The 72,089-nt window shown below is 42.6% G+C and overlaps 1 protein-coding gene across 1 annotated transcript; it reads right to left on the bottom strand.

Annotated features, from left to right (window-relative positions):
• Positions 1-40,640: 40,640 nt before the first annotated feature.
• Positions 40,641-62,693, bottom strand: LOC140458256 (synaptophysin-like protein 1). Its single transcript, XM_072552629.1, has 5 exons — positions 62,433-62,693; positions 53,018-53,139; positions 52,214-52,409; positions 46,171-46,359; positions 40,641-42,294 (listed from the first exon to the last, which is right to left on the bottom strand). Exons 1-5 carry the CDS (start codon positions 62,499-62,501, stop codon positions 42,163-42,165), a joined length of 708 nt encoding a protein of 235 aa, XP_072408730.1. The 5' UTR covers positions 62,502-62,693; the 3' UTR covers positions 40,641-42,162.
• Positions 62,694-72,089: the final 9,396 nt, after the last annotated feature.

Here is a 72,089-nt window from a genome sequence, read left to right as displayed (position 1 = left end):
ACATTGTTATCAATCCATGGACGGTGGTGAAGTTAGATATCATGCTGGCACAGACGAATTCACAGCTATGGAGAGACTCAAATTAATGGAAGTTGTGCAAAACAAATCGAATTTATACACTTTTTAAAAATATATACAATGTTGTGTAACCCATGCCCCAAAATACCCTAAAGAAAAGTACCTTTCACACCCACTGCATCTCAGTGTTCTGCCAGGCTCCATAGACACGGAGAAAGTGAGGACTGCAGATGCTGGAGATCAGAGCTGAAAATGTGTTGCTGGAAAAGCGCAGCAGGTCAGGCAGCATCCAAGGAGCAGGAGAATCGACGTTTCGGGCATGAGCCCTTCTTCTTTTTCCAGCAACACATTTTCAGCTCCATAGACACGGAGCCCTGCTCACTAGTTGAGCCTCTTGCCCCTGGGTGTGTGTCTGGATGGGTCCAACAGGCTGACACAGTCCTTTTGTCAAAGGCAAGTGGACCCTCCTCAGCTGCAACTTCCAAGGTTCAGAGATTGTGGGGAAGGTGGGGGGTCATTAAGGGTTGAGGTGGAACTGGAGTGGAGTGGTCCAACAGGAATTGTGTGCAGTTCTTCCTCTGGCTGGGTGCCTCTTGGCACCTCCCTGTGAGGAATGGGGTACCCGCTGTGCTCGCCATCCACCTACCTGCCCCCAACCCCGTCACCATGGTTTTGGTCCTGAGGACGAATGGCTGGAGTGTGGGTGTGAGTGCATCTCCAGCAGACCCTAAGGGAACTGAGACCTGGCTGGTGTGGCACTGCCAACCTGTCCATGGAGACAGCCAGACGGTCACCAGCTTGGGGCAGACGGGTGTCCAAGGCACAGCTGCACTCCTGCAGCGTCTGGGTAATGAGGGCCATTGCCTCCCACATTGCTGTTTGCCACTCCTGTTCCTCCTGGTGCGTGTGGATGGAGTCCCCAATTGCTGACCCCACAGGGCCCTCTCCTGCCTGGGGCTGAGCAGGTACCTGGTCTCCGGGAGCCCTCTGAGTGCCAGCGGCATGGGGCATCCTTGTCAATGCTTCCTCTGCGGCCTCAAATGATGAGGTGGTGGCTTTTAGCAGAGAAACAGGTTTCTCAACAGGGGCCCATGGCCATCCCGCTGGTACCTTCAAGGGACAGAGGGTGAGGCTGCCAATGATTAGAAGCTAATTGCATGCAACAAATGACACAGGGAGATTAACGTGAGAGCTGCAGTACCATGAGTTGTTGGTGAGACATGGAAGTCCCAGCGTTCTCACAGCTGTGGTCTTGGTCTTTTCCTGTAAGGGTCAGAATTTGCTCCTCTTAGACCACGTGGGGCCTGAAGTCAGGTGTCCCTACACCTCAACGGGTCCTTTATGTACTACTGTGAGCCATTCCTCCTGAAATGAGGGATTGAGGGAGATTGAAGTGGGTGGGGAAAAATAGGCGGTGTCCTGGTGTGAGTGAGTAGGCCTTGCAGAGCTAACAAGTGAGGGAATGGCAGAGCATGAGCTTTGGTGGGACGTGGCAGGGGTGGGGAGGTTTCAGTAGCAGAGATGGAGTGAGTGTGAAACAACGGAGAGAAGGGAGAGAGTGTGGCACTACCCTGAAGTGAGGTGGAGAAGGTCACTAACCACCTTGCAGCGCTGCTGGTCATTCCTCTGGAGAGTGGAAGATTGCATTGACGTGGATGGTGACCTCAGGCCAGGCTCTGGGCGGCCTAGTCTCTTTTGCACCGGCCCATGCATCAGGATCTCCAGGTTCCAGCTGGAAAATCGCAATGCCATCTTCCCCTTTCTGAGTGAACATCCATCTCCGAACAGGGCAGCTCCAGGTGCACAATGGTGTTTCAGGGCACGGGCACCAGAGATCAGACGTTTAGTGGATATCCAGCGAGTGGCGGATGGTGTGTGTTGGGGGGGCTACAATCGAGTCAGAGCAGCGCCATTGGTCTGGGGTCAGTAGTAAATGAAGTGAGGTTGCTCAGATATGACGCAAGACACCTTGCAATAAACTTATAGAAACTTAGCTAAAAAAGTACAATTCAGCCTTTTTGCGAAAGATTATCCACTTCCACATGAAATAAGGAGACTGGCCTTTTAAAAAAACATATAAAAGCAAACTTACGGCTAATGTTTAAACGGGGCCTTCAGCATATGGGAGTGGATACTGAAAAGCCACAAGCTCAGCAGATTTCTGTGTTTTGTTGATTTAAAAACCAAAAGCCTGTACTTGTAAAATATATTATACAAATAGAAACATGGTTTTCCTTTTAAGCAGCTGCTGCTGCTTTCCCTAAATGAAAACAAAAGGATATGACAGACGCCTGAATAACTAATACAGCCCCAACAGAGGCCAGTGTGAAATGTACCCTTTCCTGTAAAAAAAACGTCCAAGTATATATTTAAAAGAAAGGTTGGAACTCTTGGACATAATTATCAGTCTATGTTGAGTGCAGAATTTTTTTTGTGAAGCACCATCCAATCAAGACAAGTCTACATCCAAGGCTGAATTACCAGCCAAGGACATTAGCAAATACAAACATACACAGTCTTACTGACGTGGCAGAGTGTCAACTCCTGATACTGAAACTAATGAGCTGCTACAAACATGCAATATGTTGCATGGTAAAAGGGAAAGAAATAATGTCGAACATTTTACTGCCACTCCCACATCCTTGAACACTTGTACGCCTAACGACGCTGATAGCAAAAGTAAAACATTCAGGGCAGTTAAATTCCAGAAGGAATCGCTTCATGATTAGGATGTAAATATTTTCATCTTGCGACTCATATTGAGAAAGTGGATGCCAGGATTTCTTTTTAAGTGAGTTAATGTGCTTTTTCAATATCAATACCATGTTGTTAAAGTTGGAAACTGGACACTGTTTTGTTAGAAGATTTGAAAGTATGAAAATGTAATAGTGTATGTTTGGAGGAGGGGGATATGGGAATATGTGAAAGCTGTCATAGTGGGGTTACCAATGACTGACAGCTTGGGGTATAATGCTACCATCAACCCTTCTTTCGACTACCTTAACCAATAATCAATTGACCAAGTTCAAATTGGCAGCTCCTGAAATCACTAACAAAAATCCCAATTCACAAAATGGAACAAAAAGTGAAGTTGAAATGTAAACATGCCACGGTGGGTGGTGCAGTGGAGTTGTTATTCTCCCTCAGGACACCATATGCCCCCTTTCCAAGGACACCCCAGCACAGATGTAACCAAACAGAGGCAGGCAGTCAGCTAAAATGACCTCCTCCACAACCCTACAAACTTCTTGGAAGACACAAAATAACACATGGCCTACAATGTCATGAACCCACTTAAATTGTATTGACTGTTGCATGCAACACTGTCTACCACAAGACTCTGATGGTAACAGGGCAGGGAGGACACCAACCCCCTCCTCCCTGAAGAGAGCACCCTGCTGGGGACTGACACTGCAAGGACAAACACTAGGTGCTCCAAGGTAAGGAAGTGAATGGTGTACAGCAACAGATGATACAAGAACCCGTCTGTGCTGACTGGGGGACTAGCCTGGGAATATTCTTGAGCTCGCACAAAGGTGACATGGCAAACAGAGGTAGAGACAAAACTGTCCCATTGCATAGATTTCCCCTTAACTCAGTTGTATAATTTTCCCCGAGTCAGGAGCTTATGTGCTCAAATTCATAAAATTGAGGTTGGAAATGCCTCCAAAAGAGCTGTTCAGCTTGGTGCCAATTGAGCGCGAAGGCTCTGTAGGTTACAGCACATCTGCAGCATTTGCGCAAATACATGGGAACTATGAACAGCAAGTTCTACTCCAAGTCATCCTGACTTGACACTATGCCACTGTGATACAGCACAGAAAAGTGGCAGTGGGGATCCATTTGACCAATCTTGTCCAAAGACATCCAGATGTCCTTTCTAAGCCCATCTTCCTGCTCACGGCCTGTAGCCCTGCATCTCATGGCAATTAAGGTGCAGATCCAGGTACCTTTAGAAAGAGTTTAGGCTCTCTCTTCCTCCACCACCAACTCAGGCAATGAATTCCAGACATCCAACACTTTCTGCGTAATAATTTAAAAATTATTTCCTTACATCTCCTCTAATCATTCTGTCAATTAGCTTGGATCTATGACTCCTGGTTTTTGAACTCTCTGCCAAGGGAAACTGGCTCCTGCTGTCTACTCTATCTCAACCCCTCACTATTTTGTACACCTCAGTCATGTCAATCCTCAGCCTTCTCTGTTCCAAGGAAAAGAACCCCAACACTCCAGGCTCTTCTCGTAGCTACAATTGTCCAACCCTGGCAACGTTTCAGTCAGTTAGTCAATCATTTCTGCAATTATGTCCTTCCTGTAATGTGGTAACCAGAACTGCATACAATATTCTAGTTGAGGCCTCAACATTGTCTTGTACAGATGCATCATTATATCCCTATTTTTATATTCTATACCTCTGCCAATGAAGGACAGCATTTCATATGTCTTTGCAACCTGTACTGGGGACTTCAGAGACTTGTGTCATTGCATGACAAGATCTCACTTCATCTATCCTTCTGAGCGTATTCCTGTTTATTGTGTATTACCTTTTACTGTTTGAGCTTCCTAAAAGCATTACTTCACACTTATCAGAGATGAATTCCCATTTGCCACTTGCCTGCCCACTCCATCATCATTTTGGTGCTTACAGCTAACCTCTACACCAGCCATTCTCAACGGGGGCAACAATCTTCAATGGAGTTAATAGCTTCCCTCCTACTTATAACATCTTTCCAATGCACCGTTCAAATTCGGCGCACCTGGTAAATTAATTACTTAAGCTCCTCCCATACAGCCTCACTTCAGAGCCAGTCACGAATCAGACTGCACTGGGTTAACCTATTGAATCAAGGGTTCTCGCATTTATTATCGCCATTCTTCATTATCCGAAGATCAGCCTGTCTATCTGTGCGTGTTGTATCCCTGTTTGAAAGAGGGGCCCTGGAACCTGAGAAGAGCTCGCAGAGAGGCCGTGGCCAAAAAACGATTGTGAATCACTGCTCTACACTATGCACTATATGGCCAACTTTTATGTTTTCGAATTACCCAATAGTGCCCCCCGATACATCCAAGTCCAAATCGCTAATTTATGAAACAAACAGCAGGTGTCCCATCACTGAGCCCTGTGAAACACCACTTGAAACAGCTTTTTATTCAAAAGGGTAGCCATTGATCATTACCTTTTGGATATAATTTGACATTTTACCCTGTATCGTGTGGGCTTTTACTTTTTTCATTAGTCTACCATGTGGGACCATGTCACATGCCATACTAAAATCCATGGAGACAGCATCCACCACACTACCCTCAATCCTCCTTGCCACTTCCTCAAAGAAGTCAATCAAATTTGTAAGGCATGACCTTCCCTGAACAAAGGCATGCTGCTTATCCCTGATTAATCCACATCTTTCTAAGAGACAATTCATCTGATTCCTCAGGATTAATTCGAACAACTTGGCCAGCACTGAAGCAAGACTAACTGGCTTACAATTGTTTGGCATTTCCTTTGCACCCTTTGAAAACTGGACCACATTTACAGTCCTTCAGTCCCCTGGCACATCACCTGTAGCTGGTGAAGATCGGAAAATAATCCTCAGAGCATCTACTATTTCCTCCCTGACCTCCTTCACCATCCTTGGGAATAATCCACTTGGTCTTTGCAATTATCTCACTTAAGGATTCCAACACCTCGCATACTTCCTCTCTTGTTTTGGTGTTTTGTTCAATATTGCACACTGTTCCTCTTGGATTACTATAACCTTTCCTTGGTGAATATGGAGCCATGGGTTTGTTGGGCAATGGTAGCGCATCTGACTCCAGAGCAGAAGGTTGCAAATTCAAATCACATCAGGCTCATTGCAGCTCAGTTTCAATAGGTGGCATGGTGGTTCAGTGGTTAGCACTGCTGCCTCATAGTACTAGGGGTCACAGGTTCAATTCCAGCCTTGGGTGACTGTCTGTGTGGAGTTTGCACATTTTCCCCATGTCTGTGTGGGTTGCCTCTGGGTATTCTGGTTTCCTCCCACATTCCAAAGATGTGCAGGTTATGTTATGGTTGCTAGGTGCATTAGTCAGGGGGATGTGGATTACTCTCAGAATCTACTACATTGTTGCAGTTTCACTTCTTGTCTGATTAACTCCTGTACAGCACCATGGGATGCATTCCTGCATTAAAAGTGCTACTTAAATGAAAGTTGTTGGACTAAGTGTCCAACAGTACAAAATTGGGCAGGTCTTGCTAAATGCATTTAATGCTTTACACTTGCGTTGAGGAGTGGGGAAATTAGTAAGTAAGTTAATGATTGAACAGCAGGTTCAATTCCAGCCTTGGGCAACTGTCTGTGTGGAGTTTACACATTCTCCCTGTGTCTGCATGAGTTTCCTCTGAGTACTCCGGTTTCCTCCCACAGTCCAAAGATGTGCAGGTTAGGTGAATTGGTCATGCTAAATCGCCCATAGAGTTAGGTGCGTCATTCAGGGGGAGTGGGTCTGGGTGAGTTACTCTTCAGAGGGTCGGTGTGGACTTGTTGGGCCGAAGGGCTGTTTCCACACTGTAGGAAATCTAATCAAACATTCATTTAAAAGTCTCCTGCAACTTCCCTTCATCCCACCTTTTTCCTTAACTGTCCCTTGGCTCTTTATAGTCTGGAAATTAATTCAAGTTTCATTACCTGTTACAGTCAAATTCGAACACCATCCTGAGAACATTAAATCAGGGGTTCTGAATTACTTGTCCAGTGGGTTTAACCATGAGTACCTGTTCCCTCGCTATTGTCAGGTCAAAATGCTGGATCTCCTTTCCCAACAGCATGATGGGTGTATGATTTGGTATATTTGTGTCAAAACAAAAACTCGGTTTTAAAGCCAGGACATTCTGGAATATGTAAAGTGCAAGCATACAAGTTGCCAGTTGAAGCTGTACTTTAGAACACTGAGTAAGGCATGTTCGTTGACGTCTCCCTTTGCAAATACATCAGATTCTAAGTAGTAAGTAATTTTTAAAACATGAATAGGTACAAGGTCACTCAAGTCAGATGAAGGAAACTTCAACACTGTGACTATATTATGTCAAATGATCTATTAATCTAATTCAGGCGCCATGATTCAGTGAGCAAAACAGTCAAAACAAATACTTGTAAAACATTCCTGAAACACACCAATAGTCTGTGTGGATATTCTACTGCCATGGTGTGATCTGATCTTGGGTGCTAACTTGGTTAATGTCAAAATTGTTATTTGATATTGTTACACAATACTTAACTACATGTACAAGTCTGTAGTTGGGTCACTTACTTCACCTATTCACCTATTTCGCTGCAGCAGTAAACCCTCAAGTTTAAATGCACTGCTGCATTTAAAGAGCCATGAATTAATTACTCCACTTTTGTAATTTAATTGTTCATCACCTCTGGGGCATTGCCAGGAGATTCAGATCCTGGCAAAGGTTGTTTCCCTTACAATATAAACTACATTCACTATAGGGAAAGATTGAAACTAAAGTTGATATATAGGCCAACAAGTAATTGTGATACAGCTTGTTTTTGAATGTGAGACCGATAACTCAGTCAGCAATATACTCATGTTGGTGACATCTATTTTATATCTTGGTAAAATGATCTTGCATGATGATTTGCCCTTGGGAAGAATATTCTGGGGAAATGCAAAGGTGAATGAGATTGAAGAATAAATTGAGATGTTTTGAAGTATTGGCAAAAGCTTTTTAAAGCAACAGTGTAAATATCTGAGACATTATTTACATTGCAACCAGAAGGTTAGCTGAACCACTTTCTTGAGAATGTGTTGTTTTTTGACTTTTTATTGCTGTTATATTTAAAGTAAAAAAAATCACACAGGTTTATTTGGAAGTACAAGCTTTCGGAGCGCTGCTCCTTCATCAGGTGGGGCAGGATCATAGAACATATAATTTACAGTAAAAGAAGGATCCTGCCCCACTAGCTACCTGACAAAGGAGCAGCGCTCTGAAAGCTTGTACTTCCAAATAAACCTGTTGGACTATAACCTAGTATTGTGTGATGTTTAACTTTGTCCACTCCAGTGCAACACTGGCACCTCCACATCACATTTAAAGTCCACAGTCCATTGTCCAATACATATGCCATCGTTGAGGCCAGATACCAACTCTCTGACATCCCCACCTCTCATCACCAAACCATCATCTCCCAGATCATCAACAACCTCATCACCTCAGGAGATCTCCCATCCATGGTCTCCATCCTGATAGTTGCCCCACACCCTCCCATTTCCATCTCCGACCCTAAAACCACAAACCAGACTGCACCAGTCGACCAATTGTCTCTGTCTGCTCCTGCCCCACTGAACTCATCTCCTCTTATCTCAAATCCATCCTCTCCCCTTTGGTCCGGGACCTCCCCATCTATGTTGGGCACACAACTCATACTCTTCACCTTCTCCAAGACTTTCAGTTCCTTTGCCCCCAATAGCTCATCTTCACCATAAACATTTAGTCTCTCTACATCTGTATCCCTCTTGAGAGCTTAAAGCCCTCCGTTTCTTCCTCTTCCCTAGACCCAACCAGCGCCCCTTCCCCAATACACTCACTCGCTTGGTGGAAATCGTCCTCAGCCTCAACAATTTCTCTTTTGACTCCTCCCATTTCCTACAAACCAAAGGGGTGGCTATGGGCACCTGCATGGGCCCCAGCTATGTCTGCCTCTTTGTAAGATACGGGAAACAGTCCCTCTTCAACAGTTACACTGGCACCATGCTCCACCTCTTCCTCCGCTGTGTTGATGACTGTATCCCATGAGGAGCTCAAACAGTTCATCAGCTTCACCCACACCTTCCACCCTGACCTCAAAATCACCTGGGCCATCTCTGACACCTCCCTCCCCTTCCTGGACCTTTCCTCCTCCATCTCCGCCAAACGACTTAGTAGTGACATCCATTTCAAACCCACTGACACCTCCAGATACCTCGACAACACTTCCTTTCACCCACTCTCCTGCAAATCTGCTCCCAAGATGTGGAAATCAACTCCAGGACATCATGGCTGTTCTCCTACTTCAAAGACTGTAATTTTCCCCTCTTCCATGATTAATACTGCCGTCAGCCGTATCTCCTACGTTCCCACACCTCTGTCCTCAAACGCCCTCCCCCCAACCACAATAAATATATCGCCCTCCCCTCCTCCCCAGGTCCTCACATACCACCCCACCAGCCTCCCAATCCAAAGTATCATCCTCAGCCACTTTTGCCACATGCAGTCAGATCCCACCACCAAAATGATATTCCCTTCCCCACCCCTATCTGCGTTCCGTAGACTCTGTTCACTCTGTGACTCCCTCATCAGTCCCACACTCCCCACCAACTCCTCCTCCAGCTGGGGGAAGTGCAACATCTGTCCCAATGCCTCCCCTCTCACCTCCACCCAAGGCCCCAAACAATTTTTCCAAATCCAGCAGAGATTTACCTGTACTTCATCCAATCTGATTTATTGCATCCTTTGATCCCGATGTGGTCTCCTCTACGTTGGAGAGACCAAATGCTGATGCAGGGACTGGTTTGGGGAGCATCTGCGCTCTGTGTGCTCCAATCAACACCACCTTCCAGTTCCCAGCCACTTCAACTTCCTTCTCCCACTCCCCTGGCGACATATCCATCCTTGGCCTCCTCCACTGTCGAAATGAGGTCACACACAAACTGGAGGAACAACACCTCATCTTCCACCTCAGGAGCTTACAGCCCAATGGCCTCAACAAAAAGTTCACCAGCTTCAAAATCTCCCCACCCCTAACCTTGTCACCTGCCCAGCCCTCCCTCTCCCCACCGCCTCCTTGACCAGACGTAAACTGTCTATCTTCCTTCCTATCTGTCTGCTCCACTCTTCCCAATGACCAATCACAATAACCATCTACCTGCGTCCACCTGTTACCATCCCCCCAGCCCCACATCCCCCCCCCCCCCCCCGCTATTTATTTCTGAGCTCCCTTCCCCCTCCCCGGTCCTGATGGAGGGTGCTGACCTGAAATGTCTACTTGCCTGCTCCTCCAATGCTGCCTGACCCACTCTGCTCTTCCAGCTCCACATTTTATCGACTCTGACGTCCAGCACCTCACTATCTCCATTTCCCACACCACTGATAAATCTGCGACACAATTTATGCTATGCTTAAAACATGAACTCAATATTGTGGGATCATGTTCAAATAACGACCAAAATCAGTGTGTGGCGAAAATAGCCTCCTTTATGCAGGAACTGCAGTAGCACAAGTTTGAGGCAACAATAGAATCTGAAATACAGTTCTTACATGAGCCACTTTAAACACAATATATTAAAATTCAATTACGATGGTGTTGCATTGTTTAATTTATAGTACACAAAGATTTGAGGGACTTCTGTCCTGGGAGACAGGAGATGGTTAAAACATGCGCTGCTACTCCTGATAGGATTAAAAGAGTCTGTCTGGTTTTCTTGCATAATTAAAAGATGTTAACTCTTTAAGTTAGTAAATGTTTATAAAAAATACAAGGGCTATATGCTCAAAATAAGTTAAAAATTGTGACTACTTAATAAAGAATATTAAACTGATTAATGCAGCTGGGTTGTGAGATTTGTTTACTATTTGCCAGTGTGAATTTCATTCAATCATGCAGTTTCACATAAGCGATGTTTTGACAGTTAGTTTCTTAAAGGGATAACAGCCCAGTTAAAAAGTATTTGTCAAGTACATGCTAATTGGGGAAAGTGTTTGGAGTTCTGCAATCTATTCAGGTCCGAGAGACAGTTGATTAATATTATCATCTTTCCATAGTTTTAAGCAGGTCATGGAGACATGATGGTGGGGGTGGTATTGATCTGACTAGGTCAGTAGTATATTTTACTCTTTCAATAGTAAAATACGCTACAGAACCACAGGTTTATGAATGAATGAATGAAAGTGCGTTGTAGTAAATAATGGGTTAGTAAAGAGTTATGAATGAACATAGCGAGCTGTGAGTTGGGCAAGATAACCTATAACACAATATCTCACAATATCAAACCCCGAATTAAAAGGAATTCCACAGCAAGTTACTGGTCACTATGTGATGGCTCAACCACTAATTCAATTGTTGTTTTGTTCACTGGTTTCAGCCTTACCTGAACAACTTGGTGTCTCTGTCAACACTCATTAAAAGTGCATTGTTCAATAATTCTGAATATAAATTCCCGATATACATTCTGACCAAAAAAAAGATCAGTGGATGCTAGATAAACTCAGCAGCTCTGGCTGCACCTGTGAAGAGGAAGCAGAGCCAATATTTCAGGCAGCTAAAAAAAGGTTAGTATATATGCTGAAGATTGTGTGGGAGGAGGGGGAGTGAGTAAACAATAGATGGAGCGAGACCAAGAAACAGTTGGGCAGACAACAGAATGGGTATAAAGGTCAACCTCAGGGAGTAGCTGCCAATGGGGACCATTGGTGACTGACAATGGGTTGTTAGTGTTAGCAGCCCATGTGATGACGTGGCCTGATCTGTGGGGATTGGGGTAAGGATATGGGAGAGGACGCTCAAGCCCTAAAATTATTGAACTCTATTTGATCTCCACAGGCTGCAGGGTCCCCAAGCAGAAAATGAGGTGCCTTTCTTCCAGTCTGCACTAAGCTTCACTTCAACACACTACCATGTTACCTTTTTTAGATTACATTACGGTGTGGAAACAGGCCCTTCGGCCCAACAAGTCCACACCCACCCGCCGAAGCGCAACCCACCCATACCCCTACATTTACCCCTTACCTAACACTACAGGCAATTTAGCATGGCCAATTCACCTAACCTGCACATCTTTGGACTGTGGGAGGAAACCGGAGCACCCGGAGGAAACCCACGCAAACACGGGTAGAACATGCAAACCCCACACAGTCGCCTGAGGCGGGAATTGAACCCAGGTCTCTGGCGCTGTGAGGCAGCAGTGCTAACCACTGTGCCACCGTGCTGCCCATCGTGCCGCCCAATACCTGGTCAATATCGGTCTGTAGTGCTCTAGCAAAGCTCAGCACAAGTGGAAGAACAGCACCTCAGTTTCCACTTGGGAACCGAATGTACGAGTTCGATGATTTTAGGGCCTGAGCACCTTCTGCCACGTCATTCCCCAAATCCCCACACACCTTGTCATGAAATGGGGATGCTAGCACAAGCAACTCATTGGTTCCACTCAAGGTCTCCATCAGCAGCTATTGACTGTCCCAAGCTGCCCTTTACCCATTCTTTTGTCTGCCTGGCTGTTTTTCTCTCTCTCTCTCTCTCTCTCTCTCTCTGGGCTCCATCTCCATCAATCATTTACTCTTCCCTCACCCCATCTTCAGCAGTTATGCTAACCAGATCCCTACAGAAAAATGTTATTCTGATTTTCAATCACCCCAGATTCCTGGTTCTGGAACTGGACTTACGTAGGGAATGTGAAAACGAAGAGGCAGTAGACTGGTGTTTTGGGCAAAAGAATCTCTGCGTTTGTTTAAAATACAAAAAGCTAACTACAGTACAAGCAAATGAGGCATTGCAATAAACAAAGAAATTGACAGTTAATTTACAGAGAGCAGCAGTCCTATTAAATACACTATTTGGTTGATTAACACGATTAGAACCTCATCTTACTGACACTCAGAAAACACCAGTTTTAAGCAGAGTCTTTAGTCAGAATTCCTACCCTGGGCTCCTAATGCACTGTCACCATCCATGTTCCCCTCCCTGTTAGCTAGGCTGGTACTTGGGGTCTCTGGGGTTTACGCTCACCACTCAAAATGTGGTTTTGAAGCACGCTCATTGCTGAGGTTCTTACCATCGGTTCTCTTAGTTCAAAACAGGCTTGTGTCTGCAAGCTCTTGATCAGGTTGCACCATTGGCTTCCCCCTCTCAGATTTCTTTTGGTCCGATAAGGCCCTTGGCTTGGCTTCCCTGTTCTCGGCCCCGTGTTTCCTGGTTCCCAAGCTGCTAGCTGCAGGGGTGGAAGCTGCTTCTGCTGAAAAGGCCCCTCCCTCAGGCGAGATCGGGGCTGGTAGTTATATTGACTGCATGGCCCATTATCTCCTCTCAAATCTGTAGTTGTCATGGAGCTCTGGTGCTCTTCTCTGAAGTTCATTGGCTTTCTGATGATTAGAGTATGTGTGAATGGATTTTAATTGAGATTGAATGTCCAAGCTCCATACTGTCCGCGAGTTGAAAACTGTGGTGCTGGAAAAGCACAGGGGGGTCAGGCAGCATCGAGGAGCAGGAGAATCAACATTTAGGGCATAAGCCCTTCATCAGGAGGGTGGTGGGAGGGGGATGTTGGGGAGGGAGAAGGAGACTGAGAGATAAATAAAAGTTGAGGGTGGGGCTGGGGGAAAGGTAGCTGGAAAAGCGATAAGTCGATGCAGATGGAGGGTGATGGTGGTAGGTTGGAGGGGAGGGTGGAGCGGATAGGTGGGAAGGAAGATGGACAGGTAGGACAGATCAAGAGGGCAGTGCTGAGTTGGAGGGTTGGACCTGGGATGAGGTGGGAGTTGGGGAGATGAGGAAACTGGTGAAATTGACGTTGATGTCATGTGGTTGGAGAGTCCCAAGGCAGAAAATGAGGCATTTTCCTTCACGCATCGGGTGGCTTGGATTTGGCAATGGAGGAGGACCAGGACTTGCATGTCCTTGGCGGAGTGGGAGGGGGAGTTGAAGTGGCCGGCCACAGGGCAGTGAAGTTGTTTGGTGCGTATGTCCAAGAGATGTTCCCTGTAACTTTCCATGAGTTGGCGCCCTGTTTCCCCAATGTAGAGGAGACCACATCGAGAGCAACTGGATAGATTCTGTTAGTTTCAGTTGATTGTCCTCTTAGAGAGAAGATGTAACTCAGAATTTCAGGCTGACCGATGGTTCCATTCAGCCATCTCCATTCTGTGAGTTCTGTTTGCGTATTCTCCACAGAACTCAGACTAGCTGTGGCTTTACCTTGTTAAAGTTTTGCAAAGCCCTCAGTTTTGTCCAGTATTTTAGAGATTGGAAAAGTCTAGGATTTTGTCCAGAGTTTTAAATATTGCTTGATCCTACATTTCCTAGCTACAGTCAGTTCTGAAGGAGATACACTGAACCTGAATCTTTAACTCTGTTTTGTCTCCACAGATGATGCCAGACCTGCTGACGTTTTGACCACAAGGCTAGAGGGAACATTTGACAACAACATTCAGCACAGGTTTCCTCACTCAACATTGGATCATTTTCAAACTACATCCAACCAAGTGGATGAATTGTGCAGCAAACATTGTCTGCTCCCAAAATATTGACTTCTCCACCTCCTGATACTGCCTGGCTGGCTGTGTTCTTCCAGCCTCCTGCTCGTCCACCTCCGATTACGGAAGCACATCTTACCTTTCTGTCAATTACTCTACGTGGTCCCGCAATGTCTCCAATGCAAAATCTTACCTATATTCTGTGGACAAATGGTTAAAAATACTGAGCATCACAAATTTGAAATAATCATTTTTCATTGTTGTACACCAGTGAATACAAGAGTCACTAGGCAAAAGTTAAATGTGTTTAACTAGAACAAAGCAAAATGTTTAATCAGTTTCTTCTAGTGAACTTAAGAGGAACACAAATTTTATCTCAGGAAAATGAGAAACTCAGAAGGTGCTGAGAAGAGAACTATTGCATTCAGGAGAGTATACAATTTAACCCCATTTTAAAAAGGCAGACTTCTCGTATACAGAGAATATTATACGTGCTATGGACGAGATTAAACCCCAATCCCTCTCCAAAATATTATAACAGGAAAACCTAGACTCTAACATTTTCTTATTTTGAAAAGGCAAGTGCCAGGCATTGCATTCCAGATGTAATTCGATTGGTCAATCTATTAGCCTTCAAGCAAAACACAATATATTCTTGCATTCTTGTTAAAAAACAACAAAAGAAGAAGTTGGAATAACAGGGAGCCATGTATTTAACACTGTTTTATCCCAACAGATGCTGCCAGATCTGTTGACGTTTTGACCACAAGGCTAGAGGGAGCATTTGACAGCAACCCTGCTTCAAGATCCCAGCAACTGCTACTAAAAAACAGGAATTAAAAATCCTGGCTCTGAGGAAGCTTGACCCCAACCATTCCTGGTGCTTCTATTGTTTCAGCGTTAAACAAAACCCAAGGTCTTACAAGCTGTTTATTGTATTGGATTCAAACAGACAGCTCGTCTCCTCTGTCCTAAAACCTCTCCTCAAAGAAAAACAAACCAGGACAAAGCACACCTCTCAAAGCCATATTATCGTCACATACCCTCTCAACTGAACAGGTGATAAATTCACATGAATGTAACCAGTCATAGATTCCCATGTTGTTAATATCATAATGGAAATAGTTGACCAGATCAATGGGTTGTAGCTATTTTAAATCAGCACAATTTGCAGGATTGAGTCACCATTAATCGTTGTTAAGCCCTGCTTAAACAAGCTGTGACAAGTCTTAAATTAATTCCTTTCGTGTTCCAAAATAAATTTCAACTTGAAAACACATTTTCACTTCTCCTAGGAAAGTTAGCTTTGACCCTGTGCTGATATGTAACTCTGTTTCCTTTAAACTGCATTGACACTACAGTTAGTATCAAGGGCAAATGGTTATGCTTCACACCCAACTCTAACAGTTCCAGTTTAAATCTGGTGTCAGTAGAGACATCAGGCAAGGCTTGGGAGCAAGGAGTCCTTGTGAACTTTGGGAGTGAAGCAGGGCTTTAACTCCGCCCAGATTTCCATCATAACCTTAGGTCAGCACCAAGTATGAACATTCTGTGCCAAGGCTTGTTGTATGAGCAGGACCCAAGATTTTGGCTGAACAGCAGATAAAAGATGTCCTCACTTGAACACAACATTGCAATTTCTTTTCGCAAAGAGTTCAGAACTTTGTGTTTTCAATCACCTTCTGCTGTAAGCTAGCGACAGAGTTAGATCTGTTGTGTTTTTGTTTAAAAGAGGCATAACCCCATCTGATAGCTATTGACGGTTTTGATTCTGAGCTCATTCCTTAAAAAACAAGCCTTTCAGAGGTATTTTCTAATCAACCTGCTCTGACTGGTGTCATACACTTCCACTGTATGTGAGACCTGAACCCAGACCTCCTGTCTCATAGGAAGAAACACGGGAAGAGCCCTAAGCTAAGAATTATAGGTCCTTCCCAACTCTAATCTGTTGAGAGATATTATTACGCACCTTTGGAGTAGATGGGAAATGAACCTTGGTCTTCTTGCTCAGAGATAGGGGCATTACCACAAGAATCCTCCAAGCCTTTTACAAACGTACAATTTGTGAGGAGTAGGCCATTCAGCTCTTTGAGCCTGCTCTGCCATTCAATATGATCATGATCCAATTCCTCCATGTCAGCCATTCAACCCTTGTTTATTGGGAATCTATCTACATGAACCTTGAAAATATTCAAGACACTGCTTCCACTATCTTCTGAGGAAGAGAGTTGCAGAGATTCATGCCCCTCTGTAAGAAAATATTCCTCCTTATCTCTGTCATCAAAGGGCAATTCCTTACTTTGAAACAGTGATCCTTACTAAATGGTTCTCTAAGGAGTTTCGTCTGAGCAAAGTCACATTAGTAGCACTTGCTGTCTAGTGAAGGCACCATAAGATGAAGCAGAAGAGCATAGGATATCATCGTTTTTATGATCTTTAACTTATGATCCTTCACTTAGAACTACATGCACACAGAAGTGTGACACTTTCATTGAATAGAAGTATCAGAGAATCCCTACAGTGTGGAAATAGGCCCTTCAGCCCAACAAGTTCACACTGCCCTCCGAACAGTATCTCACCCAAACTCATTTCTCTACATTTAGTAACGTACCTAACCTCCACATTCCTGAACACTATGGGCAATTTTACACGGCCAATTCACCTAACCTGCACATCTTTAGATTGTGAGAGGAAACAGGAGCACCTGGAGGAAACAAACAGACACGAGGAGAAGGTGCAAATTCCACACAGGCAGTCGTCCGAGGCTGGAATCAAACCCGGGTGCCTGGCACTGTGAGGCAGCAGTGCTAAGCACTAAGCCACTGTGCCCTCCTAATTACTGGTTTCTCATCTACAGTCACATGTAGGGGAGTTCTTTCTTGGTGTCTTGGACATCTATCCCTCATTAACCATTGCAAAAGAAACTAACACAGTTGCTGAAGATCTGAAACAAAAACAGAAATTGTGGGAGAAACTCAGCAGGTCTGGCAGCATCTGTGGAGGGAGAAAGCAGAGTTTATGTTTCAGTGACCCTTCTTCAGAACTTAGTATCTGGTCATTACTGCATTGCAGTTTGTGTGACTTTGATGATGCACTTTGGCTGTGACATTTCTCACATTATAACATCAATTTACTTTAAAAGGAACTAATAAAATCCTGAGGTCAAAATAGATGCTATATAAATACAGTTCATTTGGAGCTAAAAGATTGTCTCTTTGCCAGGATGTAGACGTGAGCTATCTCTAATAAGCTCTGCTTCCCTAATCTTGACCAAATAAAAGGCTTTCCCATTTCTCTCAGAAGGAAATACTGTGACAGTACTTTTGGCTCAAAGAACTATTGCTAATTTAACCAAAAAGTTATATCTATTTTTAACCCTTTCAATAGAAGATTCACTTTGGCAAGTGAATGTCTGACATTGTTTATGAGACCAAGCCAACTCAGTTTTCATTGTCTCAATGTCTGTGGTTGAAAAAAACCTATTCTGTTTAAAAAGGTCATTTGCCCTTGAACAAAGATGTGCATCCAAGATGGCTTCAATCATGATAGAGACATCACTGGCTCAGCCCTCTCCAGAGGTTACCTCTGGTGCCTGAGGCAGGGAAACATGGCACTTAGTCAGAAGCTTTATGAATTGGTCTGGTTCAAAATCTGGAGCTAGACTTTGGAAAAGTGCAAAGTAGTCACAAAGGTTTATCAGAATTCTGCAGTTCCCAGTCTTTCACTCAAAATTATGGATACAAAGGAAAGGGAAGGAACTCAAATTATACAGAGTGTATTCAGTCGATAAGACTATAATCAGGAACGAACCCTCCCAGGTCCAAAATGCAGACTCATGTGAGTGCTAAACCAAATTATTATTGCCAGACCTAATCTGCCAAGTGGACTAATTCTGTATAAAAATAATCAAAGCAAAAGAAGCATTCAGTTGGCACTATAAATCTTCAAAACAAAACTTCAAATTGTGCCATTAAAAAGAATGTGCTGACTTGCAAGTATGCCAAAAAACGGTTGTGAAAGCATATGGAATACTTGCCTTTATTAGACGAGGCACAGAATTAAAGAGCAGGGAGCTTATGTTGGCACTGCATAAAATACTAGAATACTGCATGCAGCTCTGATCACCACATTATAGGAAGGATATGATTGCACAAGAGAAGGTGGAGAGGAGATTTACCACGATGCCGCCTGGGCTGGAGGGTCTGAGCTTCGAGCAAAGACTGGATAGGCTGCAGTGTGTTTCTTACTGCACCAAAGGTAAAAGTATGAGGGTATTAGATAGAGTGGTGAGGAACACACTATTCCTATTTGTAGAGGGGTCACTCATAAGGGTGCATGTACTTAAGGTAAAATGTCAAAGGCTGAGGAGAATGGAAGAGAATTTATTTTATTGAAGATGGTGGGAGTCTGGAACTCACTGTCTGAAAAAGTGATTGTCTTAAGTTCTGGTAATTTTAAAGCAGTTTTTAGGTTTCCATTTGCATTGCCACAGCCTGTAGGGCAATGAGCCAAAAGCTAAAACATGGGCCTACTGCAGTCAAATTTTTGTCTCCTGAGTTGTACACATCTATGAGTCATGGTGATTCTGACAGAATAAACTTCCTGGTTGAGACTGAGCTGGAGTGTTAACAAACTTGGAGTCAGATTTGATCCCGAATTCCCACATATTTATACCGGCATTAAAATATCTATTTTCATCTCTGCAGCATCACCTGATTCCACTCCAGCATCAGCTCAGTCAGTCTTTGTCTCCTCTAAACTTGATTATTCCAACACCATTTTAGTCAACTTCTCACATTCCACCCTTCCTTAACATAACATTTTCCAAAGCTCTGCTACTCATGCACTAATTTGTACTGAGTCTAGACCACTCCGTCCTCATTTGCCTACATTGGCTAATGGTTAAGCTTGACTTTAAAATTTTCTCCATTGTCCTCCAATCCCTCCATGGCCTTGCCCCTCCCAGTTTTCACAATCTCTTCCTGCCCTGAAGCAGGTTAGTCCAATACCCTCTTGCTGCTTAGAAGAATAAGAGATGATCCTACTGAAGCAAAGAAGGATCCTGAAGGAAGATGATAGACTGGATACCAGAAGGCATTTCCTCTTGCAAGGGAGACTAGAATTAGGGGACACTGTTGAAGAACAAGAGGTCTCACTTTTAAGATAAAGATGTGGAGAACCTTGTTCACTCAGTGGGTTTTTCATAAATGATATTCTCTTCCCCAGAAAGGTGAAGGCTAGGTCATGGAATTTATTCAAGGCAGAGTCACATAGATATTTGAGAGGCATTTGACTCCAGGGTTACCATGGGCAGACAGGGTACTCGTGTTGAGAGCACAATTAAATCATACATGATCATATTGAACAATGCACAGGTTGGAAGGGTCAAAGATTGAACTCCTGCTCCAAAGTCCTTTCTTCCAAAACCTCAAAGATATGTGTTACCAATTCTGGCCTCTTGTGCATCATCGTCACCCACACCTTTAAGTACCTGGGGCCTAAATATGGAATTCCCTCCCTAAAACATTCTCTGCCTCTCTCTCCTCCTTCTGGGGCATTCTGTACAACGTAGTCTTTGGTCATATGCTCTTTTACCTCATGTGGCTTAGGGTCAAAATTTGCTTCAGAAAGGCTCCTGTATCACAGAATGTTTTACTACATTAATGGTGCTATATAAATGCAAACTGCTCTTTTTAATGTAAACGAGTCACATTTCTGCATGGATCCATGTCTTTCCCATGTCATTCTGTGTGAACCTGCAGCAGCCCTTTGCTTTACAGATGTGAAAATGCACATTTTTCAAAATATAGACAAATGACTTGTGTTGTTCTAATGAACTGGTCAGCATATAAACCCAGACTGTTTCTTTGTGAGAATTATACTTTTTGCTGATTGTGGTCATAGGCATTTTGTGCCATTTCAACATCTCAACAGCTGAGCTAGCAATGAGCTGTCAGTGTCCAACATTATTTTTTCAGCTGAGTTATATCCAGATATTCTTTTGTGTGATGAATGCTTCATCTGTGAAGATCTTCAAAGCTTTCAACTTTGTGCCATGTGACAGCTCAAGATGAGGCAGATTACACAAGGAATAATAGTCACAATTACTGACCCTTTAGAAATTATCACTCGGCAATTGAATTATTAATCTGCTGAATTTTGGAGAAGATATAAAAGGGAGATACTTAACTTTTGCATCATATTAACACTGGTATGGAGGGATTTGGTGCTTAATGCAGTTAAGACAACTGTATCCTATTTTATTTCTATCTTTCAGTGGAATAACAAAATGTATGACATCTTTTGAAGAAAGCCTCAGAGTTGGAATTTGCAACATCTTTCAAGGTGATTTTCATCAACCTAAACACAGCCAGAAAGTTTTGCTCCAATAGTTTTTACTAGTTTGAAGGGCATTTCACATACACTGAATGCATATAATCAGTTTTATTCATCACCTCTGTATCTCTCTTGGTGCTCAGGAACCTAGTACCTAATGCTGAGGCTCTGCAAGTGATCTACTCTTCAAAGCTACTTTTGATAACAGGATACCCACAGAAGTCATCAAGAAGCAATGCCTTATGGTCCCCAATGAGATCAATATCTTGTAAAATAAATTTGAATTTCAAGTGACTGACTTGAAAGATCAAACAAGAGGATTTCAAGTTTCAAGATTTTTATTATAACAAAGTTAAAACATTATTTAAGCACTTTTCATCAGGCAATTTCTATCTTAATCTACAGAAAAGATACCCCATTTAACTTTAGAAACTATGAAAAATTCCCCACTATGGTTTATCTGTCCCTTAAATAGACACTTCATTCTCTCAGAACTAGTTCAGAGGTGTTCTCTGCTCCCACTAGCACATTTCCTTTTCCCCTTCCCAGCTGGGTACCTTCAAATAACTGAAATGGGTTTCATTTTGAGGATTATTCTGGAGGTTGCTCCCTCTAGTCAAAGTGAGATGAAACATCCAGCTTCTGTTAAATCCCTGCAAACTTAGTCTCTTGAATCTGAGTGCATGGTGAACAATAGAGAGGATTTTTTTCTGCTTCAGATATAAGACAAGTTATCTTAATATCTTTCTTTCTGCCTCCCTTTTTCTCAGATTCTTGCAGATGATTTGAGAAGAGCAGGTATATTTTAAAACAACAACGAAATCATAATGCATTTTTTGCATCCAGGATCCAGGCCTTGGATCCAGGTCGAAATGTTCCATTTCAGATACTGGAATTACACAGAAAGCTTAATATACAATCATTATAAAAACAAGACATCCTTAACAGCTTCCCGTTAGACTTGGAGATGATGCACGGTCAGAGCAGATGCTCTCACCATTGTCTATAGATATGAAAATCTTGCACCATCTTCCTTGTAGAACAACTGGTGTCCCCATGAGTAACCAGGCCACTTATGCCTCATGCAGGGAGAATTCAGATTAGGTTATGTGACCCCCTTCTTTCTTTTACATTATCCTAATTTAAAGAGACATCCTAAAACACAAGACAACCATATAAACTTGTAACACTCTCCCATAGTTTCCACCTCCACACCCCACAACAAGATGCTTGGTCAATGTTTTGATTCATCTTGATAGAAAGTGTAGAGGTCTGGAGAGTAAATCTCAGAAACAATAATCCAAGAACGTGGACCTTCTCATTCTTGTTGGCAATCTTAGAAACAAAGTAGTTACTATACAGAAGAAAAACCCTCAGTCCACTCTGTGGTGTTAGACCATTATGTGAGCAATTCAAAATGAATCCCAACATCCTCTTAACTGCACATATTCTCCCATATCTTTATGGCAAATAAACATTTTAAGCAAATATAAGGAGGTGTAACATGGATTGTCAATTCATGATCGTTTGCTTTATACAATCACACAAATTTAACTACCTAATCATTTCTCGTTAGTCTTTATTCCCCAAGTTATGTTTTGACAAATGAACAATAACAATATTATAATGAAAACGGCTTGAACTTTCTTGAAGTAACTTTATGTAGCATGTCTGACCATTGTCACTGACGGCTCTAAGGTTAATCACAGCTACAGATTGAATTCAATCTCCTTTGTCATAAATGCATGTATTGGATTTACTATACATTCCCTTCACTGCACAGAGGGAAAGACCAGGGTTTGAAAATAAGGACAGAAATAATAATAACTTTTACACATTTTAAATAAATAAGAGAATTCCACTTTTGAAATGTTATTACAAAACAATTTGATGATGTATAATGCAAACTGTTTGATTATAGTTTTAGAGTTGCAGAGTAGTGCTTTTTTCCACCACCTAAGCTGGCTGAAAGTAATGTCTTCGATCCTGGTTGTTCGTCAGTTTTAATCTGTTTGATGGATTTCAACAAATCTAGAAGACTTACTGCTCATACCTCGAGAAAAATCTAGTTTCATTTTTTTTGGTGAAGACACGGACCTGGATCCTGATGATTTAAGTAATCATTAATATTAGAGAGATAGGGAAATTTGACTGTTTTTTAATGTTGTGGGTTATTTTGTTTAGGAAGCTGGCAGTTGTTTTAGAAAATGGTAGATTGTCTCAGTTGCTTTGCTGGAATTTATCACAGCTGTCAAAATGTGAGCAGAGTTTACAGTGCAGGTTGTTGGACGTGAATTGTCTTGAAGCCTTCTCGGTAAGATAGAAACTCTTAGAGACATATTCTTGCTGTTCTGTAGTTCATAGAATCCCTACAATGTGGAAACAGGCCAACAAGTCCACACCGATCCTTTGAGGAGTATCCCACCCATACACGTTCCCTTATCCCAATACTCTACATTTTCACTGAAAGATGCATCAAACCTACACTTCCCTGGGCACTGTGGGCAATTTAGTTTGGCCGATTCACCTAATCTGCCCCCATCTTTGGACTGTAGGAGGAAAGCGGAGCACCCGGAGGAAACCCATGAAGACACTGGGAAAATGTGCATACCCCACACAGACAGTCGCCTGAGACTGGAATCAAACTTGGGTCCCTGGCGCTGTGAGACAGCAGTGCTAACCACTGCGCCACCATGCCACCCATGGTGTTTAAAAAATATCAACTAGACAAACTAAACCCTCAATTCTGAGCTGTCCGGGGCGTACACTTTCTTATGAACCCTGTTCAGTTGTCATTTAACGTAGCTATGTTCAGTTTATTTACCCACACATAGACAAGTTCTTCTGATATTATAAAGTATCTGCTAAGTAGCTGTTAAGGCCAGGTCATTGAAAAAATCAAAACTGAGCTAACCATTCATGAATTGCCATTATTAACTTATTTCATAACTAACCATTCAAGGAGCAAGTTTTTGAAAGGCAGAATTACAATATGCTCTAAAATACCAGAAAATGTACGAGAGAAGAGTGTCAAAACCAATACGTGTTTGGGACATGTTTTTGGATCACCCTTTCAATATTTATGTCCTATATGAGTAATTTCTAAATGTATTGCTACTGCTCAGAGACCCATGTAACCAAAAGTAAACTTCGTTATATACATTAACTAAAATCAAAAGTTTATAAAAATAATTTGTGTCAATTGTAATCTACTAACATCAGAGTTCAACTGGATATAATGTAGGCACTGTATGAAATGGAAAGATTTTCTACAGTGATATACAGAATGTGAAGCCGTAAAGTGGTCACGGAAAACTCAATTTGTGTTTGTACGCTATGACATCTAATAGCCAGATAACATTTATTACACAGTTCCAGAAATCAATAAATTACAGATCTGCAGCACTATTAAAACATAGGTCCAATCTTCCTTACAGTCTCAATATTTAATATATCTTGACTTTAGAATCTAAACAGTTTTATGGAGTTAAATTCTTCCATTTCTAGCTTTATTTACAGTTAGAGAAAAATACTTTTGAATCACTGCCAATCAACTTTATAAGCTTGGTCAGCTTGTAGATGTTCTGAATGCAGCAATTGTTTGTTTCCACTGAACTTTGCAGCTATCTCTTTCTCTAAACAGAAATACTTTGTTTCTAGCAATGCAGAAGATTTCTACATTAGTCCTGTCCTTTTTGTTCATTCAGCCTTCCTACATTTTTATGTAACACCAAAAACATTCCCCTTTTCTTAAATGGGACTTAGCATACAATGGGAAGAAAATGAATGCATCCAAAATCTAATTTACACTGATCTGGTATACTCACACACTATTCTTTCATATGGATTGTTTTCAGATGACACTAAGAAATGCAAGCATCCATTAAACTAATTTGAATCATCTGTTCTACTTGCTTAGCCTGCAATAATGCTCAAGACACAGTCACCATTCTGACAGCAAGGCAGTGATGAGATCATTAAACATGAGCCAATTTCTTATAGTTGATGGAAGGCAATAACAATTGGCAGTGTTTGTTCAGAGATCCAGTGAACAAAGAGTGCTTGTATCTATTTCATGAGTGTCTTTTATGAACAATGGGATTGTGCCCCAGAATCTCTATCCTTTCCAGTATACATTAGTTGGCGTTATATTTCCTTGCAATTATATATTTTTTAAAAAGCGTTTACACCTGAGAATTAGCTGCCGATTGACAATCCTGTTCCCAGTTTAAAATGAACTTAACTCTGTCTCAGTGTTAACTCTGCGCTAAATCTGCCAGGGTTATTCAGGTGACCAAAGAGCTGCCACTACAAGCTGCTTGAAATTGCCTAGAGTCACTTGCCTTCAGAATTTTCAGTTCCTCCTTAGATAGGATCCTCACACTGGATCAATGCCTCCAAAGACATGGTGAAGTCATTTCCTTTCTTAAAGGAAAGGATGTCACTATTTAATTTCACCACCTTTATCCCTCTGTTAATGTTCCAAGACAAACATTTTATGTCATAGAGCCATACGGCACCAAAACAGACTCTTCAGTCTAACTGGTCCATGCCGAACATAATCCTGAACTAAATTTGTCCCACTTGCCTGCTCCTGGCCCATATCCCTCCAAACCTTTCCAATTCATGTATCTAACCAAATGTATCATCACATTTCACAAAGAGCTACAAGTCAACAAAAGACTATGCCTTGCCAACCTATAAAATATATTAAATATTCAGTCAAACTGTACCCTTAAATTTCATCTCACCAAGATACAATATAATCTACCGAATGGAGTTTCTGAACATCTTGTTAAATATCAAACCACATAGCAACAGCCTGGTAGAACTGTACTTCAGGTAAAACTAAAACTCATGTTATTTAGCAGTTTTCCCAGCTCTATTATTTTACAAAATAACTTCATTCGCCCTTCTACTCTCAAACCTGTTTGACTGCTTAACCATTAAGGTTGTTTCCATTTATCATGATGACAGACCATAACTTCAGTTCATCTATGGGCCTACTAAAACAATTTTTAAAAAAAACATACAGCTAAGGAAATGACTGAGATTGTATTTTTATAGTGAACCTACAAAGCTAAACATCTTAATATCAACTGTTCACATATCAAGTGGTCTCATTGTCCACTTTTTATGGAACTCAGACTGACCTGTATACCTTTATTAACTTTTGTCTTTTATGAACACTCATTTCTGAAATGTGTGTGTGTATGTTGCATTGTTATTTCTTCTCATGTTTAATAACTTAAGAATTATTGACTCCAAGACTCAAGAAAGCCTGGTTAAATTGGCTCCTTTTAAAACAAATTCCTTTGGACTGGAGGAAAGGTTCCCAAAAGGGGAGGAGTGTCCCGTTTTAAATGTGCCTTATTAACATATCATTTAAGGTGTGGGTGAACAAGTGGAGCCAGTTAATCTCTCCTAACTGAGGAGCTTAACAGTTTGGGACATCCTGTCTGGAACTGTAATGGACTGAGGAATCCTTTCTGGTGACTGGATGTAGCATTTTGAACAGCTGACCATTCAAGGAGTAAGTTTGTAAAACCCATTTCCTTCTTTATGCTGGCCCACACTACCCTCAATTTTTGCTTTCCTTTGCCTTTCCCAAGACCAGCTGCAATGTCATCAGACCATGAAAGGCATGGGGTACGATGAGGAGAATAAATAAACCAGAAATGCAAAACAGGAATGATAGGATGATGGGGAATTAAAAACGGCTTCGGGAAATAGAAGGAATGGAAAGAGAACTGAAGGAAAGCCATGGAGGAAATGAGGAGGATAGGAACAGGGGAAGGGAAAAAAAAGTGAAGTTAATATATGCGCGTGCATTGAAGCCGACCTCCAGTATGAGCAAACTTCCTGACTACTTTGGCAATGCTGTAACTTGGCAAAGGAAAGGACCCTACTAGAGGGAGTGAAGGAAAAACAATCTTGCAACTGAAGAGAGACACTTTTCTTCAGACCTGCAGCCTCATTGTGGGGCAGAGGAATAGAAAAGAGGAAGCAAAAGGCAATGATACAGAGATTGTCTGTACATGGCCATAATCCTACTGAACAGGAAGAGAGAAAGGGCCAGGAAAGCCGTGACACCTCATTTCAGATATAGTTCTGAGATTAGAAGTATATTGAGATGTTGCTGCTAAGAATTGGTCAGTTCACATTCTAAACCATCAAAGATTCTGAATTTCTGTGGGCGACATCACAAGAGACCAACTACATTCTTTAGAAACCACTGTAGTCAACATGTTCTGAGGAATTCTGTGTTCAGAGAATTGTTGGAAATTTCCTTCACTTGTGCATACCAGGCTTCCAATAAAGTTAGAAAGTGTGGCACTGGAAAAGCACAGCAGGTGAGGCAGCATCCTAGGAGGAGGATCAACATTTTGTGTACAAATCCTTCATCAGACGTCACTTTCTCCCAACAAAGTTAGCTTGGCAGAGTAAAAGAAGCCAGAAGACTTTAGGATTAACTCTGTTCACATGCCCAATTTTGATATTTTACACTTAGTCTTGCAAAATACGGTTAAACTTTAGTGCTTGCTTTCCATATTTTGATTCATTTTAAGATTTGCTGCGCCAGCTTAATCCTTCTTTAAAACTACAGCTTCTCACAAAATAGTTTCAGAACATGAATGGAAATAATAAATTATTGGTTAACAAAAAAAAAGAAACTTCCTGAGTCAGAGTCAAACAGCATGGAAACAAACCCTTCAGTCCAACTTGTCTATGCCAACCAAGTTTCCCAAACTAAACAAACCCCTTTTGCCTGCATTTGGTCTATATCCCTCTAAACCTTTCCTATTCATGTAGCTGTCCAATTTTCTTTTAAATGTTGTAACTTTACTTGCATCTACCACTTCTTCTGGTAATTCATTCCATTTATGGACCACCTTCTCTGCCCCTCAAAGTCCTTTTAAATTTTTCTCCTCTCACTTTAAAAATATGTTTACCATTTTTGGACTCCCCACACTACGGAAAAGACCTTTGCTATTCGCGTTATTAATTACTTTATAAACCTCGATAAGGTCACCCCTCAACCTCCTATACTCCAGTGAAAAAATTCCCAGGTAATCCAGCCTCTCCTTATAACTCAAACCCTCTAGTCCTGGTAACATCCTGGTAAATCTTTCCTGCACCGTCTCCAATTTAATAATATCCTTTCACTTTCTCAGCACAGAACTTTCATTTTACTGTAACTTTGCTTCACTTTCATTACAAGCAGTCTCTCATCAAATTCCCATATCAATTCAGCTTGTTCACTGTACAACCTTCTTGAACTGAGGTAACTGTAAATTCCTGAGGTGAAGTCTCAAAGATTTCCTTTTGTACTCTTCAGTGGTTGCAACAAGAATGAATTCAGATTTTCTTTTCAAAGAAAATGCCAGTATTTCTTTCCTCAAGATTCACATTTCAGTGATGTTGAGCTCAAGAACACACATAAGATGAATTCAAAAAGTCAGTTCAAACACAGCTTGTATTTTATGTTGCATTTTTAATGTAGACAAACATCCTGTGGCAGTGCACAGAATCATAATTAGACAAAATCGAATACTAGGCCAAAGAATAAGCTGTTAAGCATATGACTCGAGTTTGTTTTAAGAGGTGGAATTTTAGTGAGCATTTCCAAGGAAGAGAGGGAATTCCAGAGGGCTGGAAGTTGAAGACACGGATGTCAACACAAGGTAGCGATTGGGAGGTAAGATTAGCATTTAAAATAAAGGCCCAGTTTTTATATCATCGCAGGGCTAGAAAAGGTGACAGAACTAAGGTGGGTGATGCATGAATGAATCTGAACACAAGGACGGCCAAGGTCAACTAGCAATTGAGCTAATTTTGATCAAAATCTCCTCAATAATTTCAGAGGTTTTATATTGCTCTATAAGTAGCCATTTACTCAAGAAAAAACACATCACAACAATTTAATTGTACACTACATTCTGAAACTTAATTATAGAGAAACGTTAACATTTATTAAAACATTCATTCATGGGATATGGGCATTGCGGGCCAAGCCAGCATTTATTGCTCATTCCCAATTGCCCAGAGGGCAATTAAGAGTCAACCACATTGCTGTGGTCTTAGGGTCACAGGTAAACCAGATTAGGTAAGGATGGTAGATTTCCTTCCAAAAAGGACATTAGTGTACCAGATGGGCTTTTACAGCAATCAATAGTGGTTACACTGTTGCCATTTTAAACCCAGATTCTCACCAAATTCAATTTTCACCACCTGGTCATTTTGGGATTCAAACCCATTTCCCCAGAGTTCTGGATTACAAGATTGGTGAGATTAACACTATGCCACTACTCTCAAAACCCACTCCCTTACTCTCCTTTAAATAGCTGGGAAAATGGTAGACACAGAAAACAGACATGAGAGTCCTGACAGTGTTCCTTGGGAGCCATTTTTTACTGTCCCATCTCTGATCACAGATCACTGGGACTATATATATTTGATCCCATTTCACTATTTAAAGGAGAGCAGAGAATTCTCCTAGTGCCTTGGCAAACATTTCTTCCAACCAAAACCACATGAAAATCAGATGACATTGCTATCTTCATAGCAATACTTCAACGGCCCTAATAGTGTGTTAAGTATTGCACTGAGGTTATTATCTCCCATCACAGTTACACAGTAAATTGAACAGCAATTTCTGGAATCTACAGTTAACTTACAGAATCAGGACGTTCCACTTTTCCCTGCTCATTGTCTAAAGATTCAATCACAATAACAGCAGAAAGTTGTGGGACATTTATCCACAAGATATTCACTGAAGAGTCCAGAAAACATTTGAGCTGGTCTATTCAAACTGAAGTAAATGTTTACGTACTTTTGGATAAACCCTAACTCTGAACAAATAATCTCTCTGCCACTTAATGTTTGATGTCTGATTCTCAGATTTCAATGATTTAGGTCATAGAGAGGTACAGCACAAAAACAGAGCCTTTGGTCAAACTTGTCTATGCCGAACACCCCAGATAGCCAAACCTAATCTAGTCCCATTTGTCAGCATTTGGTCCATATCCCTCCAAACCCTTCCTATTCATATACCCATCCAGATGCCTTTTAAATGCTGTAATTGTACTAGCCTCCACAACTTCCTCTGACAGCTCATTCCATACACGCTCCACCCTCATCGTGAAAAAGTTGCCCCTTGGGTCCCTTTTATATCTTTCCCCTCTCAGACTAAACTTGTACCCTCTAGCTCTGGACTCCCCCACCCCAGAGAAAATACTTTGTCTATTTACCCTATCCATGCCCCTCATGATTTTATAAACCTCTATAACATCACCCCTCAGCCTCTGACGCTCCGGGGAAAACAGCCCCAGCCTATTCAGCCTCTCACTACAGCTCAAAGCCTCCAACCCTGGCAACTTTCTTGTAAATCTAAATTAGAGAATTAAGCATTTGGACCCTGAGGTCCCTCTGCTCCTGTACTCTCCTCAAGGTTGTACCACTGAGCCTGTATCATCTCTCCAGGTTTCAAAACGCACTACCTCATAGTTCTTTGCATTGAAATTCAAGTGTCTGCTCATTTGGCCAGTTTGTCAATGTCTCTCTAAAGTCGCTCAGCATCACCCTCACTATTCACTATTCCCCCCAACTTAGTGACATCTGCAAATTTAGAGATTTTACCCTGAACACTCATCTCCAAATCAAAAAAGTCAGAATAAAATCAGAAAAAGCAAAGGTCCCAACATCGATTTCTGGGGAACACCACTTTCAACTCGTTGCCAATCTGAAAAACATTCATCTATACTTAGATCTATACTTCTGTTTCTAATCCTTTAGCCAACTTCTAGTCATTGCTGCTAAGGACCCACTAATCCCAAACATTCCTAATGTACTAACCAACCTGTTGTTATGTGGCACCATATCAAACGCTTTCTGAAAATCCAAATATACAATATCCATAGCACTACCTGCATCCACTGCCTGTGTCAGCTCAAAGAACTCAATTAAACTTGTCAAACTGAGCTTCACAAAACCATAATGATTGTCTCATATTAACTTTTCTTTCCTCTCAGTATGTTTATCTTATCCATATTATGGTCTCCACCAGTTTTCCCACCATTGATGTCAAGCTGACAGGTCTGAAGTTTACTGGGTTATCCTTTGGCCCTTTTTTAAACAATGCTACCACATTTGCAATCTTCCAGACCCACAGGATTAATCCTATGCTCAGACAGGGCTGGAAAATTTCAGTCAATGGCACTGCAGTTTGCTCCTTTATCTCTCTCAGCAATCTTGGATGCATCCCATCTGGGCACTTCTCTACTTGAAGTGCTACCAACCTTTTTAAGCACCCCTTCTTTATCAATCACCGGACTGTTCAGTAGCTCAACACCCAGACTTTCAACTTCAGGTTTTTGTCACCATCTTTAATTTGGTAAAGACAGAAACAATATATTAATTTAGTTCCTCTGCCATACCTATATTCAGTGAGTAGTTTACAATGCCTGTTCCTTATAGACCTCACTTTGTCCTTCACTAATCTTTGACTATTAATGTTTGAAGAACATTTTACTCTGTTTTAGCACAATATGCCATCCCTTCCTCATGTTTCATCTTAGCCTTCCTTCTTCCAGTCTTCTGCTCTCTCCTGCATTTAAAATACTCTTCCTGAATTCTTGAGCTATTATTATTCTGGTATACATCATAAGCCTCCTTTCTCTTCCTTTTTCTCTCTCGTCAGTATCCTTAGTCATCCAGGGTACTCTAGAATTGGATGTTTTTTTTCCCCTCATAGGTATATACCTAGCTTGCACCCTATTCATCTCTCATTGGAAAGTCTCCTTTTTTCACCCACTGATTTATCCATCAAAATGCATTTCCAATCAACTGGATTCAGTTCAACTTTTAGAGTGCTAAAATTTGCCCTTATCCAGTCTGAGATCTTAATCCTTAGCTTATTCCTTCTTTAACTTAATACTGAACCTTATTTTATTATGATCACTTCTCCCCCCCCCAAATGATTCCTTCCCTCTGATGCTCTCCACTTGTTCAGTCTCATTTCCTGGGACCAAATCTAACAGCTTCCTCCCTGCCAAGAAGTGCAGTACTGGAAAAGCACAGCCGGTCAGGCAGCGTTAGAGGAGCAGGTGAATCGACCTTTCAAGCATCAGCTCTTCAGCAGGAATGTCCCTTCCTCCCTGGCTGGACTGGAAATATATTGTTCCAGAAAGTTCACCTGCACACATTGCAGGAATTTTTCCTTCTGTGCCCCACACTACTTTTTTCCCCCAGTCTACCAGAGAGTACTTGAAATTACCAACCACCACAATCCTATGTGTTCTGCAGATTTTCATAATCTATCTGCAAATGCTCTCTTCTACTTCCTCTCTACTATTTGGAGGTCAATATTAAATACCCAACAAAGTTCACCACTTCCTTCCTGTTTCTCACCTCCAAGCAGACAGATCCTAATTCAACAGCTGCATCTCAGTCAAGGGCTATGATACTATCTCTGACCAAGACTGTTGCACCTCCTCGTTTTTTACCCACCCTATTCCTTGCAACCTGTATCTGGTATCAACCTGTATCAAGTATCTGGTCCTGTTCTGGCTTGAGCCACGTTTCAGCCAATGTAACCATGACATATTTCTTCCCCCACCCCCACACCACCACCAAGTAATTTATGCTTCCAGTTCCCCAGTTTTGTTCACTATCCTGTGTGCATTTAACGCATAGAACTTAACTCTACCTTGATCTCTTTCATACCCATTAGGACCCATTTGTTCACTATTAACACCAAAGCCTTCCCTCATTTCTTTTTCCCTGATCTCCAACTTTTGCCCTCACTGATACTTCCAAATGCAAGTCAACACCCTCACCCACACTACCCCAAGTTTACAAGTTTAAATACATCTCCACTACACTATTTAGTTTCTCAGTCAGGAAATTAGTTCCATTTCTGCTCAGGGAAAGCCCATCTCTCTTTCAGCTTTCTCCTTTCCCCAAAAAACGATCCCCATGTCCCAAAAAATCTAAATCCTCCCCTCTACACCACCCCTGAAGCCACCCATTTACCTCCCTGACCTGTCTTTGCTAAATGGTGAAGCTCGTGCACAAGTAGTATTTCAGAGATTACTGCCCTGGAGGTCCAGTGTTTCAACCACTCCCCAACTCCTGAACTAATACTGCAATTCCTCCAAGCTGTCCCTCCTTATGTCTTTGGCACCCACATGAATTACAACCTTTGGCTGTTTACATCTCTTTTCAGAGATTTATCCAGCTTTTCCATTATATTCCGAATCCTTGCAAACAGAAAGCAACAGACCATACAGGATTCACGATCTCAGCTGCAGACTAGACTGTCTATCCCTCAAACAACTGAGTGCATAACTACTACCATTACCTTTCTAATGTCTACCATCCTTTGGGGCGGTACAGTGGCTCAGTGGTTAGCATTGCTGCCTCACAGCACCAGAGACCTGGGTTCAATCCCCACCTTGGGCAGCTATCTGTGTGGAGTTTGCACATTCTCCCAGTGTCTGTGTGGGTTTTCTCCGGGTGCTCTGGTTTCCTCCCATAGTCCAAAGATATGCAGGTTAGATGGATTGGCTATGCTAAATTGCCCGTAGTGTTAGGTGCAGGGGTAAATGTAAGGGAATGGGTCTGGGTGGGTTGCTCGTTGGTGTGGACTTGTTGGGCTGAAGGACCTGTTTCTACACTGTAGGAAATCTTTCTCTCTCTCTTTCTTTTCCCAGTGTAGCCTCAGGATACCAGGGTACTGTGGTTTTCCCTTGAGTCACCCACCCTGACTCAGTTGTTATTAAATTGATCACTAAAATTTCAACCCAGGTAGACAGCTGTAAAAAATCCTGCATTTCCCGGACTTGCTGGGTCTTCTTTTGGTGAATGTCACCCATCTCTACACCCCTCTTTTCCAGTCTATCATGACAGGGAATGACTACCCTCTGGTACGACTGTGGTGTCTTTACTGGTCAAGGTAATGCATACTGCTGAGGGGCTGCTGTTTCTAAGACACAACCAAATTTCTCAGCCTGCCACTTCTCTCGGAGAATACACTTGGGTAATGTCATGCACTAGTGGCCTGTCCCTTCACCTAGGTTTCCACTTAAAAAAAAAACTTTGCTGAAACCTCCACAGAGTCGCATTGCCATCCAATTAGGAAAATACATCAAAATTACAAGTGATATCATTCTAATCTACAACAGCTCCTTAACAAACATCATCTCAAGATGATAAGATAAAAGATCAAGAGTCTTTTCTTGAGCATAAGCAGGGAATATTTAATTCACATGATATTGCCAGCACTGTTTGAAAGAAAATTTACATTCTCATTCATCGATTACATTTATCACCTACTCTCAGGTGGGCTATTCCTACTGGTTATCATTTCTAAAATTTAAAAAAAAACTTATGATCTCGGTAAAGACCTTCATTTGGAATCGGTAAAGATTCCAAAAACCAAGATATTTACTGAAATAAAATGAAGCTACAAGATTCACTGTTTGGATGAAGATAATTTAATTCTCCAAAGTTAAAAAGCACAGAATTTAAAAAACTGCCCTACCATGAACAGTTAAAGACATTATGTGATTGAGTTTATTGTACAGCATTTCTAATCTAAATTCCTTACATACACTTGCCTTGTACCACCATAACACTTTCACCCTAATTACTTGAGTCAGATACTTTTCAAAAATTGTAAGATTAACCACTTAGTCGGAATTTTGCAATGAAGGTGCAGAGAGGAGTCAAAATTTCTTGAACTTTCTGTTCATTTCTGACAAGTTTTTCCAAAAATCTCTCCCAATCGCCATATGGTTGTAAATTCCTCACTCAAAAGTTAAAGTTCTAAATTTTGACAGTATTAGGCAAGAAATTTCAAAAGTTGATTGGGGGAGGACGGATGTTCGCAGGTAAAGGGACAGCTGGAAAATGGGAAGCCTTCAGAAATGGGATAACAAGAGTCCGGAGACAGTATATTCCTGTTAGGGTGAAAGGCTGGTAAGTGCAAGGAATGCTAGATAAGTAGAGAGGTTGAGGTTTTGGTTAAGAAAAAGCAAACATGTCAGGTGTAGACAGCAGAGATAGACTGAATCCTTAGAAGAGTATAAAGGCAGAAGGAGTAGACAAAAGAGGGAAATCTGGAGAGAGAGAAAAAAAAGTCATGAGATCGCTTTGGTAACTAGGATGAAGTAGAATTAAAGGGATTTTATAAATATATTAAGGACAAAAGGATAACTCAGGAGAGAATAGGGCCCCTCAAAAAGATCAGCAAGGCAGCCTGTGTGTAGAATTGCACATGATGGGAGAAATTAAATGAGTATTTTGCATTAGTGTTTCGTATGAAGGAGGATGTGGGGAAATAGATGGCGACATCCTGAAAAATGTCAATATTACAGAGGAGCAAGTGCTGGCTATCTTGAAAAGTATAAAAGTGGATAAATCCCAAAGGACCTGATCAGATATACCCCACAACTCTGGTAATCTAGGGAAGTGATTGCTGGGCCCCTTGCTGAGATATTTGCATCATCAATAGCCACAGGTGAAATGCCAGAAGACTGGAGGTTGGCTAACGTGGTAAGGGAAAGCCAGGGAACGACAGACAAGTGATCCTAACATCAGTGGTGGGCAAGATGTTGAAGGGAATCCTGAGGGAAAGGATGTCCATGTATTTGGAAAGGCAAGGACTGATTAGGGAGAGTCAGCATGACCTCCTGCATAGGAAATCATGTCTCACAAACTTGACCGAGTTTTTTTTTTGGAAGAAGCAATGAAGAGGATTGATGAGGGTAGAGCAGCTGACGTGATCTATATGGACTTCATTAAGGTAGACTGGTTAGCAAGGTGAGATCACATGTAATACAGGGAGAACTAACTATCTGGATACAGAACTGGCTCAAAAGACAGAGGTAGAGGGTTGCTTTTCAGGCTGGAGGCCTGTGACCAGAGGTGTGCCACAATGATCGGTACAGGGTGTACTGCTTTTCGTCATTTATATAAATGATTTGGATGTGAACACAAGAGGTACAGTTAGTAAGTTTGCAGATGACACCAAAATTGGAAGTGTAGTGGACAGCAAAGTGTACCTTAGGGGTACAACAGAATCTCAATCAGATGGGCCAATGGGCCAAGGAGTGAGAGATGGAGTTTTAGATAAATGTGAGGTGCTGTATCTGGGGAAGGTAAATCAGAGGAGGACTTGTACACTTAATGGTAAGGTACTGGGGACTGATGCTGAACAAAAAAGAGTGCAGGTACAAAGTTCCTTGAAAGTGGAGTCGAGGGCAGATAGGATAGTGAAGGCGGCGTTTGGTTTGCTTGTCTTTATTGGTCAGAGTATTGAGTATAGGAGTTGGAAGATCATATTACAATTGTACAGGATATTGGTTAGGCCACTTATGGAATATTGTATGCAACTTTGGTTTCCCTCCTATACGAAGGGTGTTGTGAAACTTGAAAGAGTTCCGAAAAAGATTCACAAAGATATCGTCAGGGTTGGAGGGTTTGTGATACAGGGAGAAGTTGAATAGGCTGGGGCTGTTTTCCCTGGAGTATTGGAGGCTGAGGGGTGACCTTCTACAGGCTTATAAAACCAGGAGGGACATTCGATTGGGCAAACAGACAAGGTCTTTTCTCTGGGGTGGGAAGTCCAGAAACACAGGGGAGAACTGTGTGGAGTTTGCACATTCTCCCAGAGCCTGAGTGGGCTCCCTCCAGATCCTCCTGTTTCCTCCCACAGTCCAAAGATGTGCAGGTTAGGTGAATCGGCTATGCTAGGTGCATTAGTCAGGGATAAATATGAGAGAATAGGTCTGGGTATGTTACTCTTCGGAGGGTCAGTGTGGACTTGTTGGGCCAAATGGCCTGTTTCCAAACGGTAGGGGATCTAATCAAGAGGGACAGGTTCAGAGCGCAAGAGAGCGCTAATGGGCAATATTTTTATGTGGCGGGTGGTGAGAGTATGGAATGAGCTACCAGAGGAAGGGGTGGAAGCAAAAACAATTACAACATTTAAAAGGCATCTGGATGGGGATAGGAATAAAAAGGGTTTAACAGGGATATGGAGCAAGTGCTGGCAAATGTGACCAGATTAAGTTAGGATATCTGGTCGGCATGGACAAGTTGGGCTGAAGGGTCTGTATCCATGCAGTACATCTCGATGACTCTGACACTAAATACATTTCTCTACCAGTTTTAAGTGTAGTTGCCTCCATCAGAACTCTCCTGATTCTAATAGACTTTAACTTTGGAGTTTTACATCTAAAACTCTCAATTTGCACAGTAAGGCAACATCAGAAACTCAGCTCACTGTTGACAGAAGCCTTCAGTTAACAAATTTTAACTGTTTCATCCAACATCCAAGTTTCAACTTAACCCATTTTTAAAGAAGTGTTTCTTTCATTCAAGCCCCGGCTGAACTAGAACGGAGTTGCTCAAAGATATAATCACAAGGAGGGACTTATTCACTCTAAAATTAATTTGTTACCCATTTTACTTTTATTTAACTGTGGCAACTCAGTCAAATGATAAATCACCTGCCAACTTGTAAATTATCAGAAATTCTTTGCACAAAAATGCAGATCTTAAAAAGGGTCTATTAGCCCAAGATATTCTTTTTCTTCCAAACCTTCATACTTGCCTCATCACTTCTGAAGAACCAATTGTAGTCACAGGAGCAAATTACTGCAGATGCTTAAACAAAAAAGCTGGAAATCAAAGCAGATCAGGCAGCAGAGAGAGAGAGTGGGAGAGGGAGAGGGAGAGGGAGCAAAACGAATGTGGTGTGTCTCAATGACTCTTCAGAGTGAACTATTATTTTCAACATTGTATTCATTTCGCATCTTTTATGCGATAAACATCCCAAGGAGCTTCACTGCAGCATTATAAAACAACACTTGATACTGAATCACAGGAAGATATTATACTAGAGGCTAAAACCTCCTAAAAAATTAAAAAGGGGTAGATATTAAAAAGGAGCAACTGAAGGAAAAAGGTAGAGGGCTTCAGGAGAGTATTCTGAAGTTTTGACCGTTGACAGTAGAAGGCACAGTCACCACTGGCGGCATTATTAAAACTGGGATAATCAAGAGGCCAGAATGAAGGATTGTGCTGGAGATTGTAGAGGGGGAGGGACAAGACAGGAGGATGAGAATTTTAAAAAGAGGTGTTGTCTAACATAGGGGTTAAATGAAAAATGAAAACTGGGGTAAGGATTCGGGTAGCAGAGGTTTGATTATCTCACATAAACAGAGGGGAGACTGTGCAAGGCCAACAAGTTGTGCAGTGGAATAATAAAATTTGGACGAAACAGAGGCGTAGATGAGAGTTTCAGCAGCACACAAGTTGAGGTATGGAGGAGTTAGGTAATGTTATGGAAGTGGTATCCATCTTAGAGATGATGCACCTTTGGTTGAAAGTCTTTTTTTCCCCTAAATTCATTAACGGAATGTGGGTGCTGTCTTAGCCAGCCTTAACTGCCCATCCCTAATTGTCCAGAGGACAACTTAAAAGTCAATCTCATTGCTGTGGATCTGGACTCATGTCAGCCAGACAGAGGGCAGGATTTCCCTTCTGTAAAAGGGCATTAGTGAACCTAGTGACTCAAAGGTTGCAAATGGTCTGGTTCTGCCTCTAATAGTCACCAGAGAAGGGGTTCTAAATGGTGGTTTGCAGTTGGGAGTGAAGAGGTTGGCCAACTTTGATTGATGAAAGTTACTGCTCATCCAGCAGTCCCTAACTTGGTTTGCCAGTGTGGAGCTGGCACATGTAAAATTAACAGTCCTGGAGACTTGGGAAAGATTCAGAAAATTAAGCATTTGGTTTCCTGAACACTAGGAAGAAAGAAAGATTGGAGGCAATCAGGAAGGGTTTGTAAAGAAGAAAATCATCTCTCCTTTGAGTTCACAGCTTACAGATCAAGGGCTTTATGGTCAGAAGAGGACAGTCTACTGCTAAAAGGGGACATTCAGACTAACTCTGGCATATTTTGTAATAAGAATGCTAGAGATGGAAGGCAGGATTTCATATCTAAGCTACTCCGTTTATTTATGTGTGAAGTACTTGTCAGTCTACCATTCAAATACCAGGATGAATAATTAGTCAGATTATTGTATTTGGTTATATAACAAGTGAATTATTATTTTAGACATAGGTCACATTGTCATAGAATTAGATGCTGGACAAGACTAACCTCTTACTCAATGTACTGTAAGCTAGTTTCAGTTCATTGGGAGACATGGTCTGCTTATGGGGATACTGGGAGAAAGTGAGGACTGCAGATGCTGGTGATCAGAGTCGAGAATGTGGCGCTGGAAAAGCACAACAGGTCAGGCAGCATCTGAGGAGCAGGAGAATCGAGATTTTGGGCATAACCCCTTAAATCAGGAAGATATGGTTTTTTTTCTTCAGAGTCCAATCATAAGAAAATCACTGGGACATGCTGCAAAACAGTAGCTTCCACACAGACAAAAATCTTGTAATAACTAACTCTTTGGCTGGTTTACTTAATAATTCAAATCATTTTCAATCACATTAGAATTTAACTACCATTTAAGTCTTACTTACTCCAATATTTTCAGCTTGTTCTGCCTCTTCCTTAAAATATACACACCCCTTCATATCATCACTATTCTATAATCATTTATATATAGTTTCCAGCTCCACAATGTGCCCTCTTAACATTATCCCCGATCTTCTGTTACCAGCCCTCAGACGTCTTAACACTATTGACCAATATCTGCTCAGCCTTTCACCACTGTTATACTCCTCCCTCTCACTTATTTTCTTGGCTTTGTTCCCTCAAAAGTGGGAGTCCTTTAAGAACCCTCAAAATTAATTCCTCTTTCAGTCCTTCACATCAGGCATGTGCTGCTCTCATCATTGCGAGATTTCATCAGAATAATCCATAATGTAACATCGCGTACATTTGAACCACCATAGGGAACAAAAAAAAATGATGAAATGAGCCTGTAAAACAATTTCACAGATTCAGAGCTCAAAAAGGTCTTTTACCTAGAGGAAAGGGAGTTACGATGTTAAGTTATGATGCTTCAGAAGTGTGTAGCAGGTTTAATATGAAAACTTGGGTGCTTCCTGCCCACTAAATTTATTTTGTTCACAAATAGAAATTTTGAAGGAGGCAAACTTTATAGTCTCTGGAGGGTGTTAATATCTGGGAATTCAGCTTGAAATCCACACAGCTGAAACTGATAAGTAAAAACACCAACAGCTGAGAGATAACTCGATATTTTGAGCATGATGGCAAGGTTATGCTTTTATTTAAGGCATCAGGAAGACAAAGTTCTGGAGAAACTCAGTCTGTTTGGCAAGCTGCCAAGGAAACGGGGTTAGTGTCAAGCCCAGTATGACTCCTTCTTTGGAAGGATTCAAAGTGTTAACTCAGTCTCAGTCTCTCTCTCTCTCTCTACCCCCTCCCCCTCCCCCCCACAGATGCTACCAAACCTGTTGAGTTTCTCCAGCACTAAAAGCTTTTATTTCAGATTTCCAGCATCCGCAGTATGTTTTTACCGGTACCTTGTTTGTTTCAGAGATGGACAGATTCGCTTCCTTTCTGATGGAAGACGACAGTGTATTTTGAGAGAACACACGCTAGTGCCTTCCTCCAGAAGTGAAGCAGAAAGCTATAATCTGGCCAAGAACTTCCACTCACCAGAGTAACCACATTTCAAACTCAGAACCTAAAGTCGAAAACATTTTACTGCAAGGACTCCCAAGCCATTCATTGCATTTAATTTACAGGTGATCAAATTTATGAAATTTGAGAGGCTTCAAAAGAGACAAATCATAGTTACAGAAAATTGCATATATAAAGTGCAAAAGATTTATTATAATTACCATCTGAGACCACATAATTTCATTTGAGGCCATATCCAAAACTCAGCCAGAGACAGAAGAAACAGAATGTTTAGATAAATGAAATACAGAAGTTTCTAAAAGTAATTAATGATTGTAAAACTCCAAAGGTTTCAACAGAAGTTTAAAAAATAAGTTATGGTACAATTTAAGTTTGCTTGAGTACCACCCTCTCTTGTTTCAGTAAGATTTATATCTCAACAAAAAAAAACACAAAAAAGGATTATTGTCAACAGAAAATATTTTATTTGTGTTTCCTGAATTCTTAAACAGAGGCCTTTAAATCAGAACAGACGTCTCATGAGGCCAAAGCATTCATCAAGTTTGGCAAAATACTTGATGCAGCTTTAAGGTTGATGGTATTTCTTACAGCAGCACCAATCAAATACATGGACTGTTCTGAGAATTCCATTTTCAAAACGCAAGCCAGTGTCTGACGATGAAAAGGCACTTGGAGTTCAGTGAAAATCTGGATTTATTAGGAGTAAATTTGACAATGGCTATGAAGCAAATCAGTTCTTTTTCCTTCTTTTCCTCCTGCCTCCTTCATAAGCTTCTAACGAAGCAGAGAATTAACAGAAAAGCATAGTTCCAAAATTGAAAAACGAGGCAGGGTACAAACGTATATATAAAAAAAGCTCAAATACATTTGGTACTTTACCACATCATGTCATCACCCCTTAACCACTGAGTAACAGCACCAGCAAAACAAAACATTTCCAGACTGAGATAAAGCAAGCGAGGATTATGATAGATAAACATTTTCAAGCTTCACCAAATGACCTTCATTTTATAAGGCACATAATTTACAATGAAAGTGGGTCATGATGACAATTAGGATTTTCATTTTACTAAACAGAAAAACCAAATCAGACAAGTCCAAAGCAAAGTTACATAAAACTTGAGAAAGTGCCATTTATCATCAAGTACTGCACCAAGGAAACTAATGATTTAACACCCCTGTCAAAAAAGCAAGTGCAGAATTGGCCAAAAAAAAGAAAAAAGTTTCCTTAACACTTTCCATAATTTCTGTACAAGAAAGTAGAAAAAGCAACAACAAAAAAAAACTTCAGTTATGTAGTAAAAATGTTTCTTATTGCAATGGCTTGAGTTGTGTAACACAGCATAACCCATTAAAGATCAATGTCTTTCACATACAAAGCTATCTTCATTCAGTACGATACAGACCAAATCAGAGACTAACCATTGAATGACAACCTTAAAAACCAAAAGTAGCACACTTTTGTTTTCCATTCGAAAGAGATTGAAGAGCAATCCCATACTTTGCACATTCCACAAATGAATGCAAATCATGTCTTTTAGTGTTCTTCCATCTCAATGAGAAGTTTAAATTTGGCAAATAGTCGGTTACTGATCATTAGAGGTTTTAAGCATGCATGATAAATAGTCTGCAGCAAACACCATCGAAGGAAGAAAATAGTTGGCATATTAGATTGATCTTGAAAGGGCTTCACTGTGTTATGTACATGTGGTGTAACATTGACATCATCATTGACAATGTCTGCACATTCTTTCATTGTAAACCCCAATTTAAATGGGACTACACACATTCATCTTCTCTTCACCCCTACCTATCAAAAAGGCATATGACACAACAGCACAAATAGCAAATACAACAGATGCATTTTCCCATCAAGCTTATGCAATGTTGAGTAATTATGAAACCTACTGTATGCTCTGGTGAGTTTGCAAACACATGCCTCAACAAATTTCCAACTGCAGCATTATGGATTTTGAGGTGGTGGTGCCACATTCGCTGGATCCTGTTGAGGTTGTGGTGGAGTATGCCAGCTGGTTTCCTTGTACACAAACCATGCGTTTCCACACCACAGGATCACATTGAGGAAACCAAACACCTACAAAGGAAAAATAAAATACAAATTTCACCAATTGAAGTGATGCAGCAAGAGCCACACCCTGCTCATAAGGCTGTTTAAAGTTTACCATATAAAAAGAACTGTACGGGCCATCAGGATTTATGGAAGAAAAAAAGTAATGACTATATGGTCCTATGGGATAATAAAAAGGAAGGCCTCTGTAGCTTGCAAATCTCAGGCCAAAGAAGAGAGAGTCCAAACTTCTGCCAAGACTGCATGTGGAGATCCCATCCTCCACAAGTTGGGCTTCATGTACTTGGCTTCAGTATTAGAGTGTACTGGGAAAATATATACCGTCTAAACAGAGAATTACAAAAATGAGGTGCTCGTTCTCTCAAAATCCAGTCTTATTCCATCCCTTTACTCCCAGGCAGAGGAGGAAAAAGGGCTTCGGATATTAGGAGAAGGAAGCTTTTTTTTTAACTCAAAAACAGAGGGTGGTTCAAGTGTGGAATGAGCTTCCTGAGGAAGTGGTGGATGTGGGTACAGTTACAACATTTAAAAGTTTGGAGGTGAAAAGTTTGGTTTGAAGAGGTGAGCCGGGAGCAGGCAGGTGGGATTATGCTTGGCATGGACTGGTTAGACCAAAGGATCTGTTTCTGCGCTATATGACTCAATGCAGACTATAACAAAGGTACTGCATCAGATTGCTTAGGGAGGGAGGTGATATTGGAGGCTTTGGTGGGCTTAAAAGTGAATAAATCTCTGGGTTCAGAGGACTTATCTGCCACAGTAGCATGGGATACAAAAGAACACACAAAAGATTAATTCCTGTATGGCCACAGGTGGGGTGTCAGAGCTGTGCTCCAATGTGGTTCTACTTTACAAGAGATAAACCAGAGAGTTTGACACAGGCTAGTCTCACGTCAGTGGGAGCAAAACTATTGGAAAACATTCGAAGGACAAAAATCAAGCTCCACTTGGAGAGGCAAAGTTTGATCGGGGATAGTCAGCATGGCTTTGTTGTAGGAAAATCACGCCTAACAAATCTGGTTTAATATTTTTTGAGGTGATGACCAGGTGCGTAGATGAGAGTGGTGCAGTTGATGTATTTCATATGGATTTCAGCAAAGCCTTTGACAAGGTCCCAGAAGAGAGACTGATAAAGAAGGTAAAAGCACATGGTATCCAGGGTAACTTGGCAAGTTGGATCCAAAACCAGTCCAGTAACAGAGGGTGGTGGTCAAAGCCCGTTTGTGTAACTGGAGGCCAGAATCCAGTGGCATACCACAGGGAGGAGTGCTGTGTTCCTTATTGTTAAAGTGATATTGATGAGAACATGGGGACGCCTTGATAAGTAAGTAAGTTAGGGGATTACACAAAGATTGGGTGAATGGTCGAGGGAGGAGGAAGAAGATGACTATTTTAGTTCCAGGAGGATATAGATGGATTGGTCAAATTGGTAAATCATGGCAGTTGGAATTTAACACTGATAGGTGTGAGGTGGCAGGACACTAGAAAGTTCAGAGGAACAGAGGGACTTTGGGGTGCTTGGTCAGAGATCCCTGAACAGCAGGTTAATAGGGTAAAGGTAGTATATGGGACACTTGCCTTTATCATTGTAGCACAGATTATAATTTTGTTTTTAAAAAATTAGTAGGGAGGTTATATTAGAGCTGCACAAAAAAAAACTTTGGTTCAGCCAGAACTAGAGATCAGTTCTGGTCATTCATGATAAACAAGGATGTGATTACACTGGATGGACTGTACAGGACATTCACCACAAATGTGTGTGATTTATCTCTGAAGAGTTGCTAGATGTTGTTTTTTTTACAGCAGAGAAAAGCTGCATAGGGACCTGATTGGGGTTTAAAAGATTATGAGGAACATAGAGAGAGTGGTTAGGAAGCAGCTGTTCCCCTTAGTTGAAATAGTCATTAACAATGAGGCATAATTTTAAGGTGAAAGGCAGGATTTTAGAAGGGACTAGAGGGGGCAAAACAAAAAAAAATCTCTTGCAGGTAGTGGTGGGAAATCCAGAATGCATTGCTGGGGACGCTAGTGGAGGTGGGAAACCTCCCAAACATTTTTTTTTAAAAAAAGGTACTTTGAGCACTTGGAAGGTCATAACATTCAAAGTTATGAGCTGTAATGTAGGACCAGTATTAATTTCAAGGAGTTTTTGTTTTGTCAGCGCATATATAATAATCCAAAAGGTCTGTACTGTATAATTGATTCTATGAGCAGTGGCATTGTATTTGGTGTCAGGGTGGGAGATCAAAATGAAGGTTCCCAACCCACTGGATATTTTGGGCCCTTGCTATAACTCATTGCTTATTCCAAGAGATGTTCAACATGGGGCAGCATGACGGAGGGCAATAAGTGTCAATCAGCAGGTGGTTTCCTTACCCAGAAGATCCGATGTTATGACACAGTCATTTGAATGTCAAGGAATGACGTGATCTAACCATCTTCTCACACATTTGTCAATAGCATTATTATTATGGAATACTCTACCACCAACATCCTTGGGATGGGGAAGAGAGAACAGTAGACATGTAAGGGAGGGTCACCATCTGCAGACTCCCCTCCAAGATGCAAAGCATCCTGACCTGGAATTATTCCTTCACTGTTTTGGAATCAAATTTCACCCTTCCTAATAGCCCATCTCCAAAATGTGGTTCATTATCACCACTTCAAGGACAATTAGGGATGGGTATCAAATGCTGGACTTACATGTGACACGCCCATCCCAAAAGAATTAAAAATCATTTATGGAGCTGGAGTCAAATAAAGGGAAATCCAGGCCCACTCTTTCCCGACTATACAGCATTATACTGCTACCTCTGATGGGTATCTCCAAATGGACGAGACATGGCAAAAGTGGAGGTAGACTCTGGAACAGTGACTGAAAACTGTGATTCAGATGTTAACTTGCTGCCGACCCAATTTTGGTTCAACCAAAATATTCATGGAGGACTTGGCAAAACGGACTGGTCATTGGGTTTTATCATTAATTATTTTGGCAGCAGTTCAATTATAACTGGGTGCCTTGCTAGGTTATTTAGGAGGGTGGTTAAGAGTCAATCCATGAGGCGGTAGGTCTCAAGTCACATGGTGTTGAAGTCCAACAAAAAAATAGCAGATATCCTTGCCCCTGAAAAAGGATACTGTTTAAGCAGAAGAAGGAGTTGTAGAAAAATCCAACAATGCCATGGTCTCTATTACGGAGACTAGATTTTTTATTTTAAAAAAATCAATTTGATTAATTCATTGACTTTAAATTCCTTAGCTATCACATTATGACTTGAATATCTCCGTCTGGATCTTTATTTGGATTACATGATCAATAAAACATTTTTTTTAAAAAAGTAGTAAAATGTCCACAGAGCAACAGTGTAGCTATCAAATGGCAGTCATACCTCTTAAGTGAAATGTGGTGAAAGTTTGCAACCCCTTTTTAGGGATCAGATTCACTAATTCTTTTGCATTGCTTCTAGACACTGGAAATTTTAAGTCTGCAGCGTGATATTTATCACAAGATCATAACACAAGACATGCCAGAGGCCTCTACTGTGAGCATAGTTGAGGCAGCATCCCATCACACTCAGAGCACCCAGAGCCAGATTTCTCCAACAGAACTGTGAAGTCATATTTTGAAAGTTTTCAGATTAAAAGACACCCAGTGAGCGCACAATAGCAACCACAAACCACTGAAGCAATGGTATTATATACAACCAAAGGAAGACCACACAAAGCACTCCCGAAGAAAGTACTCCCACTTCCCTCAAGTGCACGCTGATAATTTTCTGAACTGACTGCATGATCGAGCAACAGCACCAATATCTAAATTAATGAATTGCCGGCAGGGAAACAACAAGATAGGTTGAGGCAGATAAAATTAAGAGCACATACCACAGAAACATTCAAGCTTCCCATGCCAGACACACCTCCGGGAGTACATTTATTCAGTTCACTGCATAACTGAATGGACTTTATGATGTTTCCTGGATTTGTCGAGTATTTCAGATCAGTGAGGCCTTTGCCCCAAGCTGAAGAGGAGACCAACCACAAGAAAGCGAAAATAACTGTCACAACAAAGTCCTGGAAAACAATGAGGAAATAAAAGTGCAATTGAAAATACTGAACAAGAATGTGACCTCACCCTTCCCAATGTGGTCACGTCAAATAGGAAATGTTACGTAATTAAATAGCACGGTTCTCATAATAAATGAATGCAGCTTTAGATCGTAAGGTAGAGGAGCAGAACTATACCATTAAGCCAATCACATCTGTTCCACTGTTCAATCATGGCTGATACATTTCTCAACCCCATTCTCCTGCCATGGCCCTGTAACCCTTGATCCCCTTACTAATCAAGAACACATCTACCTCTGTCTTAAATGCAAATGACTTGACCTCCACAGCCTTCTGCTTGTCTTCCATGAACCTATGAAACACACCTAGGATTGACTCTAGAGTTCAATTGCTGCTCAGGGCAACTGGTTTACAAGAATTACCGTTGAATGGAGGGTTTATATCCAATAGGGGAATGTTGAATGGGCAAAGACCTTTTTCTCCCAGATTAATGGCAGCAAAAGGTGAGTAGAGGAGGAGATCTTTAAATTATTGGATACAGCATACATGGTGAAGATGTTGCTATTATAGGAGGCACCAAAACCAGGGGCAACAAATACAATATAAAAAGCACTGAAAAAAATTCAATAACTTCTTAGATTAAACTTCTTACTTAGAGTGTAACTAAAATGGGGAACTCATTACCAGATGGCAGGATTGAGGTGAATGCATCTTGATTTAAAAAGGGGAAGTTGAATGAAGATGAAAGAATAGACTATACAAATGAAAGAGAGACTAAGAGCACTTGGAAGGAGACTAGCAAGGTACAGGTTTGTCAGCATACTAACAGGTATGAACAATGAACAAACAAAACATTTTAGCACATTCGATAAACTTAATCCAGGTCATCCATCCAGCAACCATTGGTAGCTATAAACTGTTTTACCTAGTCTTTCACTTCAATGTGCAACATTAAGAAAACCCCAGAACTTGTGAAAAATAATTAAAACAAAGCAGGCATGACCTTTCTCAGTCTCGCTTTAATTGGTGATCCAGGGAGAAGGGAGGGATGTTGGGGGCAGGGAGTACTGAGATACAACAGCCTTTCCTCATTGTAACAGACTGTTGGCAGATTAAAACCAAGTCTGCAGCATACAAATAACTAATCAACTCTCACTGCCTGGGCCACAGTCATTTTGAGAAACTTTTCCAAACAGGAAACTCAACTTCTTGTGTGCATTATTTAAAATTTGTTGGATATGAAATTCATAATTAATTCCTGGTTAACTTCACATTGAAAGTTTAAAAAGGGTTGGAGGACTTGAATTATAGGGAGAGGCTGAATAAGGCTATGGCTATTTTCTATGGAGCGCCGGTGACCTTAGAGAGAGGTTCGTAAAATCACGAGGGGCATGGATAGGTGAACACCCAAGGTCTTTTCCCCAGGGTAGTGGTGCCCAAAGTAGAGGGCGTAGGTTTAACGTGAGAGGGGGAAGATATAAAAGAGTCGCAAGGGGCAACTCTCTCAGCAGAGGGTGGTGCAAGTATGGAATGAGCTGCCAGAGGAAGTGGCGGAGGCTAGTGTAATTACAATAATTAAAAAGCATCTGGATGGATACATGAATAGAAAGGATTTGGAGGGAGAAAGGCCAAATATTGGCAAATAATTCTTCATTAATTCAGTATATCTGGTGAGCATGGACAAGTTGCACTGAAGGGCCTGCTTCCATCCTGTACATTTCTATGTCTCTCCATGAAAGGATACGGTGTCAATCTGAGCACAACATTTAAATGAGGTGGTGCTTTCAATAACTGATTAAGAGCAAGTTAGACTCTTGACACCTGCTTTACACTATCCCAATCTCAGGAAAGACAACAGAGACAAAAATGTGCAGAGCAATCCCACATTAAACATGAAAACTACTTGATGCATCCTTTCAGTTCACTTTCTTCTCAAACACACTCCTTTCACAAAAAAAAGAGAGGCAACTTGGTCAAAACGTCACGTTGAACCATTCCATCGGCTAACTATGGAAAGGATTTCATAACATACAAGACAGATCAGCTGTCCCCAAAACAACTCGCAATAATATAGTACCTTTAAATACAGTCAATAATCCCAAGATGCTTCATAGTAGCATCAGGACAGTGATCAGAGTGATCAGGATGATAGATTTTAAAGGAACACTTTTAAAAAGGACAGCTTTACTGAGGAATTTTTACAATTTAGCACATGGGCAGCTGAAGGTATAGCTACTAATGATGGAGCCAAGTAGTGATGGTTTAAACAATGATTCTCCTTGTAATTTGGGGTCAGTTTGGAAATAAACCCAAGACTTCAAGATTTTAGCCATAGCAGCAGCACAAACAGTATGCGCATACAGCCTTCACTAAAAACTAAACATGTGGGGAAAAGAAACAGTGGATTTTTATAATTAATTTCACCTATAATAATATGTACTTTTATCAAGTACGCTTCTGAAAATTTAATAGCTACATTATAAACCACTTTACACCACCCAAACAAAAATCTTGCATCCTGCATAATACAGCAGGCAAACTTTTCAGACTACCAGAATTGACTGCAATCTTCAGCAAGAAGGACAGCACACAGACAAACGTAACTTGCTCCATTAGTGTTACTTCACATTTCAGATTCATCAATCAAAACTGCACCAACCTCTGTTTCAAGAGGGAAATGCAACTAACTAGTATCACTAAAGAAGAAACGTACAATCAACATTGCACATGAGAGGAGGAAAATACCCACCAACTGGAAACATCCAGCAGATCAGGCAGCAGTTTTGGCAAGAATATTAGAGTTAACCTTTTAATCATGGATCCTTTGACAAAGTTTGAAAAGATAACAAAATGAACAATATTAATGAGAACAGGATCAAAAAGGAAGGTGGCTAGAAATATAATAAAGTATACATTTGATTCTGTGCTTTAACGAGAATGCAATAGATGTCTGAACAGAAAAATATAATACAAGGGGGCATCATGAGAAATCAAAAATAAAATTACCAAGATATTTACAAAGTAAAGAATATCTAAAAACAGTTGAAGTGTTGAGGGGAAAGTGAACAGTTAAAAAGTAGAAGTAAAACTATTGATGTGAAGAATGCTCCAGCAGCCCAGAAGAATACAATTCAAAAAGCAAGTGGAGTCCAAAGGAACAGAGCACTTCACTGCATCTTGTCGTTACAAGGGTGAAGCGTCAATACACACAAGATGGTTGTCACAGGCAGAATTTTAAGTCATCGCATCAAGACACGTTCAAAGTAAAAGTAGCCATTCAAACATCAAGCACACTGCCCAACTTAAAATTATTTAATCAAAATGCATAGTGATCACTTTGTTTGTTATAATGTAGCAGACAGAGTAATGACTACTAATTTTTTTCTCCTCACCCTTCAGTATAATGACCAAAATTCTCCCCACTCCTGCTGCGAACACTTTTTTAAAAAAGGGAAACCTGGGACACGATGCTGTGAAGACTACATTCACTGAATAAAAGTCAATTAAAGCACACTGCTTCTCAGCTGCCAGCACCAAATTATGCAGACACACAATCACCGCAATGTCTCCAGGCTTCTGAAGTACCCACTGAGTAGGCTCACTTCTGCAACACTATTTTTGCTGGCTCGCACTAAAGACTCGCATGAGCAAGCAACTTGAACACCTCATGATCACAGCCTGGATAAACACCAGATGGAAACAGATCAACCAACAATACCGCAGCTATTTGAGAATTTTTACAGAACAAGTTCCTTAATTACATAATAAATCCAGAGATGAAGTAGTAAATGCCATACAACTTACCACAATTTAAATTCATCCTTTAAATTTGTGCAGCAGGAAATAAAAATGATAAACTATTTTAAAGGTGAAGAATCTTTCTACCCGTTTTGACTGGATTGTGAATAAGATCGTGGATGAGAACAGCAATTTAAGTCTACAAAAATTATAGGCATTAAAACAAGCAGATATGAATTCACAAACATAAGTAAAAGACATGTATCACTAACGTACTTGAAATATGGATAACTACTTAAACCTTTTTTTTAAAAAAATGGAGAAAAGCATGGGGAAAGACCTTCGAGGATGGGAAATAGTTTGGAATGCTCTGCTAAAAAAAAGCACTGACAATAGACTCAAAGACCTCCTTTCTGCACAATAATTAGTCTATATTCCTCTAAAAGCTATAAAGCCAAATAAAAAAAGGATCTGAATTGTAACTCATTCATTCCAACACATCCTCCCAAATTGGAGATTGTTCTGAAGATGTTTCTTCACATTATAGGCTATCCTTCAAGAAAACTGAGCAAGTGACAATTAACAGTCACATTACCAACTTTCGAAACATCTATACTAATTGGATTCAAAGTTTGGTAGAAGAATAAATGCCGGAGGAAACAGCACAGAAGCGCTTCATAGGAGGCTCCCAAGCACTGAGGATGTCACCTAGACAGGGGGCGAAACGTTTGCAAGACAAATTCCCAGCTCGGCGAACAGAACTACAACATACTAATTGGATTCTTTGGCAGCCATATTTTTAGACTTTTTCTTGTCTTAAATAGATCAGCAGTTGCAAAGAAGGTTTCAGATGTATATCTTAAGTCATTAAAAGTTATAATGCACCATGTATACAACATTGGTTTGTTCGGTGGTGGTCAAACTATTGAAATGGTATCAGGACATTTTAGAAGTTCATCTCAACAAGCTGTTTAAAAGTAATATTGTATTTTGAAATGCATTTACTCTTAAATCGAACATACCTACCCTGCACAGAACATTCATAAACTGACGACAGTGCTAATTAATGACCGACAGCACACAATTACATCTTACTATTAGCAGCAACAGAACGACAGAGTGCCTGACTAGGTATTGAATTTCATGTCAATATGACAAGTGAGTAAAAGGGAATACAGCGAGAAGCTTCTTATAATAGAAGGCTCACCCTGCCAAGCCCTAAGTCACTATTTCAGTCCCACCTCAGTATGCACTGGAATTTGTGTTCCATGCTTCTGAAATATAGTTGCCAAAGGCACTAGTCTGAGATTACTGGAATACTTGACTGCAACATTAGAAATTACATCTTCCAAATGCTGAGAGATTTGATCCTCATCTGTCATAAAGTAAGGCTAATTCATAGAACAGTCCCAGATCCCCACTTACAAGGGTTAGATTGTCATCACGTCATGGTGGATATTGGTTCACTCAGTGCAATTAATTTGCAGCAAAGCACACAAAACCAAACGAAGCAACCCGAAACAAAATACATCTACAACTGGATATCTGTAATCGTATTCGGCTTCAAATAAATGACTGGTTAACAGAAATAAGCGATTTGCTATGTGTCAGTGTGAAAGCCAATAATGGCATAAATCAGTTGAAGTTAGGGCTGAGATCTAATATTGCAAAAGTATTATATATCAGGCAAATCCATGGTAACAATTTGTCAGCGACACACTACACTTTGAATGATTTGCCCTGCCCAGTTATTTAGTAAATCTGTCCAGACATGTTATGACATACATCCAGGACAGGTGGGACTTGGACTCAGGTCTCCTGGCCCAGCAGAGAGAGCACTTCCACCATGCTAAGAGCCCTCACCTTCTCTTCTTTTATACTTATTGACACTATTCCTTATGGAATATGGTTGATACGGGCTGAAAACATCTTTGTCAAAGTTACAACTTGATTAGGTCCTAACTACTAAAGAGCAGCGATGCTGTCTGAACTGCTGTGCTCTTCCAGCACCACTAATCCAGAATCTGGTTTCCAGCATCTGCAGTCATTGTTTTTACCTAGGTCCTAACTACGTTACAATGACATATAAAGACAATTGGTGAGTTCATGGAAGGTTACTTACAATCATCGGTCCACGGTTGCCATCCCGGTAGATATGGAGATACCCGATATAGAGAACAAGGGCAGCGATACAGTACAGAAAGGCCAATACTGCGATTGCAACAAAAAACTCAGCAGAGGATGAAAAATCTCCCATTAGGTAGATTGCTGAAGTTTGATTGCAGGTTGCCTTGGGAATGATTGAAACAGTGTTCAACCTGGAAAATACCAAACTCATTTAATAATCACTTTTGCACACTAATTATGCTTGCTATTTACTTATTCAATTCTCAAAAAACACTCAGATGTGCCATCCTCATGAGTCTAAAAAGGTAATAAATATGAAAGTCTTCCAACAATGTTAATATTGTAACTGTTCTGGAACACTCAGCAACATATTCCTATTATAGAGAAAAGTCTCTCTCATTTATTTCCTTGGTCAACATCATATTTTGCACTTTGTTGTTCCAATATATATTTCCACGTTCATATGCAATTATTTGTCCAGTCAGCATATACAGGAAGGTCTGATCACGCAACATATTTGGAAGAAAAGAATTTCCACATGCAAAAAGATACCCAATGCTGCAATGTAACAGACTCAAACATTGTCACAAAACTTTCTTAAAGTTCCAGTTTAGTTGAAGCATTAATTGACTGCTACATTTACATAGAAATTTGACAAATTAAACCTGACTGTTAAAAGGCAGACCTATGAAGGCATTTAAGGGAGTGCAAAGCCACATTTTCTGCACTAATTAAACTGAACTCAAAAGTTGACTTGACACCAACAGACTTTCAAAAATAAAGACTAAAACACACCAACCTGAATGGATATTGGAAGTTCGCTGTAAATAACTGACTGTCATTGGAGTCCTTGCACTTCACATTCAGTGCAGTTTTGCCACTGAATCCACCACATGTTGCAAATCCAAAAATTGCAAATATCTAGGTTTGAAATTTAAAGCAAAACAAGTCAGAAACCCATTAAATTATGAGAACAAGTTGAAATTGTCAGCATTTCTTTTCTTAAAAAAAAAACTTATTGGTTTATTCTTAGCTGTTCAAATTACCTGTATAAGTTCCAAATGTGACAGTCACTATACAGAGATTGGGTCATTTACATTTCTGAGAGTCACTAAGTACAACCTATCTAAAAGGTCACCAATATGATAAAAGAATAAATAAGTTTTTGTCCAATAGCCATGGCAAGAGTTCCAATCATCACGGTCTTCAAATTTTGTACGTACATGACAAATATTTTAATCAGGTTAGAGTGGTGCTGGAAAAGCACAGCAGGTCAGGCAGCATCGGAGGAGCAGGGGGGAAAAAAAAAATTCGGCATTTTGGGCAAAGGCCCTTCATCAGGAATTTCTGATGAAGCACTTTTGCCTGAAATGGCGATTTCCCTGCTCCTCGGATGCAGCCTGAACCTGCTGGGCTTTTCCAGCACCACTCTAATCTTTATTCTAATCTCCAGCATCTGCAGTACCCACTTTCATCCAAATATTAACTATCCTAACAGACACAATTCAAATCAGCCCTGAGATAAAAGCACAGATTTTCTGATGATAGACAGTCATTATTCAAATGTAAATGAGGGATTTGAATGGCGGATATTGTGGAATCCTCATTGTGGCAGACTCTAAAGGAACTACTTGGAAATTTAAGACTCCACTGGGCAATTCCCCAATGCCTGAAACTCTCCTATAGTCTTGAGTTAAATGGAAGAATTCAGAGAGAGATTGGATGAAATGAAGCAAACCGTTAAATTAGGAAAAATTAGAGCATTAAATACATAGCCTAACTCCTGAATCACTAGTCAACTGACCCCATACTTAACTCACACATACACCCCCAATCTGTTTAAGATTGTCACTCTTTGGAAAATCCTGTCAGACAAACATCCGAGTCCAGTGATATTGCTTCTGATTTAATGAAAATGCATACGTGCTACACAGGTTAGAGCCAGGTACTTGAAATTATTGCAGCTTTATTGACATGAGACCATTGCTATTATAAATTTAATCCCTATAGACTAGTAATGATTTCTAGACAATGTTTCAAGAACCCAAAACACCAAGTGAGAGAATGAAATCACAAGGTTGATAGTTTTATGTTCCTTTGATTTTTTAAAAACGGAATACCTCTAGTCATTTAGAAGAATAAAGAACAGCATAGCACAGAGAGCTTCTATCTTGTCCATATCCCTCTATTCCCTGCCTATTCATACAATTATCAAGAGGTCTCGTAAACAGTACTATTGTATCTGCCTCCTCCACCTCCTTTGGCAATGCATTTCAGGCACTTACCACCTCCTGTGCAAAGAAAAATGTGTCCAATTACTCCTTACAAAAAAAAACTTACCCCCTTTTACCTTAAACCTAGTAATTGACATTTCTGCACTGTGGGGGGAAAAAAAAACTGACTCTACATTCCTCAATTTTGTAACTTCTGTCACGTTGCTCCTTATCCTTCCATGTTCAAGTGAAAAGAAACCAAGTTTGCCCGATCTCTCCGCATAGCTAATACCCTCCAACCAGACAACATCCTGGTAAACTGTGTCTGTACCTTCTAATCTTCTAGTAGTGTGGCACCCAGACCTGTTCACAATATTCCAAATTTGGCCAAAACTAAAGTTCTATACAGCTGCAACATGACTTGCCAATTTTTATACTCTATGCCCTGATGAAGAAAGCATGTTGTATGCCTAATCCACTTAGAGTCAGAGTCACAGAGATGTACAGCACGGAAAAAGACCCTTCAGTCCAACTCATCCACGCTGCCTAGATATCCCAACCTAATCAAGTCCAATTGGCCAGGGGTTGGCCTATATCCCTCCAAAATCTTCCTATTCATATGCCCATCCAGATGCCTTTTAAAATGTTGTAATTGTACCAGCCTCCGCCACCTCCTCTGGCAGCTCATTCCATACATGCAACATCCTCTGCGCAAAAACATTGCCCCTTCAGTTTCTCTTATCTTTCCCCTCTCACCTTAAACCTATGCCCTCTAGTTCTGGACTCCCCACCCCAGGGAAGAGACTTTGTCTATTTATCCTATCCATGCCATTCATTATTTTATAAACCTCTATAAAGTCACCTCCTCAACTCCAGGGAAAACAGCCCCAGCCTATTCAGCCTATCCCTATAGCTCAAATCCTCCAACCCTAGCAACAACCTTGTAAATCTTTTTTGATCCCTTTCACACCTTTCCAAAAAGGAAGGAGACCGTAATTACACACAATATTCCAAAGGTGGCCGAATCGTTGTCCTGTACAGCCACAACATGACCTCCCAACTCCTGTACTCAATACGCAGATCAATAAAAGAAAGCATACCAAACGCCTTCTTCACTATCCTATCTATTTGCGACTACACTTTCAAGGAGCTATGAACCTGCACTCCAAGGTCCTTACCATTAAGTGTATAGATCCTGCTTTGGTTTGCTTTCCCAAAATGCAGCACCTCGCAATTATCTGAATTAAACTCCATCTGCCACTTCTCAGCCCATTGGCCTATCGGTCCAGATCCCATTGTAATCAGAGGTAAGCTTCTTCGCTGTCCACTACACCTCCAATTTTTGTGTCATCTGCAAACTTACTAACTATACTTCCTACGTTGATATCCAAGTAATTTATACAAATGACAAAAAGTAGTGGACCCAGCACCGATCCTTGTGGCACTCCACTGGTCACAGGCCTCCAGTCTGAAAAGCAATCCTCCACCACCACCCTCTGTCTTCTACCTTTGAGCTAGTTCTGTATCCAAATGGATTCCGTGAGATCTAACCTTGCTAATCAGTCTCCTATGGGGAACCTCGTCAAACGCCTTACTGAAGTTCATATAGATGACATCCACCACTTTCAAGGAACTGTGGACCCATATATCTAGATCCCTATCTATGCTGATGCTACTATGGGTCTTAACTATTTACTGTATACTTTCCCCTCTGCATCAGATCTCCCAAAATGCACCACCTCACATTTGGCCAGATTAAACTCCATTTGCCATTTCTCTGCCCAAGTTTTCAAACTTTGCTGCATCCTCTAGCAACCCTCTTCAGTATTCACAGATTGCCCCAAACTTTGTGTCACCCACAAACATACTAAGCAGGTCACCTAAGTTCTCCTCCAAATGATTTTTATTTATTTAAAACAACAGGGGTCCTGGCACTGATCCTTGTGGAATGCCATTGGTCACAGATCTCCAGTCAGGAAAAACCCCTCCCATTGCCATTCTACCTTCCATAACTAAGCCAGTTCTTTGCCCATCTTACCAACTCACAGCCAATGCCACACAACCTCTCATTTTGTAGCAGCAGGTCAAAAACCTTGTGAAAAGCCATGTAAAGAATAGTTACTATCTTGCCATGATAATAGTCGGTCACTTCCTCAAAAAGCTCAATCAAGTTTGAGTGGTACATAATCTTCTCTGCAGAAGGCCATACTGCCAATTACTAACAAGTTCATATTTTTCCAGATGTGTGTAATTCCTAAGAATCTTCTCCAGTAATTTCCCTACCACTGTTAGAAGGCTCACCAGCCTATAATTTCTCAGATTATCCTTGCTGCCATCCTTAATCAAAGAAACAATGCCAGCTATTCACCAGTCCTCTGAGAGCTCTATGAGAAAAAAAGACAAAAAATTCTTACAAGGCCTCAGCAATTTCTCAATTGCCTGGCTCAGCATTCTGAAATAGATCCCATTAGATCCTGGGAACTTACCCACCTTAACACTTTTCAAAAACACCCAATCTCCATTTTTATATTGATATAACCTGGAATATCAACATAGCCTTCTCAAGGCTCACATCCAACATGTCCTTCGCCTTTGTGAATACCAACGCAAAGTGTTCGTAAAGAACCTCACCCACCTCCACACGCAAAATTTCCTCCTTTGCCCTTGAGTGGACCTACCCTTTCCTGAACAACTTTCTTGCTCCTTATACACGTATAAAACACCTTGGTATCTTCCTTAATCCGGTTTGCTAAAGTCATTCCATGGCCTCTGAGCCCTAAGCCCTTGTTTGAGATCTTTCCAGCTATCTTCACACTCTGTCTTCAGTTTCCTTAACCTTACCACCTTCTTTTTGACTAAGCTCTCAGTTTCTCGTCATCCAAAGTCCCCAAACCTTGCCATCCTTTGTCGTCACAGGAACATGCTGTCCAAGATGTCCTCCCTCAGTACTTCTGAGAACGTTAAGCTACCAGACTCTAAACCAAGTCTCTGTAATAGCTACAACATCATTGTTACAATGGATTAATCCAAGTTCAAGCTCATTTGCCTTAACTGTCATAGAGATGTACAGCATGGAAACAGATCCTTCAGTCCATCTCATCCATGCCGATCAGATATCCCAACCCAATCTAGTCCCACCTGCCAGCACCCGGCCCATATCCCTCCAAAGCCTTCCTATTCATAGACCCATCCAAATGCCTCTTAAATGTTGCAATTGTACCAGCCTCCACCACTTCCTCTGGCAGCTCATTCTATACACGTACCACCCTCTGCGTGAAAAAGTTGCCCCTTAGGTCTCTTTTATATCTTTTCCCTCTCACTCTAGTTCTGGACTCTCCTACCCCAGGGAAAATACTTTGTCTATTTACCCTATCCATGCCCCTCAATTTTATAAACCTCTATAAGGTCACCCCTCAGCCTCCGACGCTACAGGGAAAACAGCCCCAGCCTGTTCAGCCTCTCCCTGTAGCTCAGATCCACCAACTCTGGCAACATCCTTGTAAATGTTTTCTGAACCCTTTCAAGTTTCACAACATTTTCCGATAGGAAGGAGACCAGAATTGCATGCAAAATTCCAACAGTGGCCTAACCAATGTCCTTTTCAGCTGCAACATGACCTCCCAACTCCTGTACTCAATAATCTGACCAATAAAAGGAAAATATACCAAACACCTTCATCACTATCCTATCTACCTGCGACTCCAGTTTCAAGGAGCTATGAACCTGCATTCCAAGGTCTCTTTGTTCAGCAACACTCCATCTCAGACAGCCAGTCTGATTGTGTTTAGTAATCTCTCCTTGGCTGTTCTTCCTCGTGGTCTTATTGGCCTGAGTCTGATTCCTACTTAGCCATTTTACTTGCTGACCTACTGCTCTGGTTCCCAACCCCTTACCACACTAGTTTAAACCCTCCTGAGTGGCACTAGCAAAACTGACAGTGACAAAATCATGTCCATTGAGGACAATGTGATGATCTCGGCTGATGGTAATACTGAACAAGTCAGATCCCAGAATAAAATAGGTCACAAGTTTTATTTTTGAGGTTTGATTACTGGTGATGATTAGTCACTGAACATAGTGATGTGGAGATGCCAGTGTTGGACTGGGGCGGACAAAATCAGAAGTCACATGACACCAGGTTATAGTCTAACGAGTTTATTTAAAATCACCAAGCTTTCGGAGCGCTGCTCCTTTGACAACAATCTGTCAATTACGTTTATTGCAAAAACACAAGCTTACCACACACAAGATGACGGAACGTTAGAAAAGTTCTTAAACAAAAAAAGTCAACCTTCTTCCCAGCTACATCTTTTATAGTGACATAATCCCAGAGAATTAACTCTGATTTCTTAATTTTAATTTTTTTAAAAATTGAATAAAGTAACTCAAAATTAAGATAAAATTAGCTCAAACAGCTAGCTTAGGAACAATAGCTCTCAAAAAGAGAAAGCCAATTCAAACAGGGTCTGTTTCCGTGCTTTATGACTCTGTACCTGGGTTGGATTTGGGCCAGCAATGTAAATCATTTATGCTGGCCTCCAACAATACTCAACCCCTCCCTTGTGACAGGCCAAGACAAAGCCTCTAATTTTTTTTCAACCAAACAGTGAGAATCATGCATCTCAAATTTCAGCACAGTTCTGGTAGTGTGATGGTTGGGCTGAAGGGATTGAGAGGCATATATCAAAGGCCTGTGTCAGATATTATACCTGCCTGAACGAGGAGGGATGCTAACTTTAAACAAGACCCACAGATCTGAAAACGAGAGATTTGAGCACTGACCAAATAGAAATCTTTAACATTAATAAACCTTTGGTAAGATTGGATGCAACAAATGTTTCCTCTCAAGAAGTGTGTAATTAGACACCTTTATAACCAGACAAAACAATAGGAAATCCAGAAAATAAAAGTCTCTCCAACCAGCATGTTAACAACATGGAATTAATTACCACAGGGAATGTCTGAAACAAATTGCTGATATATTTAAGAGGAATCTAATTAAGCAGGAGGGAGAAGGGCACTGTTAAACACTGGAGATTAAAACATTGGTTAGAAGTGTTTTTCCAGTCAGAATTTTATTCCAACTCACCAAAGATAACCTCATCAGCTTGTTCAGATAGGCTGACACACCACTGCAGCAGATGGGACTTGAACTCACGCCTTCAGACGCAGAGTTACACTCCCACTGTGCCGCAATCCCCAGTACTCACATACTAACTCCAACCACTCATTTGTTCCTTATCCATAGAGCCAGTAATGTTCTCAACCAATTACCCACCAATAACCATCACTTGTTCCCCAGTTCCACTTGGCTTTAGTCATCACGACCAGAGCTTAGTGACCACAGATATTCAAAGGCTATGATTTTTGACGGCTATGATGATCGATTTAGATGTGGAGATTATTTTTTTTAAATTCATTTGTGGGATGTAGGTAGCACCGGCTGGCCAACGTTTATTGCCTGTCCTTAGCTACCCTTGGGAAGGTGTGGGTAAGCAACCTTCTTGAACCGCTGCAGTCCACCTGTTCTGGGTTGACCCCCTTTGAGGGGAATTCTAAGGCTTAAGTGAGACAAAGGACAGCAGGGACTGGTTGGGCTGAATGGCCTGTTCCTATACCACATATTTCACATAAACATATGTTTAGAAGTACAAGGGTTTTGAATTTAAGCGTTTCGTATGGCAGATGAGTCATACAGAGAGCACAGATTTAACTGATAGCCAACAAAGCCAGTAGAGTTGAAAAATATTCAATTCATGTGATGGTTTTGAATTCACTACCTGAAAGAGAAGTTCAATAAAAACTTTCAAAAGGGTATTGGAAATAACCATTTAAAAAAAAGGACAAAAACTTTGTAGCATTGAAGAGACAACAGGGCAGTTGAACTGACTGGTGATTCTTTCAGCAAGTCAGAATAAACAAATATTGAATGATCTCGTTTATGCTATTTCATTCAGTGAAAATGAAATGAAATAAGGTTCAAAAAAATGTACCAGATTAAACATGTGCTTAAATTCTGAAGAGAAAATTCTTTGAAAATACAGAAACCGTTACAACATGTTTTAGATAGTAAAATTTGGTTTACAGTGATTATTTATACTGGATTGTTTATACAGGAAGATTAAACTAATTCAGGATTGTACACATTTTCCACTTTGTTTAAATGTAAAGGATGTTGGAGCATAACTATTGAAAGTCAAACAGCAAAGAATATTGCTAAGTGCAAATTATGCAGATGGCTGGTGCAATGGGGGAGGCAGTAGCATAATGGTACTTCACTAGTAGCCCAGCATATCAAGTCAATTTTCTAGGGATATGGGTTCAAATCCTACCATGGCAGATAGTGGAATTTAAACTCAATAAAAATAGCAATCCACTGTAGACAGTTTTTGAAAACCTACCTGATTCACTACTGCCCTTTCCAGAATGAAATCTGCCATCCTTACCAGATTTGGTTTACATGCTGTGGGTCTGGACTTGCAATATGGTTGACTTTTAACTGCCCACTGATCAATAAATGTTGGCCCAGTCAGTGACATCAGCCTCTCAAATGAATTCTTTTAAAATTCTAAATTCTTTGCCACTAAAACTTTGATTTTGAAAATGGACAACTCAAATGATAATCAAGGGACTAAGTTAGAGTATTGTGATCTATTTTTGTGGTATATTCATCAATTATAATTTTACAAGTCAGTGCAGATGGTAGCTCTTATGACACTGATCAATATTTGTCCACTTCCTTTATAGAGTGGCGTATCCAGAAGATTAGAGTCCCACAGACTCCAAAATTACAATTTGAGCGACAAGAAGAATTACAATACAAATGTGTAAATTTGTTAGCGTCAAACACTTTCAATTTGACCGTTGCTAGTTTTGTGGTTGTGATTTCAAATATAAAACAAACATAAAATGTAAGAAGTCAACAAAACCACAAAAAGATTGCAGAACCAGAAGTTTTGTAATCAGCCACAGAACTACCCATTGAACCCATCATTCCACATGGCACAAAATCCTAGAAGCATCATGCCTGCACTAATGAACAGTTATATCTACCAAGATAATTACTACAACACCAAGCATTCACTACACTTCACAGTATAGCTAAGATGCATTCTAACCCCCACAAAGGACGCTACCCAGTTGGTTAGTTTACAATAAACAATCCAATTCATGCTACAGTTATCTAGCTGTTGATGAGAGTTACGATAACGTCACCTCACATTTACACCACTGAAACCATTTACTAGTCAATCCACTTAGAGAACCAGGGACCCATTTTCACTTGGATAAGGTTCACCCTGTACGATCGGAGTCAGTGCAGTCAAAGTAAGGGAGTGAGCTGCAAGAACTGAACAAAAGGTGTGGTGCACCCTGTCCCCCTCAACTCACTCTGGGATGAAGCAGCAACAAGGCCCAAGTTCTCAAGAGAAACAACAATCCTCACTTTTGGTGACTGTCACCAAGATGGGAAGCATCTTCAGGAGGGATGGTTAATGCAATAATAGAACAAAAACACAACTTACAGTGAACACTTGTCAAACATCATCTGTGCTGCACTGCGCTATTTTTGTTTAAATCACTGACTGACTGACAGTGAAATGCTGACTCTCCTGATAAATGACAATTTCACCCAACAGTAAAGTTAATGTTCCACCATCAAATATTGATTTAATTCATAACTTCACTGATCTGCGGAGGATTTCAGCAAAAGTCGGTTTTGCACAAAGTTTTAATTTGAAGAATAAAGATTACTTTTTAAGGGGGAGGTATAAAACATTTTTTTGCCCCACTTTGTTGCACGGGAAGCTGCTGTCGGGTTAATCTCCCCCCCACCCCCCGCCCCCCGAGAGGAGCGGGGCCTGTGGGGAAGGGAGCGGGGGAAAGGCCGAGGGCCGAGGGCCAAGCCCCGAGCTGGAGCTGGGAGGCCCGGCCCGGCCCGGCCCGGGCCGGCCCGAGGCCTCGGCCCTCACCGTGAGAGACTCGGGAGAAGCTGCGACTCACCCACTCGAGGATCTTGATGAAGCCGATCGGCTCCTTCAGGGGCCCGAAGTCCAGCTGCATCCCGGGCATTGCTGTCCGCACCCCGGCTCGGACTGAGGGAGGGAGTGAGTGAGGGAGTGAAGACGGGCCGTGAGGGAGGAGGGAGGTGGGGGGGGAGAGAGGAAGGAGGCAGGGACGGAGCTGGAGCTGGAGCTGGAGCTGCTACCTGGGACTCGACAGCGCCCACACTTCCTGCTGGGCGGCAAGTTCCTCTCCGCCAGCCAGGGCTGTTCAAATACAGTCAGGGAGCTGACTGACTCCTCCTTCCAGCTCACAGTCAGGCTGTATCACAGCTCCACACCCAGGGAGAGACTGTCAGCGACAGGCAACACTACACCCAGGGAGAGACTGTCAGCGACAGGCAACACTACACCCAGGGAGAGACTGTCAGCGACAGGCAACACTACACCCAGGGGGAGACTGTCAGCGACAGGCAACACTACACACACCCAGGGGGAGACTGTCAGCGACAGGCAACACTACACCCAGGGGGAGACTGTCAGCGACAGGCAACACTACACACACCCAGGGGGAGACTGTCAGCGACAGGCAACACTACACACACCCAGGGGGAGAGACTGTCAGCGACAGGCAACACTACAGACACACAGGGGGAGAGAGTCAACAACAGGCAACACTACACACACCCAGGGGGAGAGACTGTCAGCGACAGGCAACACTACACCCAGGGGGAGACTGTCAGCGACAGGCAACACTACACACACCCAGGGGGAGACTGTCAGCGACAGGCAACACTACACACACCCAGGGGGAGAGACTGTCAGCGACAGGCAACACTACACCCAGGGGGAGACTGTCAGCGACAGGCAACACTACACACACCCAGGTGGAGACTGTCAGCGACAGGCAACACTACACACACCCAGGGGGAGAGACTGTCAGCGACAGGCAACACTACAGACACACAGGGGGAGAGAGTCAACAACAGGCAACACTACACACACCCAGGGGGAGAGACTGTCAGCGACAGGCAACACTACAGACACACAGGGGGAGAGAGTCAACAACAGGCAACACTACACACACCCAGGGAGAGACTGTCAGCGACAGGCAACACTACAGACACACAGGGAGAGAGAGTCAACAACAGGCAACACTACACATACACAGGGAGAGACAGCAACAGGCAAAACCACACACACAGGGAGAGAGAGTCAGCAACAGGCAAAATTACACACACCCAGGGAGAGAGAGTCAGCGACAGGCAACACTACACACACCCAGGGAGAGAGAGTCAGCGACAGGCAACACTACACCCAGGGGGAGAGAGTCAGCGACAGGCAACACTACACACACCCAGGGGGAGAGAGTCAGCGACAGGCAACACTACACCCAGGGGGAGACTGTCAGCGACAGGCAACACTACACACACCCAGGGAGAGAGAGTCAGCGACAGGCAACACTACACCCAGGGGGAGAGAGTCAGCGACAGGCAACACTACACACACCCAGGGGGAGAGAGTCAGCGACAGGCAACACTACACCCAGGGGGAGACTGTCAGCAACAGGCAACACTACACCCAGGGGGAGACTGTCAGCGACAGGCAACACTACACCCAGGGAGAGACTGTCAGCGACAGGCAACACTACACCCAGGGAGAGACTGTCAGCGACAGGCAACACTACACCCAGGGAGAGACTGTCAGCGACAGGCAACACTACACCCAGGGGGAGACTGTCAGCGACAGGCAACACTACACCCAGGGGGAGACTGTCAGCGACAGGCAACACTACACCCAGGGGGAGACTGTCAGCGACAGGCAACACTACACCCAGGGGGAGACTGTCAGCGACAGGCAACACTACACCCAGGGAGAGACTGTCAGCGACAGGCAACACTACACCCAGGGGGAGACTGTCTGCGACAGGCAACACTACACCCAGGGGGAGACTGTCAGCGACAGGCAACACTACACCCAGGGGGAGACTGTCAGCGACAGGCAACACTACACCCAGGGGGAGACTGTCAGCGACAGGCAACACTACACCCAGGGAGAGACTGTCAGCGACAGGCAACACTACACCCAGGGAGAGACTGTCAGCGACAGGCAACACTACACCCAGGGGGAGACTGTCAGCGACAGGCAACACTACACCCAGGGGGAGACTGTCAGCGACAGGCAACACTACACCCAGGGGGAGACTGTCAGCGACAGGCAACACTACACCCAGGGGGAGACTGTCAGCGACAGGCAACACTACACCCAGGGAGAGACTGTCAGCGACAGGCAACACTACACCCAGGGAGAGACTGTCAGCGACAGGCAACACTACACCCAGGGGGAGACTGTCAGCGACAGGCAACACTACACCCAGGGAGAGACTGTCAGCGACAGGCAACACTACACCCAGGGGGAGACTGTCAGCGACAGGCAACACTACACCCAGGGGGAGACTGTCAGCGACAGGCAACACTACACCCAGGGGGAGACTGTCAGCGACAGGCAACACTACACCCAGGGAGAGACATGTCAGCGACAGGCAACACTACACCCAGGGGGAGACTGTCAGCGACAGGCAACACTACACCCAGGGAGAGACTGTCAGCGACAGGCAACACTACACCCAGGGAGAGACTGTCAGCGACAGGCAACACTACACACACCCAGGGGGAGACTGTCAGCGACAGGCAACACTACACCCAGGGAGAGAGAGTCAGCGACAGGCAACACTACACACACCCAGGGGGAGAGAGTCAGCGACACGCAACACTACACCCAGGGAGAGAGAGTCAGCGACAGGCAACACTACACACACCCAGGGGGAGACAGTCAGCGACAGGCAACACTACACACACCCAGGGGGAGAGACTGTCAGCGACAGGCAACACTACAGACACACAGGGGGAGAGAGTCAACAACAGGCAACACTACACACACCCAGGGGGAGACAGTCAGCAACAGGCAACACTACACCCAGGGAGAGAGAGTCAGCGACAGGCAACACTACACCCAGGGAGAGAGAGTCAGCGACAGGCAACACTACACCCAGGGAGAGAGAGTCAGCGACAGGCAACACTACACCCAGGGAGAGAGAGTCAGCGACAGGCAACACTACACACACCCAGGGGGAGAGAGTCAGCAACAGGCAACACTACACACACCCAGGGAGAGACTGTCATCGACAGGCAACACTACACCCAGGGAGAGAGAGTCAGCGACAGGCAACACTACACCCAGGGAGAGAGAGTCAGCGACAGGCAACACTACACCCAGGGAGAGAGAGTCAGCGACAGGCAACACTACACCCAGGGAGAGAGAGTCAGCGACAGGCAACACTACACCCAGGGAGAGAGAGTCAGCGACAGGCAACACTACACACACCCAGGGGGAGAGAGTCAGCAACAGGCAACACTACACACACCCAGGGAGAGACTGTCATCGACAGGCAACACTACAGACACACAGGGGGAGAGAGTCAACAACAGGCAACACTACACACACCCAGGGAGAGACTGTCAGCGACAGGCAACACTACACCCAGGGAGAGAGAGTCAGCGACAGGCAACACTACAGACACACAGGGAGAGAGAGTCAACAACAGGCAACACTACACATACACAGGGAGAGACAGCAACAGGCAAAACCACACACCCAGGGAGAGACAGTCGACAACAGGCAAAGCTACACACAGGGAGAGAGAGTCAGCAACAGGCAAAACTACACACAGGGAGAGACACTCAGCAACAGGCAATAATACACACAGGGAGAGACAGTCAGCAACAGGAAAGACTACACACACAGGGAGAGACAGTCAGCAACAGGCAAAACTACACACAGGGAGAGAGAGTCAGCAACAGGCAAAACTACACACAGGGAGAGACACTCAGCAACAGGCAATAATACACACAGGGAGAGAGAGAGTCAGCAACAGGAAAGACTACACACACAGGGAGAGACAGTCAGCAACAGGCAAAACTACACACATGGAGAGAGAGTCAGCAACAGGCAAAACTACACACAGGGAGAGACAGTCAGCAACAGGCAAAACAACACACAGGGAGAGACAGTCAGCAACAGGCAAAACTACACAATATAGGGAGAGACATTCAGCAACAGGCAAAACTTCACACACACACAAAGGCAATCAGCAACAAGCAAAACTACACACACGGAGAGACAGTCAGGAACAGGCAAAACTACACACGGAGAGACAGTCAGCAACAGGAAAAATGCACATACACCGGCAGAGACTATCAGCAACAGGCAAAACTACACACACACAGGGAGAGACTGTCAGCAACAGGCAAAACTACACACACACAGGAGGACACTGTCAGCAACAGGCAAAACTACACAAAGGGAGAGACAGCAACAGGCACAACTACACACACAGGGAGAGACAGTCAGTAACAGGAAAAACTACACGCACAGGGAGAGACAGTCAACAACAGGCAAAACTACACACAGGGAGAGAAAGCAACAGGCACAACTACACACACAGAGAGAGACAGTCAGTAACAGGAAAAACTATACACACAGGGAGAGACAGTCAGCAACAGGAAAAATACACATACACAGGGAGAGAAAGTCAGCAACAGGCAAAACTACACATACACAGGGAGAGACAGTCGACAACAGGCAAACTACACACAGGGAGAGACAGTCATCAACAGGCAAAACTACAAACTGGAAAAGACAGCCAGCAAGAGGCAAAACTACACACACATAGAGGGATGGACAATCAGCAACAGGCAAAACTATACACACAGGGAGAGACTGTCAGCAACAGGCAAAACTACACAAAGGGAGAGACAGCAACAGGCACAACTACACACACAGGGAGAGACAGTCAGCAACAGGCAAAACTACACGCACACACAGGGAGAGACCGTCAGCAACAGGAAAGACTACACACACAGGGAGACAGTCAGCAACAGGCAAAACTACACACACACAGGGAGAGACTATCAGCAACAGGCAAAACTACACACACACAGGGAGAGACTGTCAGCAACAGGCAAAACTACACACAGGGAGAGACAGCAACAGGCACAACTACACACACACAGAGAGACAGTCAGTAACAGGAAAAACTATACACACAGGGAGAGACAGTCAGCAACAGGAAAAATACACATACACAGGGAGAGAAAGTCAGCAACAGGCAAAACTACACATACACAGGGAGAGACAGTCGACAACAGGCAAACTACACACAGGGAGAGACAGTCATCAACAGGCAAAACTACAAACTGGAAAAGACAGCCAGCAAGAGGCAAAACTACACACACATAGAGGGATGGACAATCAGCAACAGGCAAAACTACACACACACGGGAGAGAGAGTCAGCAACAGGCAAAACTACACACACACACAGGGAGAGAGAGTCAGCAACAGGCAAAACTACACACACACAGGGAAAGAGCGTCAGCAACAGGCAAAACTACACACACACACACACACAGGGAGAGACAGTCAGCAACAGGCAAATCTACACACACAGGGAGAGAGTGTCAGCAACAGGCAAAACTACACACACAGGGAGAGACAGTCAGCAATAGGCAAAACAACACACACAGGGAGCGACAGTCACCAACAGGCACAACTACCCACACACAGGGAGAGACAAACAGCAACAGGCAAAACTACACACAGGGAGAGACAGTCATCAACACGCAATACTACACACAGGGAGAGAGTCAGCAACAGGCAAAACTACACACACACAGGGAGAGAGAGTCAGCAACAGGCAAAACTACACACACAGGGAGAGAGAGTCAGCAACAGCCAAAACTACACACACACAGGGAGAGAGCATCAGCAACAGGCAAAACTACACACAGGGAGAGAGAGTCAGCAACAGGCAAAACTACACACAGGGAGATGGAGTCAGCAACAGGCAAAACTACACACACACACACACAGGGAGAGAGAGTCAGCAATGGGCAAAACTACAAACACAGGGAGAGAGAGTCAGCCACAGGCAAAACTACACACACAAACAGGGAGAGAGAGTCAGCAACAGGCAAAGGTATACACACAGGGAGAGAGAGTCAGCAACAGGCAAAACTACAAGCACACAGGGAGCGACAGTCAGCAACAGGCAAAACTACACACACAGGGAGAGACAGTCAGCAACAGGCAAAACTACACACACAGGGAGAGACAGTCAGCAACAGGCAAAACTACACACACACAGGGAGAGAGAGTCAGCAACAGGCAAAATTACACACACACAGGGAGAGAGTCAGCAACAGGCAAAACTACACACACAGAGAGAGAGAGAGACAGTCAGCAACAGGCAAAACTACACACAGGGAGAGACAGTCATCAACACGCAAAACTACACACAGGGAGAGAGAGTCAGCAACAGGAAAAACTACACACAGGGAGAGACAGTCAGCAACAGGCAAAACTACACAAAGACAGGGAGAGACAGCCAGCAACAAGAAAAATACACATATACAGAGAGAGACAGTCAGCAACAGGCACAACTACACACACACGGAAAGACGGTCAACAACGGGCAAAACTGCACACAGGGAGAGGCAGTCAGCAACAGGCAATACTACACACAGGGAGAGACAGTCAGCAACAGTCAAAACTACACACACAGGGAGAGACAGTCAGCAACAGGCAATACTACACACAGGGAGAGACAGTCAGCAACAGTCAAAACTACACACACAGGGAGAGACAGTCAGCAATAGGCAAAACAACACACACAGGGAGCGACAGTCAGCAACAGGTACAACTACACACTTACACACACGGGGAGAGAGCGTCAGCAACAGGCAAAACTACAAGCACACAGGGAGTGACAGTCAGCAACAGGCAAAACTACACACACACACACACACACACACAGGGAGAGAGAGTCAGTAACAGGCAAAACTACACACACACGGAGAGAGAGTGAGCAACAGCCAAAACTACACACACACAGGGAGAGAGCGTCAGCGACAGGCAAAACTACACACAGGGAGAGAGAGTCAGCAACAGGCAAAACTACACACAGGGAGATGGAGTCAGCAACACGCAAAACTACACACACACACACACAGGGGGAGAGAGTCAGCAACAGGCAAAACTACAAACACAGGGAGAGAGAGTCAGCCACAGGCAAAACTACAGACACACACAGGGAGAGAGAGTCAGCAACAGGCAAAGGTATACACACAGGGAGAGAGAGTCAGCAACAAGCAAAACTACAAGCACACAGGGAGCGACAGTCAGCAACAGGCAAAACTACACACAGGGAGAGACAGTCAGCAACAGGCACTACTACACACATGGAGAAAACGGTCAACAACAGGCAAAACTGCACACAGGGAGAGACAGTCAGCAACAGGCAATACTACACACAGGGAGAGACAGTTAACAACAGTCAAAACTACACACACAGGGAGAGACAGTCAGCAATAGGCAAAACAACACACACAGGGAGAGACAGTCAGCAACAAGCGCAACTACACACACACAGGGAGAGACAAACAGCAACAGGCAAAACTACACACAGGGAGAGACAGTCATCAACACGCAAAACTACACACAGGGAGAGAGAGGCAGCAACAGGAAAAACTACTCACACAGGGAGAGACAGTCAGCAACAGTCAAAACTACACACACAGGGAGAGACATTCAGCAATAGGCAAAACAATACACACAGGGAGAGACAGTCAGCAACAGGCACAACTACACACACACAGGGAGGGACAAACAGCAACAGGCAAAACTACACACAGGGAGAGACAGTCATCAACAGGCAAACTATACAAACACAGGGGGAGAGACAGTCGTCAACAGGCAAACTACACACACATAGAGGGAGAAACAGTCATCAACAGGCAACCTACACACAGAGGGAGAGACAGTCAGCAATAGGCAAAACAACACACACAGGGAGAGACAGTCAGCAACAGGCACAACTACACACACACAGGGAGGGACAAACAGCAACAGGCAAAACTACACACAGGGAGAGACAGTCATCAACAGGCAAAACTACACACAGGGAGAGAGAGTCAGCAACAGGAAAAACTACTCACACAGGGAGGGAGAGTCAGCAACAAGAGAAATACACATACACAGGGAGAGACAGTCAGCAACAGGCATAACTACACATGGAGAGACAGTCAGCAACAGGCACAACTACACACACAGGGAGAGACAGCCAGCAACAGGCAAAACTACATACACATACAGGGAGAGACAGTCAGCAACAGGCAAAACTACACACAGGGAGAGACAGTCAGCAACAGGCAAAACTACACACAGGGAGAGACAGCAACAGGCACAACTACACACACAGGGAGAGACAGTCAGCAATAGGCAAAACAACACACACAGGGAGCGACAGTCACCAACAGGCACAACTACCCACACACAGGGAGAGACAAACAGCAACAGGCAAAACTACACACAGGGAGAGAGTCATCAACACGCAATACTACACACAGGGAGAGAGTCAGCAACAGGCAAAACTACACACACACAGGGAGAGACATTCAGCAACAAGAGAAATACACATACACAGGGAGAGACAGTCAGCAACAGGCATAACTACACATGGAGAGACAGTCAGCAACAGGCAAAACTACACACACAGGGAGAGACAGCCAGCAACAGGCAAAACTACATACACATACAGGGAGAGACAGTCAGCAACAGGCAAAACTACACACAGGGAGAGACAGTCAGCAACAGGCAAAACTACACACAGGGAGAGACAGCAACAGGCACAACTACACACACAGGGAGAGACAGTCAGCAATAGGCAAAACAACACACACAGGGAGCGACAGTCACCAACAGGCACAACTACCCACACACAGGGAGAGACAAACAGCAACAGGCAAAACTACACACAGGGAGAGAGTCATCAACACGCAATACTACACACAGGGAGAGAGTCAGCAACAGGCAAAACTACACACACACAGGGAGAGTGGGTCAGCAACAGGCAAAAATACACACACACAGGGAGAGAGAGTCAGCAACAGGCAAAACTACACACACAGGGAGAGAGAGTCAGCAACAGCCAAAACTACACACACACAGGGAGAGAGCATCAGCAACAGGCAAAACTACACACAGGGAGAGAGAGTCAGCAACAGGCAAAACTACACACAGGGAGATGGAGTCAGCAACAGGCAAAACTACACACACACACACAGGGGGAGAGAGTCAGCAATGGGCAAAACTACAAACACAGGGAGAGAGAGTCAGCCACAGGCAAAACTACACACACAAACAGGGAGAGAGAGTCCGCAACAGGCAAAGGTATACACACAGGGAGAGAGAGTCAGCAACAGGCAAAACTACAAGCACACAGGGAGCGACAGTCAGCAACAGGCAAAACTACACACACAGGGAGAGACAGTCAGCAACAGGCAAAACTACACACACAGGGAGAGACAGTCAGCAACAGGCAAAACTACACACACACAGGGGGAGAGAGTCAGCAACAGGCAAAACTACACACACACACAGAGACAGTCAGCAACAGGCAAAACTACACACAGGGAGAGACCGTCATCAACACGCAAAACTACACACAGGGAGAGAGAGTCAGCAACAGGAAAAACTACACACAGGGAGAGACAGTCAGCAACAGGCAAAACTACACACACACAGGGAGAGACAACCAGCAAC

Source organism: Chiloscyllium punctatum, chromosome 32, assembly GCF_047496795.1.
Source record: "Chiloscyllium punctatum isolate Juve2018m chromosome 32, sChiPun1.3, whole genome shotgun sequence".
NCBI classification, from domain to species: Eukaryota; Metazoa; Chordata; class Chondrichthyes; order Orectolobiformes; family Hemiscylliidae; genus Chiloscyllium; species Chiloscyllium punctatum.
Note: the sequence above shows the minus strand (reverse complement) of the source record. Positions and strands in the feature narration are given on the sequence as shown.

Bases quoted from the DNA above. Each gene is read 5' to 3' on its own strand.
- LOC140458256 (XM_072552629.1), bottom strand. From the start codon at position 62,501: ATGCCCGGGATGCAGCTGGACTTCGGGCCCCTGAAGGAGCCGATCGGC. The intron at 53,140-62,432 runs GTGAGTCGCAGC...TTTCAAACCTAG, and splicing joins TCATCAAGATCCTCGAGTGG to ATATTTGCAATTTTTGGATT. The intron at 52,410-53,017 runs GTTGGTGTGTTT...GGTATTTTCCAG, and splicing joins AACTTCCAATATCCATTCAG to GTTGAACACTGTTTCAATCA.